The 72089-nt window shown below is 38.2% G+C and overlaps 1 protein-coding gene and 1 long non-coding RNA gene across 2 annotated transcripts in view; both read left to right on the forward strand.

The window, feature by feature from the left end:
* Positions 1 to 18902: 18902 nt before the first annotated feature.
* CA2 (carbonic anhydrase 2) lies at positions 18903 to 38103 on the forward strand. The gene is made up of 7 exons (XM_032222723.1): positions 18903 to 19147; positions 21331 to 21528; positions 30229 to 30347; positions 32163 to 32255; positions 33196 to 33258; positions 34284 to 34439; positions 37163 to 38103. The coding sequence occupies exons 1-7, from the start codon at positions 19120 to 19122 to the stop codon at positions 37280 to 37282; spliced, it is 777 nt and encodes a 258-aa protein (XP_032078614.1). The 5' UTR covers positions 18903 to 19119; the 3' UTR covers positions 37283 to 38103.
* Positions 38104 to 66276: 28173 nt separating this feature from the next.
* Positions 66277 to 72089, forward strand: part of LOC116512098 — an 8137-nt gene continuing 2324 nt past the window's right edge. Inside the window, exon 1 of the long non-coding RNA XR_004255811.1 lies at positions 66277 to 66385. This is a non-coding gene — a long non-coding RNA (uncharacterized LOC116512098). The remainder of the gene's footprint in view (positions 66386 to 72089) is intronic.

The raw sequence follows: 72089 nt of genomic DNA on the forward strand, positions 1-72089 counted from the left end.
TTCCTTCCAAATTTAAAAAAAAAATCAATTTGTCTTTCCATTGTAGCACTTAACATTTCTAAAACATACATTAAAATCTAAAACATACATTAAAACATCTTTTTAAAGCTACTAGGAAAACAACAGTGTTTGGGAAGAATGTCTAAACCTCTGACAATTATTAATAAAATATTGGCCTGGGTTGTTTTTCTTTCTTGCTTTGGTTTTACTTTGCAAGGAAAGCATTTCAAACTGTACTGTATGATGGCAATATACTTGCTTTTGTAAAACAACAAAAATAAATCTACCTTTCAGAACCAACATTTTCAGATTGTTTTTCCTGACCACATAATTAGAAGTCACAAAAATAATGCTTGGTCTTGAAATCTAATTTTAGTGTCCTCCATCAATAGACAATGCACATGGACTATTCTTAAAAAAAAAAAAAAAACACTTCCAAAAAATTACAAGGTCACAAAAATTATCCACATTTGTTTACTTCATTTTACTCTATAGGACAGTTTCATATTTTTACTAAGTTAAATATTTAAGGAATTTCCTTTTAAATACTGCCTGTCAGATTCCCCCCACAGGTGAGGGGAAATACATTTATTTATCAATATTTATATTTATAATTCACATTTAGCAACCAAATTTCAATTTCACATGTGCCAAAAATTCTTTATAAATTAATCCTATACACTATACTCTCTGCGTTTTCTAAAATGACAATCATAAACAACTGTTATGTCCATACAGTTTTTGATGATTTGATCAAGAACAAAATTTGGGAGGCTACATGGCAATTCTCAAATTTTGCTTATTGTCACCTCTTCTACTCTTTCAAACACAACCCCCCCCCCCCCCGTAGGCTTTGCATTCACCCTTGCTACATTTCCATCTGTATGTGGGAACAAAACCAAACGTATTCCAAACAACTGGAGCCGCATGTGGCTCTTTCACCTCTCTGTTGCGGCTCCGTCACTCAAAATATGTGTTGCAAACGCCAATGTGTTATATCTACCAGTACGCGATTTATTGAGCTTTTCGAAGCCCAGTAGGCCAACCATGGATAAATTCAAGACAAGAAAAGTTTCAGGAGAAAATAGAACATTTAATTCAACTACATATGCTAGTTCTGTGGCCGTTCAGGAAATAGTCAGGCACAGGAAGGTTTTTGTGGCTCCTGGTGTTTTCTTTTCTGTGGAAAATGGGTCCAAATGGCTCTTTGAGTGTTTAATGTTGCTGATCCCTGAGGTAGACTCTTAATCTGATAAATAGTGCTTAACATCATACTCTGCTTGGATGCCTTCCTTGCCCCCAATTCAATACAGTGGTGCTTGCTCAGTTTCAAAATTGAGAATTTCGACCCTTTCCTATATGTGAAATATTCCACATATTTCTTAAGTACTATTATATTTCCTATTAGGCTTATTTTCATGGTAAATACAGTATACCTAGTCCTTTAACTTTTCCTCATAGGATTTGATTTCCAAACCTATTATCATCTTGACAGCTTCTCCATGTTTCTTTTAAAATGTGATCCCACCCTATACCCCTATTCCAGACTAATCAGGGCACAGTATACTGGAACAATATGCATTGTGGATTCAAAACCTAATACAGACCCATTTTTATTGGCCTTTAAGTTGCTGCATCAGATGACTCTGGTGGTGTTGAGAAACATCCAGCCAGGCAGGCAGGAGGGATCAAGTGAGGAATTAGTCTTGAATCATTGTGTAACCACAAGAGATCCAGGACTGACCCGCCCCAAGCTCCATGGAATCTTATCTCTCCGTACCCAAAGGAAGGCAATCAGTCTGGGAAGATTCCTGTATTATGGGAAGAATAAAATAAAGTAGTTAGTTTGAACTCTACATATCAGTATGTGGATCTGGTAACTTGCACCTGACAGTGGCACATTAGTATGCTTAGATCTTTCTTACATACACAGTTATTAAGGCAGGTCTCCCTATTCCTATGCTTATATATTTGGTGTAGGACCTTAGCCTTGTCAGAGTGGACTATCATCCTTTGGATATGATTGACTGCTCATGTCTTTTCAATGTTATTTTGAATTGAGATATTGTCCTCCAAGGTATTGTCCCATGTGCCTAGCTTGGCTCCATCTGCCAATCTGATAAGCTTGATTTTGGCAAAATAACTCATTAACAAAACCAACAACTGGAGCTGGTTCAAATGATTGTTTATTAGCCTAAATCTAGCATGTTACCCGTGAATCACTAAGTCACTTGGACCTGAACAGGCTAAGAACAAGACCCACAAGGTTACATAGATCTTATAAGGAATGTAGATCAAAGATAGTTTGAGCATGTATACACACTATAGAAGATATTAAAAAGAGAGAGAAAATGCTTTACAACTGATAAACAAGATAACTAGATAATCAAAGGGAGACATGGTATCTTCACATGCTAAAACAAAACAAAACAATACAATACAAAACACAAAACAAAACAAAATATTTTCTTCTAGGTTGAGCTTTAGTCCTTCTGGCTCCATCCTACAAGTGTAAGTTATCAGTCTACATTCATCCATAATGTTTTCTATACATTTTCTTTTTTTGCTTCACAGCATTTTGAAGAAATGAATTATTATAATATTATTATCATTATTATCATAATATAGGCATTGTAAAACATTTCCCATTTTTCCTTCCATAAAGATAATTTCTTCCTGTAATTTAATTTTCTTCTTCTTCTAAAACAGCTAAAACTTGTTGCTCTTGGGCAGGGGTATCAAACTCAAGGACAGCGGGGCAGAGCTGGCCCACGGGGTGTTTAGATCTGGCCTCCTGAACTCTGGTTTTGTTGGCAGAGTGCTCGGGTCACCAGACATACCTCCCAACATGAGTAACGTTGAGCTGGCCATGCCCACCCTGGCCAATCCTCCCAACCTCCCCAAAGTTGGGCTTTGAAACACAACCCTGATGCGGCTCTCAATGAAATCGAGTTTGACAATCCTGATTTAGGGTATGCTGGCTTTTTTGCCTGTACTCTTTAAACTGCCCATTTTTAGTCTACGATATATGACTAAACTTTGAAATCAATTCTCTTGGCCAGGATTGCATCAAAGATAGATGATTTTCATGTTTCTTCTTCTGCCTTCTGAAAAACAAATTTATCACCAGAAACATCAGGAATCTGTTAAATCTCCTTCTCTTAGCTGAGTCAGAGTAATAGTAACATTTTCATCCGGAGATGTTCTGGAGAGAATCCTCCAGAAGATATTCTGTATTCTGGAGAAAGTACATTTCCTCAAGCATCTTAATGCACAAGGAAAAAACAGATAGGATGAAAAACACATTACTTTGTAATTAAAACAACTATTTGGAAATAAAGTCTTTTTCTAACAAAGATTTCTGTATATTTTATGCTACATATGGCTATTGGGAATTAATCAGATTGGAATGCAGTGGGACTAAAGTATATTTTGTAAGACAAAAGCTACCAATTCCATGGCTTAGTGGCTAAAACATGGAGCTTGTCGATCAGAAAGGTCAGCAGTTCGGCGGTTCAAATCCCTAGCGCTGCATAACGGAGTGAGCTCCCATTATTTGTCCCAGCTTCTGCCAACCTAGCAGTTTGAAAGCATGTAAAAATGCAAGTAGAAAAATAGGGACCACCTTTGGTGGGAAGGTAACAATGTTCTATGCACCTTCAGCTTTTAGTCATGCCAGCCTCATGAATCATGACCACGGAGACGTCTTCGGACAGTGCTGGTCCTTTGGCTTTGAAACGGAGATGAGCACCGACCTCTAGAGTCAGGAACGACTAGAACATATGTGCAAGGGGAACATTTACCTTTAACTTTATATTTGGTTTACAAGGTGTTTTTTTTCCCCAAAGCTTGTTGCCAGCAAAGCAAAGTGTAAATCTATTATCCTCAAATAGAAAACATTTAAAAAGCTCATTGTTATGTATTTATTGATCAACTCTCCATTTAAATTAAGTTACAGAAAGCAAGAGCTAAGAATCAAGAAAAAACATTTGAGAAATATGATGTGCTCCCCACAAAAAACCTAATTAGGATTTTAGTCATTGACTTCTGCAACGGAATTACGCTTTTGCTAAATTTTCTTGCTTTTGGAAAAAATAGGTAATTTTTTCTAATAAATAATAAAAAATAATAGTTACTTGAAGAATTTCTGAAACAGCTATATATAAAATGCTTTTTAAAAAATTAACATTTGGAAACAGGCCCATTTACATCAGTACAAAAGTAGTTTGTACTTACATGAGAATGCAAATTTGTCATATTTCTGGCAACGTTTATCCTACTGTATAATTTCAATAATAAGGATGTTAGTATTGCAGTGACTTTAGCTGGAAGAAATAAAACGTCAACTTCATTTAGTTGTGACCTTTCCGACTTTTACATTTGTGAGTTCACCTTGTCTACATCAATAAAAAGCTTCTTAGATTTGGTTGATGATATCTTGGCTTAAATATCTTTAATTAGACCAATGAAATGTATCATGATTTAAAAAAAACCGATTTTGTAGTGTAGCATTGTCTGAATTTAGCCTAGATTTAGTCACTCAATATTAATAAATGCATTTTATAATTACCTTTGATAGGCCTGTGAATTATACATTCAAGTACTAAATTTCTGTACCACACACTGAAATGCATTGATTTTTTGACATTCATTTCAAGTTCCGAGTTTTCCATAAAAGGCTAGGTGTTTTTGACAAAATTATAAGGTGCCATAGGAAGCTGTGTCATTTAGCAGTCTTTATGCTAAAGGTAATATGGAGGTAATATGGTGGCTAGAAAAAAAGTCAGTATCAAGCAATTAGGAAAGCAATTCAACTGCAGTGGTTGTTCCTGTGTACTTTGTTCCATGGCCAGTAGGTGGCAGCAAATAACAGGTGTTTGAACAGTACCTTTGATATGTCTTTATTGAAACCAGAAATAGTTTATAGGAAAAGCCCTGGAATAGGTAGCAGAAGAGATTGTGGACCTAATACACTTAGGACAGTCCAATAGTCAAAGCTTACCCAATGTGGTTTTGAATAATAGAATAAAGTTTAGTTAAGATTAAATTAAGAATTTATGGAAAAATGTCTCTGCATCTGTACATTTAAGAGTGCCATAAGCAAAACTATATCTATGTACTTTGTTCCAAAAAACAAATCTACTATACAATAAGTACATATACACATATAATATACATATTATACATATGCATACATATTATACATATACATATATACATATATAAGACTTACTATCCTGGACCAGATCAAAATCCACAGTCTATTTCAAACAGGATTCAGATGCTCCTGGAAGCTCATAAATTGGATATCTTTTTTTGGTCTGTCCAGAGTAGCATTGGGAAATCTTTTGATAATGATGAACATTCCCTCAAGCTTATCTGAAACTATATATACTGTTCTTCAATCTTTCTCTCTCCTTGCCACCTATTTGCTTTCTCCTCTTTCTTTCTAATAGTCTGTTTGCCTAAGATCAAAACTGAAAAAAAACCACCCCTCTATTATCACTAACTTGCAGATATTTGCATCTATACTCCAAGATATGTGCTTTTGGTTCTATGGAAATATCAAGCCTAACATTCAGTAATAGACTTATTTTTATATTAACTAGAGATATCAAAATAGACTTAGCTGCTCCAGAAAAAATAATACTTGTAGAACTACATAATCAAAATGATTGATGTTCTGCTCTGCAGGGAATATTAACCTGCACAATATAATCCTATTATGTTTACAATGTAGACTGTAAAATTAATTGCCCAAGATTGTATTTACTGATATCTATGGGGCTGTGAAATTCTTTCATAAAGGAGCTTTAAATACATGGTGCCTACTAGCTATCACACAATGACTTGTTAGGATAGAAGATGGAAAGAAAAAAATTAGCAGTTCTAATGTATTTATAGGTGAGAAGGGTGTTTGGGGGGGGATTGGGTAGTTTGCATCTGGAAAAACTGATACCAGTTTAAAATCTCACACTCTTGTTTACTTTCCTTCCTTCATTAGCATTAGTGCATTTCAATAAATATTATACAAATTAATATTAATTTCTGGAAGCTTTGCCTAATGGGAGCTAATTTAAATGTAACTACAGACAGTCCCTGCAGTGCTGTATGCCAAAAAAAATGTTTGTCTTTACAAAATAAAGCCATGTTTAAAAGAAAAAGGGAGAAGACTCAATGTGAAAGGAATGCTAGGATTAAACCATAATGTATGTCTGGACCTACACCATGTGATTTTTAAATGACACTAATTGGAATCAAACCATATTACAGTGTATGGTGATGTGTTGACTGCACCAGTGGAAAATTGCTTTCGTTCTCCTGATTTGAGGTCTGGACTAGGTGCCTGAATCTTCTTTTCTGCTCCACAGTGAAATTACTATTATGGGCATAGCCATTACAAAATAAAGCCATGTTTAAAACACTGTAAAAGTTACAAACTTCTCCCTGGAATAAAGCAGTGTTCAGCTCAAACAGTATTTCCTACATGAATATGCAGCATTCCCCCTTTCCCTTCTCTGTCTATGTCACTCTTTCTTGTTCCCGAAAATTGATTGACCCAATTTAGGAAGACCATTCATTAAGGCAGGAAAAACTAAAGCAAAAGTGTAAAAGAGTTTGCTTTAGTTTTGCTAGCAGTTCCTTAAGTAATCTCCCAGCAATAGTTCTGACTTAAGGGTTCAGAAAACAATTTCTCACATAACTATAATGGAAAGCGATATTGATGAAGGAGCAACTCTGTCAAGCTGACATGCATCTTTCAGAAAGTATCAGCTACAAAAACACAGTCTCCAAATGATCAAATATGCCTGGTCTGAATTTGAGCTTAATCTCATTTAGGCATTGTTTACCAAAGGATTGAGGTTAAATGATACCCTGCCTTTCCATATTTGCTTTTGGAATTGTTATGACATTTAATCTTAGAATACTGAAAATAATACTATAGGGGGGGGGGGATTTCCGCTAAGGATTTAGCTGAGTTGCTCTCTTGAAGGCAAAATGAAAAAGAAAATGTTCAGTGACTTTCAAGATTAATGCATTTATAGTGACAGAAGTTTTTATAGATTGTGCAGGGATATAAGACGGCACGCAATTGCCAGCATTCATAATCACATGTGGGTATAGAGAGAAAGAAACAGATGTAAATGTCAATGAAATGCAAAACAAATGCAACTAACTTTTGACAATTCCAGGATACCAACTTGAAATAGATACATGATGGATAATTTTTAAAAACTTTTATTCTTAACCTTCCTTTATTTGCTCTGTACCTGTGTGTGAAAATATATGAAACATTGTAATAATATAATAAATATAATATAACATAACATAATATAATATAATCCTACATACATATACAATAACTGAAAATGCATGTGATGACAAATGAAATGCAACCAGGAGAAATATTTCTTCATAGATTATGATATCATTGATTTCTCTAAAGTGCCTCCTTTCAGTTCTGAGTCCCTTCTAGGGCTTGATCAGGCTGCTATGATGGCACGCGACTCGGAGCAATCTACAATTCCTATATTCAGACTTCAGATCAAAAACCATTAAAATACCAAATAAATAACATAAGCAATTACAATCCTGAAAAGCCCTGTATGGGGCAAGAATAAATAAGTGACTTCAATCACATTACTCCAATCAATGAGTTCCAAATTAAAACCCATTTCCCCCTCTCTACCTTCTTTTAATTCCTTTGTCCTGATGCAAAACCATATTTAATGGACTCACTAAAAGCCAGGAGAGAAGGGACTGTTCATATCTCTGGGGGCAGTCCTTGCTGAAATATGGACTACAGGAAGTCTTTGTGATATAAAGGGCTGAGTGAAGGATGATAAACTGATTCGGACAGCAAAGTGCTCCAGTAACATGAAGGATAAATGACTAATTCTCATATGGTGCTTCAGAATTTCTACTTTCCTTTATAACAAATAAATGCAAGTTTGTTCTTCCAAGGGCAGGATGTCCAGTATAAAAAAGATCAGGATTGCCATATATTAAAGGACTGACATAATTGTTTTTCAGTGCAGATTGCATACATGAATGAAACACATATGCATGCAGAGGAAGTTAGTAGTGTTAGGCCTGGGAAGGAAGAATACAAAGCTGGAGGATAGGAAAATCAGACACACTGTAAAAGTCACAGTAGATGAAGAGACCAGTAGACATAGTAAGTAAAAGAGATGTAGGAATCTTTTAACATAAAGTAGCAAATGGGATCAGGGACTGAATCTAACAAGTCCTAGTAGTTGATTCTCACATCTGCAAAAGGTACAGAAAGTGCCTTTGCTTGGGTGGGATTGATTTGGCCCTACCTTTTCTAGAAAATGCAGGAATGGCAAAGAGGACACACATATTTTGTAATTTGCACATAACTACTAAACAAATATGCTCTGGCAACATCTTTTCCCCCTTTGCCTTATTGATGTTGGCCCATCAGTAAAATAGGCTTGTTCTTAGGATACTCATTTTAAAACAGTATTTTCCTCCTTTTTCCAACATTTTTCAAGGGCATCCATTATGGTACCTGAGAATGAATTCAACTGAAACTTGAAACACGAGTAATAGAAAGAGAGCAAGGATTGGTAAAGATATTTGCATATTTTGAGCTAGGTTTCTGCTGGCTCAAGGATGGGCATATAGAACTTCAGCTCAGCAGCTGGAAAAGACACTGAGTTGCATCACAACTAGGTTATTGCACATTGTTCTATGGAAAGATGCTGATTAGTAGGAGGCTTTACTTGGTTCAAAATGCTATACACATAGTCCTCACAATGACTATTTGAAGTGATGATGTACTTCAAAGAAAGCTACTCAAAGCTGTGACTGCTGTACACCCACACACACACACACACACACACACACACACACACACACACGGTCATGGGGTGGCTGCAATCAAGTATTGAAGTCCTCTTCTATGTTGCAGCAACCTTTAAGATACATGTAGTGGTGATCGGGGGTGGGGTAAGCATTTTCAATAACCATATTTATATTCTGAAATTGCCTTCACAGAAAGGCAAATCTCACTTTTTCACTAACAACTTTCCAGAAGTTGGTGTAGGCCTTCAGTTTCAGAAATACCTCTGATATGAGCCTTACTTTGACATTTTTTTGCAAACTGCTCTTTGAACATTTTAGTCTTTTTAAAATAATTGTTGGGGTGTTTCTATGCTGTTTAGTGATTTTTGTATTTATGTATTTTATTGATGTAGTGATGTAGTGAGTTGCTTAGAGCATCATACAAGATATGAAAGATAAAAATCATTCAGAAAATACTGTTAGCAATATCATAAAACTAGCCAAAGTTTTATGTAGAGAAGCATGATCAATAGTGTTATCCAGTCCAATCACTCTTGAGAAGTTGACTGAACCAATAAAAAGTTTTATTCTGATTTTTAGCCAGATTTCTGTGGGGGCTGGGGAAAAACACTTTATAACTGATGCAGACAATAGAGAAGGCAGGGAGTGCTCATTTTCATGAGGAACAATAAAGTCATCATTGGCAGAAATGCAGAGAAATGAACAGAGGCTAAATAAAATGCCTCCATTTGCAAGAGGCTAAATAAACGTTGACTAATGTCAGCAGGAGTTGAAAGCTCTTTGAATTGTGCCATTTCCTTTAGGTGTGACTGACACTTTTGTAATATCTGGAAAGCTGGTGAGATTCTTTCCATACCTAATGTATCCCCTGGGCCATGCAAACTCGTTCAGGTTGTGCTCATTTAAATTAAAAAAGAGAAAAGTATTACAATAAAAGCCAGTAATTTTGCTGCTTACAATGCAGCAAAAAATAACCTTAAGAATTTTCCTCCATCACCACTACTGCAATCAAGTTGTAATCTTCAGCAAAAGAGAGAGATTCACATGTGATCCAAGGTGTTTCCTTACCATTCACACTGCTAAAAAACGTGCAATATTGTGGTGGGAATCAACCTGACTGTAATTTTATAAATGCCAAATGTTGGTGAACTGGTGCTCTCTGGGTCAGAATTGAGACCTGACAAACCAATGTAATCTGGGCCTCGAGATCAATACAGGTAATTGCTATTTTTTTAAAAAATAAAATAAAATCATATTGTGTCTCATTGGAGTACTTTACTGTAATGTTATCCTTGTGCATCAGCTTTATTTATGTTTTTATACATCTGGTGAATAAAAAAGCTGGAAATGGCTCAGTCTTCAAAATTCAATAGGAGAACTGAATAGCTCAAATGGGCCCGTGGGAGCTTCTTTTTATAGAAACCAGAAAACTATAGAGTAGAGTGAATTTTATATATAGATTTGAGTGAATTTTGATATGTTGCAATGGGATGTAATATGCATATATTGCAATATGTGCCAATATGGTATAGAGCAGAGGTGGTATTTAGGAGGTACTGACCAGTTGTGGAGAACCGTGGTGGAAATTTTGAGTAGTTCATAGAACAGGTAAATACCACCTCTGAATGGCCCAGGACTCATCTATTCTCTGCCTCCCGAGTCCCAGCAGATCGGGAGGAAATGGAGATTTTGCATTAACCTTCCCCTGGAGTGGGGTGGGAATGGAGATTTTACAGCATCCTTCCCCTCCCATACCCACCAAATCATGCCACACCGACCAAGCCATGCCCGCAGAACTGGTAATAATTTTTTTTTAATCCCACTACTGGTATAGAGCTATAGCCTTGCTCTACTTCCTCTTCATTTCTTGCCAAGACCAAGGACTTAACTTTTAATATGGAGATGGTGGTTGTGCGAAATGTCTTGAGTTATTTCCCTACAAATTCTCTATTAGCTCCTGAAAAATTAATCTACTTCTGTTCAGCTGACTAAAAATATACAACTTTGCTCTCCTCTTAGTTTTATTTCCACAACAACCCCATCAGCTAGGCTAAGTTGGAAAGATGATGATCCAAATTCCCATGATGAACTTCCGCAAATGAAGATAGACCTGAATGTGATACTTCCTGGTTGTAGTCTGACACATAACTGCTGCACAATATTGCTTATTTATTATAATGGCATCATAAATCTGATGATTTCCTGTTGGATCCAAGCCAAAAACATACTTTGTCCAGGATGCTTGCTTTTCAAATAAAGCATGATCACAACAATTTTTCCTGCTTATGATTTATACCCACTGGAACTGAGAGCTATATTGCTTCTGAATGTTTTTTTATTAGAGAATTTTTAAAATGTATAAATAATAAGGAGCAATAATAGTGGGAGATATCATTTCCAGGGAACTTAGGTGAGTGTGTCATAGAATTTGGTGTATATACATACGCACACCAACCAACCAACCAATATGTGCCAATATGGTATAGAGTTAAGATGCTAGTCAGCTACATCACTCTTTCCTAGGCAGGAAGTTGAAAAATACATATCTGTTGTGGCCCAGCAGGAGCCATTGGAGCTGCTGCTGAACTCTGATAGCAAGGACGCCTATCAGTCTGCTATGGAAGATGTGGAGGACCCTGGGAAGGGTTCAGACTCGGAGCAGGGACCAGAGAGGCTGGTTGGCCACCAGGAGGTGCCTGAGGCATGGAGCAGTGGGGAAGATCAAAGGGAGTTTGTCCCCGACGCCAGGCAATGAAGGGTGGAGAAACGGAGGCAGCAGTTATGGAGACAGACTTATAAGAGATCATCAAGCCCAGTGGTTGTGGCTTGGCCCCTCCCAAGAGAGTATATAAGAAGAGACTTTGGGAGGAGTCCTTTTACAGGACACAACCGTTTGTAGTAATCTGGAGAACTCCTTGTCTGGTCTGCCTTGTGTTCCCGTATCTGTTGGAGTCTGGGTTGTTGCCAACGTCTTGCCAGTGAGTTGTGTCTGGGCTTTCAGCCAACAGGATTATAATTGCTGTGAATAAAGAGTGGCAAACAGCTAAGCCTGTGTCTGTGTTCATTACCGGACAGAAGCGGGGGTCAGAACAGATATCTATCTGATTGTGCTGGACCAAGCATAGTAGATTGGTCATAACCTTCAGTGAAGATACTTTCAATTTGCAGTGGATAGACTTTGGATTAGGATTATCATTGTATAAAATGATTTCCACAAATTTATCTTAATCCAAAGACTAAGAAAGATTTCAAAAAATGCAAAGCTTTCACATCTCCTTACTAAATTTGTCACATTTTTTAAAAAGCTGTCTAAGTAGACAGTTTGAAGTGGCAAAACATCATAGTGGACTTGTGAATTCTTTGTCACAATGGTAACAAATGAAGTAGGTTTTGTGGGTTATTGAGTAGCTACTTCTAATCCTATTGCCCCTATCGAGTCATCATGAACCTCTATGCTTTTTATGGGATGTGCTTGATTGATGGATCGGCTCCTAAAACACTTTCCTAGTTTGTGATGGAATGTAGAACAGATCCTGGGAATTGGGAAAGAAGGAACAATAATTAATGGAGGAGTTTCCTGTTCTTGACCTGACCTACCTTGAAGGACTGACCCAATTACACAAATTTGGGGTCATGCTGCACTTTTTATATCACAAGTGCAGTAGAATTGAACTGAGGTTTCCTGCCAGTTGCTCAGAGTATGTCAGCATCAGTTTCTCCCTTTACCATTGCTTAGAATATTTCTCTGTACTGAGTGTGATTCAGTGTGGCAAATAAATATTCACACTAAGCAATAGGTAACATGATTGAGCAGCATTCTGATCAAATAGCAGCCTTGTGTGGCTTTGAAATGTTTTGATTGTACAGCCAGCTCGCATAGTAATTCCAACAAATACCACAGAGAAGTCAAGTTATCTCAAACTTCTTTATTCTTCTCTTTCTCTTCAGCAAAATTTTGGCTGTTGACTTCCAATTATTCCTTACTCAGTCAAGCACACAGATTTAAGGTTTATTTCCTAGTTCCAGCCATAAAATCTCAAACATTTTTCCTTGTGAGGTAGCATATTTCCATTGCTTGCCTACATCTAACATACATGAGATTTCACTTGCTGTACTGCATGATATACCGCCCCCCCAATATTCATAGAGCACTCTGAAAAGTTTTAAAGTTAAATTTCTATACAATGGGAGCTATGGCATTCATGCATTAGGGCAGGGATTTCCAACTCTTGAGGTGTCAGTAGCCCATTAGGAACTGGTCTGTGCAAGTGAGCAAAACTTCATCTCTGCATGTGTGGGACTTAGGTAGTATGCAAAACCATCTCCCCCCTCCCACTCTCCCAGTACGTGGAAAAGTTAGTTTCCATTAGTGTCCCTGGTGCCCAAATGGTTGGGGACCACTGCATTAGGGTTCAATGTCTGAAATATTTTAAAACAAGTGTGTATTTTAAACAAGTGTACTTTTAAATCCTATGCAATATTAAAGCTAGTATCAGTAACAAAATGGCTTGGTATATACCTTCACTTTAATTGCGAGCAGAAACATACCAGCATTTTTGGATATAGGTGAAACATCAAGAAGCATACTGGTAGTTCTTGACTTATGACTGTAATGGAGCTTATCATCATAGTTGTAAGTCATGACGGTTATAAAATGTTCCTTAAGCGAACGCCCTGATTATTAATCAAACCCATGTTCAGTATGAGAATGGTTTTGTTGAAAACTGGAAGTGCTGGGTTTTGGCAAAACCAGCATAAAACACAGTCACATGACCACAGAATGCTACAAACAGCCATAAAAGCAGCTGTGTTGCCAAATGCCCAAGTCGGAATATGTGACTGCGGGGGGAGGGGGAACTGTCAGAACTTTGAACGCGTGATGTAAGTAGCCCCAAGCTAGGTTCATCTTGAACAGTCACTAAGTGACCAGTTGCAGGTCAAGGACGTCTGTACTCATATTACAAAAATACAAGGAGACCCCATTCTGAAAGCTATCCTCCCACCTTTTAATGATTCAACTGTATCTGGATCATATTTTTGGCTCAGGGAGCTCAAAAATGAGAAGCAATTTCCAAAACCTTTATGGCATATGGTAGATAGAAAGGAGAGTGGAGGAGATCAGTCTGTGCAGAAATATATACACACACAAAAGTCTTTAGAATTTGCATCAGAATCAGTAGGATTAGTTATTCTTATTCATCCTCTGATCATTCACCTAATCTGTACATCTGTACAGTAGCACTAAAACAGAGGTTGTATTCAGCAGGTTCTGAACGGTTCTGGAGAACCGGTAGCGGAAATTTTGAATAGTTCAGAGAACCAGCAAAAACCATCTGACTGGGCCCACTCCCATGTATTCTCTGTCTCCCAAGTTCCAGCTGATCAGGAGGAAATGGGGATTTTGCAGTAGCCTTCCCCTGCCATGCCCACCAAGCCATGCCCACAGAACCGGTAGTAAAATAATTTAAATCCCATCACTGCAGTAAAAATGTGTAATAAAAGCAAAAAGCCCAGTGGGACAGCACAAGAATCCTAGTGGTGTTGCACTGCTACATCAGTAGAGGGGGCTACCAGACTAATAGTAACTGCCAGTGTCAGAATTAACCATGCAAAATTGCCATCCCTGTGTTGTCTTTAAAATATGATATGCTTTTGGTGAACTGTAATAGGCATCATAAAACATTTACTACAATTATCTTGGCGTCTTAATTTAAAGAACAGAGACTGCAGTATTTATTTGTCCATTCTGTATCTTTATGGCTCTGCTTAAAAAGACAGAGTGGTGGGAGTTCTAAATCAAACTTTTTTGTCCACGGAGTTTTCTTGGCCATAGTGTAGAAATATTTGCTACAACCTTCCTGATTTTTGTTTCAGCTTAGTTTAGTCCTTGGAAATCTCTTTCCCAAGTAGTAATCAGGCCCAACCTACCTAGCAGCCCAGCCCCATTAATAACCGATTAATAGCTGATTAATAACAAATAAACTTGAAAAGCTACATGACCAGGAAATATAATCCCATTAGAACAAGTAAAAAAAAATTTTTTTAACCTGAACAGTATGCAATTGAATATAATGCTGTTATATAAGAAACTCCCTCTTGTAAGTTCGTTCATTTTCATTTCAACTCAAAGAAAGCCTCTTTGTACACTACCATAATGGGCCTTCTATTTGTTTGTGTTTATGAATATTTACTAAACTGTACCTGAAAGATTTTATCAGTCCTGGGAATGTTCAGTAGAAAAGACAAAGCTCTTAGCTGTGGCAGGCATGAAAGTAACAAAGAGGAACACAAAGTAAAGCCTTGTGGCTATTTATGTTACTTAAACGTGGCAGCATTTAATTTCAGCCCTTAGGTAATTCCAGAAGTGCAGTGCACATTAATTAGGGTAATAATATTTTCAGTGAATCTATTGAAAGGCTGTAAGGTACAATCTCACAACGCTATCGGCTGCACCATCTACAGCTCACATATTTTGATGGAATTTTCTTATGTTTTCCATCAAACTAAATGCACCTTTAAACGAACAGACTGCAGTAGCAATTCCTGATATTAATTTGCCCTTGGACTGCAATGCAGACTTGAATGACTTCTCTAATTATACTTCAATTTGTGACCCACAGTCAATTGCTTATCAAATGTGACCTTTGAAACATTTATCCTAATGAAGTTTATAAGGCTCAATTTATTATTTTAGAGTTATGTACTATATAATCTTAAGACAATACAGAAAGAAATTTATTTAAAATGCAACTTTATTATGTCTGTCAGGTAGAAATACTATATGCAACATAATATTCTCAAATACAACACCACCTTAAATACATCCTCTCAACATAAATTTCATTGAAAGAACTGGTTTTTAGAGTCGGATTTTAATGGTTTTGTAGGTTGTGCTCTATCAGCTACCTTTGCTAGGAAAACTATTTCATCACATTTCCTCTGAAAGCATCTATTGCATGATCCTGGAATTTACTAAATAATGAATAATCAAACATTGGTCTGCTCATTTATGAGACTCGTCCACTACATTTACATCAGTGCTCGCACATTTCAACAGCCAATGCAAGAATATTAAATGAAAATCATCATGTGAAGACAATTCAGGAATTTAGCTTCCAATTTAGTGTATGTTCCCAAAGGGATTTATACTTAAGAACTTGATGAAGCCTTCATGGCAACAGTAGTCTAAACATCTTCCAGATATGTCATATCTTTGTTCTTTAAAGAAAGCTTCTGTAAAGAACAAGGATATTAATGAAAGTGTTGACTGTACATATAGTAGCACATCAGAGAAAAGTTCCTGATTCTCATAATCATTATGCCCAGAGGATCCAATGATGAAATATCAGGAGCTTCACTATTTGAATATATGGAAGGCCCGCACAAGTAGGTTAAAGTTAATCATATGTTAGTCAACTCTTATACTCATTGCCTTCTGTGTCAACTTTCAAACTGCACATTAAGCTCATTACTACATTTCCGAATGGCATAATTGACTTGTGAAAGAACTCAGCTAACTAGGTTAATCAGTAACCTTTGAAGCATTTTCCTGAAATCCTCAAGGAATTTCTTTTCCAGTGAATTCATTTGCATTTTTTTTGCTATTGGGATTAATAAACAAATGATATAATCTTACTTTCAGTAGATATGTATTTTTAAAAAAGTTCATGTGAAGCAGTTATTAATTTAAACTGCTGACATTATTAGATCTGTAAATACAGCTGATATGATTTATTTAATTTGATCAAGTAAACACTCTGTTGGTTTCAATTTGTAGTAGATTCATCAACAGCAATATATTTCCTTCTGTATTTGCAGAACCTGGCTGTTTATCTTTATTACATCTTATTGTGCAATAAGGCACAAAGGTAAAGAGAGGCTCATAGCTCCATGTTCTTTTGTTCTAGTGATTTCTTTTATATTCCTCATTGCGTTCTTTTAAGATTAAAAAGTTACCATTTCAGCTAAGACAAAATTTTAGAACATCATTTAAAAGAACAATTTAGGGGTCTTAGCTGCCTTTCAAATTATACATAGTTCAGAACAATGTGAGTGTCAAAAGGTGCACGTGTGTGCATGTGCTTCTCACAGCCTTGTGTTAATGCTGCCTTGCAATTAAAAATACTGAATGAATCTTCTTTATACATGTGTCTGTGTAGTTTGCTCTTAAGCTACAGGCAATCATTTTATTCTTTTTGTATACAATAATTTATTAGAAACAAAGCAACTGAAATTGAGAATCTACAAGTACAGTATTATACAAGCTAAACTAGTAATACTCCTGAGCTACTAACAGAAATATCTTGCTTCTATCAAGAATGTATGCGTCGAGGTGTGGGTGTGGGTGTGTATATGCAAAATATTAATACCTTAATGTTTAGGTCAAACAGGAACAACTCAAGCATAGAGATGAACCAAGGAACTGTTCACATCCTGTTTTAACTCCTTCCATATCGCTCTCAGTAGAAACTTTATTAAGCCATGATTACTTAGAGACATTTTCTACTGTCACAGTTTTGATGAGCCACATGGACTAGTGTAACACATGGTCGAACGGTGTTGTTATGACACATAAACTCCTTCCCATGGAGTCAAACAAGAATGCAGATAAGGTTTTTAATAAGCTGGAGTGAAAAAGTAGAACAGGAAATAATGTTGAGAGCTTGTATTACTAATGCTTACCTGAAACAGTTCCTAAACTACTTCGCAATACTGGCAGTCACCCAATGGCTCAACCAACAGGTCTAGTTTAATCTTTCCATTTTCATTAATGGCTTAACCACACACACATGTGTAAGGTGCCTGAGTTATTTCCTCAAGCAGTTCAAAGTATCTCCAGGACACTTGGCAACATTAAGGGGATGGGGCATCGATTTTTTTTGTTTTTTGTTTTGTTTCTCCATTGCAGGTTAGAATACTGTATAAGATTCTCACTGGGCCAGTTCAAAGGCCGCACTAAGTAAGGCATTTGTTTGTAGAATAGTACTAACCTAAAGGCAGGACATGAGCATAATAAAATCCTCTTGCAATGTTCTTCAGCAACTGGGATTCATTCCAGCCTCCAAAACAGAGGAAGAGACTACATTACTTTAAATGCACACACAAAAAAGTCCCATATTTTGAAATCATCATTACTATGATTCTGTTAAAAGCTTTTATGAGCGGGAAACCGGTTACAATTGTATTTCCTGTTTGCACGGAGAGTGAAGAATTAATTAGCTTCAGAAGGCACCGCAGTTTCCTATGCAAGTATTCGCCTGGGGATGCATGAGTGTGTTTCCATGAACCCCCACTCACTACTACTGCACGACTACAAGCCTCCTCGTGTGATTCAAAGACCGCGGGATTTTTTTTTTTATTACCAACCTCCGCTCTCTCATTGCGACCTTCCAGGCAACTCCAGGGCGCCAGTTCTGGACCACAAATGATCGTCCCTGATCCCCAGGAAGCCTCCGGCACTCTCGTAATCCCCACAGCTCCCGCGCTTCCCCGTCACGTCCCAACCCGAAGCGCAAAAGCCGCCACCGCATCACGATACTGCCCGCAAACCCGCCGGGCCGGCTCCGCTTCGCCCGCCCGCAAGTACGTCGTCGTCTCAAGGTCACTCCCGCGAGTGGTTCCCCCCCTTTCTTCTTCTTCTTTCCCGCCTCCCGGAGGAAGGGAGACTCCAGCGCGTGGGATGGGGAACTGCGCGGTGGGGCTGGCGACCAGAGCCGGCGCCGAGGCCCTGAAGAGCCGGACTTAAGAAACAGCTTCCCTGCCGCCAACCCCACCTCCCCCTTCCCCGCACTCTGCGCGCCCGCCCGCCCGCCCGCCCGGCAGAGAGAACTGAAACTGCTCTCCATCTTCTCGGCGGCCCTGAGCCAAGAAGCTCCTTTACGCGGCGCCCCTCCCGAGGCGGCAGCGCCGGGCTGGAGCGCTTGGCTGTGCCAGGCTCCGGCTTGAAGTGAGGCGATGCAGCGGCAGCGGTTCCCACTACAGTGACGCAACAGGAGCCCAGCCACGGGAAGCAAAGAAGAGGCAACCTCACACGTACCGCCGCCGCCTCGCAGCCCCGTCCGGCTCTCCCCGCCGCCCCGCCCCGGCCGGTGGCGCTCGCCTGGGAGCCGCCCCCTTCTCCTCCCCTTCGCTCCCCCTCCCGTCGGCGAGGTCTGCGAGGGTCATGGAGTTGATCGGGACCTATAAAAGCCCCTGAGAGAACCCCGGGTCTGTCACCCTCGGGCAAGCCAGAGCAGGCGGAGCGCAAGGCGACAGCGGTACCCGGCACACAGCTGACCCATCACCACCATGTCCTGGGGCTACGGCAAAGAGAACGGTGAGTCCCTCTGCGGAAGGTGAGGGTCATCATCCTCGGTCCGGCACGAGCTCAGATGGGTGGGTCACACACACCCCCGATCTCCGAGGCGCTGCGGGCTGTGGGACGAGCTGGTGTTTTTGGGACTAAGCCAAAGGAGAGCGCTAACCCTGCTGCCTCTTGCAGTACCTGAGCTGGCGTTTGTTCCGGATAGGCTGCGCGCTCCCGGTCAGAGCTCAAAGGAAGCCTGACCTTCACGAGACGAAACGGAGCTTTTGCCCCGCGCCAGTTAAACTGTCTTCTGCTCATATTAATTGCTGCAACGTAAAAAAAAGGGGGGGGGATTGTGGAGCGAGGGGTGGGAGATGGGATAGGTGGATGTGCTTGATCTTTTTAGCCTTTGAGCTGGACTGAGACTGACTATAGGAACTTAATAAGATTTCCAAGTAGAATTGTGAGTAGAAGAAAGTAATCCTACAAACCCATCAAAGGTATCAGGTGCAATAGATGAGCAGCTTGGTAGGCCACCTTCTCCAGCCATTTGACCTTCAGATGGACCCAGCTACAGCACTGGCTGTGTCTACTAGGGATGATGGGAGCTGTGGGATACCTGAAAGGCAACAGGTTGGGAAAGGCTGCTATAGATTCTTCTCACCTGAACTTCCACCTGCCTTTTACTCCTGTATCCTCCTCCCAAGCAGAGTTCAGGAACATACACTGTGTTGCACTTGCAGTGACACTTGTAAGCAAAGGAACCTCACTTCTTCCAGTTTCTATTAGGTAATTGAAATGCCCAGGAGAGGATTTTGTTGTATCTTCAGGAATTCCATTAGAATATGGACTTAACATTCCAAGATTTGCTTTGCCATTTCCAAGCAAAGTGATTGTTTGAGATGGGAATTTTGTTCCCGCTAAATTGAGAAACAAGTTTGCTTGCCTAGAATTGGGTAAACAACTGTTTTTTCCTCTATAATACACTGGGAAATGGAAAGCTGTTATTTTTATTTGTACAGCAAAATCATGGAAGGGAAAATGTAAATGTGCCATCCAGTGTTTTGCTTTGCAAAGAAGGGGTGACTTGTGAACTTTGGTTGCTATATGTTAAATTCCTAGAATCTCCTTGAACTTGATGCACCAATTTAAATAAGATAGGTGGGCTTCCAGTTTGTCACTGCTAAGCATCCTTAGCTTTTAATTCCCAACAATACCTTAGTGGAGAAATCTGAAACCCTCAGGCCCTGTGCCCCCGTTTGCTATATCTGTGCAAGAATAGATTCAAATTTAACCCCTCCCCCAATCTCTTCCCCACCCCCACTAGGTTTTTCCTCATTTTCCATCTGCTTCTCTATGTGATCTTTCTATCATTTGAGCTTCAAATTCTATCTGGCCAAAATAACTTCATTCCTTCAAAAACGTTAAAAAAACCTTTTAGGTTAGTCAATAGTAGCAAAAAATCAGGAGTCTGTAGCACCTTTTGCAGCTAACAAATTTTATGAAAAGGCACAAACTTCAGCTCACTTCCTCAGATGCATAGAAGGACTAATATCAGCCCTGCAAGGTAGACCAAATCAGGTAATTAGCTCCAGAAGAAGATTAGAACTATACTTTGCTGATATCGGCTGTAATAGTAAAAATTTACTTGTTTCCCCCCCACACCCACCCCAAATGTCTCTGTTATAGCCCAGAGAATTCAGGGGAGCCTGAATGAGTCTTTTCCAATATTTTCCCACCTCCCTGCACTTAATGCATTCTTATGCACCTGTTGTTTTCTTAACAGCTTCATGACTTCTCCAAGGTCATTTCCTTACAGCTAGATTGATGAAGTGAACTGCAGCTCATGCCTTTTAATAAAATATTAGTAACAAAAGGTGCTTTAATCTTTTATCTTTTTCTTCCTGATCTTTTATCTTTATCTTCCTGGTCTTTTATCTTTATCTTCCTGGTCTTTTATCTTTTTCTTTCTGATCTTTTATCTTTATCCAGGACCCAGATTGTTGGGGGCAATATGCTGACTCTGTAAAACGCTTAGAAAGGGCTGTAAAACACTGTGAAGTGGTATATGAGTCTAAGTGCTATTGCTATTGCTGTCATCCTAATTTTCAACTGTCTTAAGAATTAAGCCTTTCACCTTCTTTGTTTCCCTTTCGTGCTGTTATTTCGTGATGCGGGGGCTTCATTCGTGCACTTTTCTCTCTCTGTTTTAGGACCTGCTGTTTGGCATAAGAACTTCCCTGTTGCCAATGGAGAACGACAGTCACCCATTGATATCCAGCATAAATCTTCCAAGTTCGACCCTGCACTGAAGAGCTTGAGCATTACATACGATGCATCTGCAGCAAGGAAGATAGTCAACAATGGGCACTCCTTCAATGTGGTCTTTGATGACTCTGGAGACAAGTGTGGTTAGTATTTGATCACTTTTCTTACGTTTAAAGCTTTGTGGGAGAGATGGAAGCTGCAGCCAAGGGGAAGGGAAGGGCTGACTAGAGAGAACTTAATTGATGTATGGCAGAGGGATATTTTTGTTTTCTGTATTTTATTTTATGAAATATGAAAAAAAAGGATAAAAGTCATTTTTTTTATAGATGATCCCGCCCTCAATGGCAATAGGTCTTTTAAAACCAATGAATCTTGTGCTAATAGAACAGCAATGGGGGCTATTCAGTGATCACTTCAGTGATGATTCAAGTACAGGAATATTAAGAAGTTCAAAAAGTTACCACTAGAGAAGCAGTCTAGAGAGACAAGTATGCCTTTCCCATTTAACATTTTCTGGATATGTTGGACTATATAATTTCCATTAGCCACTGTGAATAGTGATGAAAGGGGCATTGGGAGTTATTAGCTCCGCCTGTAATCTATTGTCCTTGCCATCTGGCAATCAAATACCAGTGTAACATTGCAATCCTGTATTGGTTCCAAAGATAAATCCATAGTAGACTTCTTTCCCAGATACATTTGTACAGTGTTGCAAACATATCCAAAATATTGTATTTTTATAGTCCAACAAGAGATATATTTTACATACTAGGGATATGCCATGCAGTGGGTCTGAAATGAAAAAAAATTCTTTGGGATAAGTATGGTCACATTTATGTATGTATGTATGTATGTATGTATGTATGTATGTATGTATGTATGTTATGTATGTATGTATGTATTTATTTTATTTAGTTTATCATTCATGTACAAGATAACAGGAATAAGAATAAACATGGACAGTAAAATTGAGTACATATAATTGAGGACAGTAGGACAGGGATATTAGGCATACTGGTGCGCTTATGCATGCCCCTTACTGACCTCTTAGGAATGGAATGAGGTCAACAATAGACAGTCTAAGGTTAAAGTTTTGGGGGTTTGGGGAAGAAACCACAGAGTCAGGTAGTACATTCCAGGCATTGATCAGCCTGTTGTTGAAATCGTATTTTCTGCAATCAAATTTGGATCAGTTTACTTTGAGTTTGTATCTATTGTACTTCCTTTAAGATGATGTCCGTTTTCTTAGCTTCACATTGATAATGTGTGGTCCCAGCAAAATATACATTTGAGCTAAGGAGGCACTGACAATGTACAAGAAAAGGCTTTAGAGAGGGCTTGGATGTGCTATTACGGCAGGGGTGGGTTCCTGCCAGTTCTAACCTCTTCTATAGAAGAGGTTCCACAAATCTACAGTGCCATTTAGAACCAATTTCAGCTCCCTCCCCCTGCCCGTCCACACATCATCAAGATGAAGAGCGAGAGGAGGAATTCTGGGAGTTGAAGTCCACAAGTCTTAAAGCTGTCAAGTTTGAACACCCCTAGGGTTTTTTTTCTAAAGGGTTAGTGGTGCAAGGGTCTTGTAATTTGACAGCTTTAAGGCTTGCGTGCTTCAAATGAGTTTCTGAGCCAACATTTTGGTTGCTAAGCAAGAGCGTTATTGAGTTTCACCACATTTTACAAGTTGGTCACGCCCACCCAGTCACATGACTGCCAAACCACTCCCACTCAGTCACATGGCCAGCAAGCCACTCCCACAAAGCAGGCCATACCTACAGAAGAGATTCTAAAAATTTTTGAAACCCACCACTGTATTACAGCCTCTTTGACTCAAACATGCCTGGAATTTCCTGGGATTATGCAATTACTGTGCAAAGGATGCATTGCATTTAATGATGAGCCGAGGTGGCGCAGTGGTTAGAGTGCAGTACTGCAGCCACTTCAGCTGACTGTTAGCTGCAGTTCGGCGGTTCAAATCTCACCGGCTCAAGGTTAACTCAGCCTTCCATCCTTCTGAGGTGGGTAAAATGAGGACCCAGACTGTGGGGGCAATATGCTGAATCTGTAAACCGCTTAGAGAGGGCTGAATGTCCTATGAAGCGGTATATAAGTCTAACTGCTATTGCTATTAAACAGCTGTGGAGACTTACAGCATACCCCAAAGCATCTTTTCAGCTTCACATCCAAAGCATCCAGAGCCAATTTAGTGTAATGGTTAAGGTACCAAGATAGAAACAGGGCGGCCATCAATTCTTGTCCTGCTTTAGATATGAAAAACAGCTGGCTGACTTTGGGCCAGTCACTCTTAGCCCAATTCTCATAAAGTTGTTATGAGGAAAATAGGAGGATGATGGGGTATTAGATATGTTCACCAGCTTGGGTTATTTATTTTTTAAAAAGGTGAGGTGTAAAATAACTAAATAAATTACATCTGCCTATACAGATAGTCCTTGACTTACAACAATTAATTTAATGATGGTTCAGAGTTACAATGGCACTGAAAAAAGGAACTTACAAACATTTTTCACACTTAGAACCATTGCACCATTCCCATGGTCACATGATCAAAATTGGATCCTTGGCAACTGGTTCATATTTATGACGGTTGCAGTGTCCTGGGGCAGAGGTGGGTTGCTCCCGGTTTGGCCAAATCAAGTGAATTGGTAGTAGTTGCGGCGGGAGGCTCCACCCACCTGCCCAGATGCTTCTGTGCATGCGTCACGGGCGTGCCTGAACCAATAGTAAAAAAATTGGCAACCCACCACTGTCCTGGGGTCATGTGATTATCTTATGTGACATTCTGACAAGCAAAGTCAATGGGGAAGCAAGATTCAGTTAAAAACGGAGTTATTAACTTAACAACTGCAATGATTCATTTAACAACTGTTGCAAGAAAGATCGTAAAATGGGGCAAAATTCGCTTAACTTATGTCAACATAAATTTTGGCTGTAAGTTGAGGACTACCTGTATTTCATCATACATGTTGACTTTCTTATATTCAACCTGAGTTCTATGGGTATATATTGTTTTCCAAGCAATGTAGAAGTTGTGTGATAATATCTATGTGAACAATAACCATTTATGAAACTTGGATGTTTTATACTGTAACATTTCTGTATTTTTTCTGTGGAAAAAATTATATAAGATAGATAATAAGTATAGCTGAGGGCTTGGATTAAAAAAAGGGGAGGGACATAAAATGGAAAAATAAAATATTCATTTTATAGTTTCCAGATCAGTGGAACTAAAAGTAAAACTCAACAGACTTGTGTATTGTTTTGGGGGAGTTTTATGAATGTTGATATAGAAAATTTTCTGTAAGTATGTCTTTTTGAATTAAACATTAAGTGGAAGCTCATTTTATAACTAGGATCATCCATTATTCAGGGACATATATGTCATGATTATCCCAAGATAAGTGATTCTAATTGCCATTAGGTTCCAATTCTCTCCATTTAATATTCCTCGATTTAAAAAAAGAAGAAGAAACAACATGACATTTCCCCCACATTTCCATATGTTTCAGTTAGTCATTCTTTGCTGGAGGATGTTCTATTCACAATAATTCTAAATTAACTCCCACTTTTTAGCATTTTTTAACTTCTCTGTTCTTTATGACGATTTTGCAATTGCTGGCAGTGCACAGCTGATCTTAGGAACAGGAGTTGGAATGTTTGCTTTTTAATCCCTCTGATTTGCCAATGCAATCTTCTTCCCCTTTCAGTATCCATGAATGAGCCTTCTAGTCTGAGACAGGATGATGCTAGAAACAAATGGGCTGTTTTGTGCTTCAGCACTCCCTGGTTTGATTTGCTTAAGCAAATGTTCTGTATTTTCTGCCCATGTTGGCAGCCTCGTTGAGGGGACTTCTTGAAAGAACCTGGAACAGCTTGGATATGTAAGCTTTCCAAACAGCATTGAAAATAGCCGTGTAGCGGCTAGAGTCCAAAGCTTGCTTCTTTTAATATTTAAATGGACTACTCTGGAAGAAAATAGGTTGTGCAATGGAGCCAAAGTGTGTACAATCCATTTTACTCTTAGCATTCCCTGTAATAGAAAGAAAAATGCCCCTAAATACATACCTCAGTGCAGGATCTCTTTTATGACTGGAATAGGTTTTAGGTTCTCACCCACAATTACCTTCTCGGTCTGTGGTTACTGCAGACAGAAGAAGTCAACTATCTTGCATCCAGACCCTTTAATGAAATTCAGTGTCTGAAATATGACAAGAAAACTACATGCGAAACATAAATAGCAAGGAGGCCCATTTTATGTTTCTTCATGTAATGGATTTTTTTTGGCATCCTTTTTATTATCTCAGCCTCTAGTGGGTTTGCATGCATGAGTAGTCACAGTATAAAATATACAATATATCTACATATATTGTTCTGGTTGTAAAACTGGTGATTATTGAGAAAGATACACCTTTTTACTTTGGTTGTTTTGGAGAGAGAAACAGAGAGTGGAAAGAAAAGGTTGCAGTGGAAATGTAGGTATAAGCTATGATTCTTGAGGAATGGGCAGGAATTTGAGATTTTTGTTCACAATTCTGAGGGAAAGAAAGTCTCTACTATCCATATGGACTTGTGGCTAATTCTTAAAAAAACAGAGTTGAGGCTCATATTTCTGCAAGAATCATTATATTTTGCATTAGGAGATATGCCAGATAATCTCCAGTGTGCATGTGGCATAATTTTATAACTGTTTCTTCCCTCCTAGTTATTTTTCATGTCCTTAGGTCCTCCTCCCTTTGGCTGCAGAAAGGCAATAGGGCCAGTGATAGGGAGAAAACTGCTGAAAATTCAGAAATTCAGTATTCTAAGGAGGACAGAGATACCTCTGTTGTTATCCTTCAAACTGAGACTAAGGTCAGTTAGCTGGAGAAAGTAACAATGTGACAAAAATAGTTTTAAACATCTTTTCAAGCTTTCACTTATGTCACTGTCTCATGGCCCACTTTCTCTTTTCTGCAGAATTTTTTCTAAAAGTACAAATATGGGAAGGAGAAGGAAATAAGTACCATATATCAATATTTCTCCAGTCTCCCATATCTTGTATGTAGACCACACATATATTGGAATTAGCCTGTTCCGTTCTCAAAATGACTAGTTTAAAATCCATTTTCTTCTTGAAACACCAAGATGAAACAGCATTACAAATTTAAGACTGTAATGCATTACTTTGAAAGTCGAGAGAACATTCTGTGACTATTCTATTATTTATACTACAACATATGTTGATAATGTTTACATTTTTTATCCTGAGTACCAAAGTTTATAACTGTTGTGGGAATCAAGAAACTACTGAAGGATACTATTTAAACAGTTGCCTTACAGAATGCTGATAAGATTCACTGTTTTCCTGGGGTTAATTTTGCCAATATTTTGATTGGTCTGCTGTTTTTGCAAAATGTGTATGCGAGGTAACATTTGTAATAATGTTTAAGGCTTCTTCAAATTCTCTCCCCCCTCCCTAACTTTGCTGTAGTCTCTTTAACTGTGGTAAATTGCTAGTCGTTGCTCTTTTCCCAGCCTAGATAATAAACAGCATCAGAAATTAAGGAGTCCTTTGCAATATGTTATATTACAATGCTTAAGGATGTTATCTACATAATATTAATATGTATTTTTTATTATTTCTGTCCTGACTTTATTTTTAAAAATAACATATAAATATCTTATTAAAAGTATATAAACCTCTTTCCTTTAGTTGCTTCTCTGACCCTTTAATGAATATACCACTTTATGCAAGTGCAGAAGCCAGAGCTGGACTGGCTCTGCCTTGAAGCTGCAAGGTGACATCTGGTTTTTTTTTTCTGATTCTTGGTTTTGACCAAAGTGCCAAGACAAATAACCCTTGCATTGTACAAGCAACTTACAGTAACCAACCTGGTGCCATTCAGCTTATGTTGGATTTAAATTTCCAGAATTCTCAGCCAACATAGTTAGCCCCTACTTCTACTTTTATTTTCAAGGAAATAAAATTGAAATCAGTCTAATTAGTACTTAATTATCTAATAGATTTTAACTTGAATTTTCTAGGTAAATTACTCTCTACATAATTAATACTTTTTGAAGCTTGTTTTAAAATATATTTTTATTAATAATAGAGTGCATAGCTGAAACATACAAGGATGCAAAAAAAAAAAAGATAATTACTAAAGATACCTCTTTTACTTTGGCAGTTGTAAGCTTCGATAAAACAGATGTTTTGGAGGGATTACTCATGCAACTCCCTTATAAAACTACTCCCAAAATATCCTATAGAACCACACATAACAGTTAAACCTCACCCAGGCAGAACTTTCTGATATAAGCAGTGAGTATCAACCAAGGACAGCCTACTCCTTTATAAGATTCTTCTCCAGCATGATTTGGGAAGTTCTCCTCATGCCATAAGTAACATAGGTAGTTTTATGGCTATTAAAACATAATTGTCCAGAAGGAGAAGAGTCATCCTTGTTCACCCAAGGACAAGGCAATCCTTGCCTCAGACATTTTTCTTCAATTTCTTCATCACAGTTTTTATTGGGTGAAATAACACTAATTCATTGTTTGAATTTTCTGATTTTTATCCTGAATGTAATAGTAGTTGCAATAATTTCCTTTTCACATGGAATTGTTTTCAAACATCAAATAATGCAATATTTTAGTTTGCCAAATATTGCCATATTTTATAAACTACATCCACTGAAATAAATAGAACTTACTCATGAGAAAGAATATTTAGGCTTGGGAGAATGATTAAATATATCAAATAGGAGAAGTCTAGCTTCCCACACTATACAGCATAAGTCTGTTTGATAATCTTCTCTCCAAATTCTTAGTAAGCCATTGAGCTCCATGATTTTCATCTAATTTCTAAGAATTTATATAAAAGTCATGAAACTCTGTGGCTACTGGCCCTAATGGCAATGTGGCTGCCTCTGAAGGACCTCTGCTGATTGACTAAAGTTAGTTGGTTCCTGTGAGAACCGACTGCTGGACTAGATGGACCAGGCATGTGATCCAGCAGGGATCTGTTTTATCTACTTATATAGGAATTATATCACTTTATTACATTCATCAGGCAGCATTGATGGAGATATCCCAGCGGTGGGAATCAAATAATTTAACAACCGGTTCTCTGCCCTAATGATTTCTTCCAACAACCAGTTCACCTAACTGCTCAGAAAGTTAACAACCGGTTCTCCCGAAGTGGTGCGAACTGGCTGAATCCCACCACTGAAGTATCCCCTCATTTTATCTTCCAAACGGTAGTAACCAATATGCGAGACAGGCTGCATTGAAAGAGGCGATAACTAATAATAACTAAAGACACCCAATGAGTGGCTAACTATTCAGAAAACAGTTTAAGTATGTTGCGTGAATACCATAATAGTTTATTTATATGACATATCCTTTTTTATGCAGGGAATAAAAAAAAATTGGTTCAGTTTCACTTTTTAACTCATACTCAAGCAGCCAAATAATTATTTACAGATTTGTGTAAATTGTTTCTACCTGCAAGTGATGCCATTCTAGGAGGTAGTTCTATATGAAATTAGCCTAGGTCCCCTATGTCATATGAGGACTTGAGATATGGGTATTTTTGTGTCTTTAAATAGAACTTCTCAAAGGTACATTTAGGGTAATTGTTGACAAACAGCCAGTAAGAAATATCTATAAATACCATTTAGGGAAGGGTTCCCCCCCCAAATTATCTCTTAAAGTTAAACCTTGTGCTGCTATCAGTCTCCTGCTGACTTCTCTCAGATAACCAGTTGCTGTTTATCAGAAGAAATGACTAAAAGTACATTTTTAAACATGGGAACAGTTTTGCCTGACTGGTTCTAGAGGTTCTAAACTAGAAAATTAAGATAACCATCCAGCCTGTAAGTTTCTGTTTGTGCTAATTCAGAACCAAATATTACCAAATGTAGAAAGTGTGCTTGTGAGAGATAGCATTTAAAAAAAAAATCATCTCCCAAAACGACAATTTGCCCTGTTGGTAGACTGTTAAATAATGATTAGAATTCACCCTGATTGAACTCAATAATGGCCTGTGGGTAAGTGAATGACAAAACTGCCTAATCCTTTATAATCCTTACTAGTTCAACTCAGGTCAGCCATAATACTGAATTTTTAAACATGAAATATTTTGGGAAAATGTCTACTCCTGTATAATATTTTTTTTGTCATAACCCACATATATATTCAGGCCATCTGCCCTAGTTTTTGAGAAACTTATAGGTGAACTGTATTCTACAGAAATACTTTGGATTGTATTTTTGTAGATTCCTGTTTCATTTCTTACTCCATGATTGAAGAACACCAGGTAGCAAATCAAATTCTATTAGTAGTAGCCATTTGAGGGGAAATTGTTTTTCAAAGCACTGAAATGCTCTAAATCTTGTAGTTATGCAGGGCCAGCTGAGAATTAGTCTTGTCAAATGGTCAAAAATGTAATTGCTTTCTTAGCATGCAGATGTTCCTATGAAATTAGCTCAAATTAAAGTTCAGGTTCACAGAACGTGTTTTGCCTGTGCAGATTATGATCTTTTAAAATATTTTTTATTAGCTTTTGAAATGTTTCCTCAACTGATATGCAGGAGAAATTCAATTTATCACAGCAAGATCATATTTGATCAATGATCTATCTTAACATCATTGGGGCAAATGATTGTATCTTCATAATTCTCAACTCTTTGTTCTTATCACATTGCTTAACCTGCCAAAGACATTAGTGAAACTATATCCAAAAAATTGATTCAAGGTAAGAAAGTAATTCAGACTTTTTGTTACAAGGCACCAGCTCCCTTTTAGTCAGGAACCAGTTTACAACAGCTATTTTTTTATTTCAGTGCTGAAAGGTGGACCAGTTGAAGGAATTTACAAATTGAAGCAGTTCCATATTCATTGGGGATCCTGTGAAGGGCAGGGTTCTGAACACACAGTTGATGGGGTGAAATATGATGCAGAGGTAAGACTTCATTAATTTCCAAGTGTTTATTTGTGTGTGTGTTCACTATTGAAAAATATACTGAAATATATAAGAAATGGATGTTGGGATGCGCCAAATTAATATATGATGGCAGCTGGAATTCTTTTCTACTCAATATTTATTTAGCAACCCAACCAGTAACATGGACCACATGAATTTTTTTTACATATTCTATATCTACTAATATTATTTGCCTGAAGTCTATGTTAACCTAGGTTTTTTAAAAGTATACTTGAATACTGACCTACCAGGATAGGATAAAAACCACCCATCCTTTTCTTTTTATAGCAACAACACGAGAGGCATTGAAATGAAAATAATTGAATCTCATTACAACTAAGGGTTCTTAAAAAGGGGCTCTAATTTATGCTGATTCAAGTTCTGTATCATTATCAAAACTATATCTCATTCGGGCCATATTACTTTTTATCCTAAGACAAAATTAGTAATGGAATAAATAATTCTGTCAATAAAATAAAATAAAATAAAATGCAATGAGTATTGAAAGCTAAAAATATTATCAGTTTTTGGAGTCTTAGAATTGTACAATTGAAAGGAACATTTAGATTATCAAGTCCAACTTTGTTTGAAGGAATCCAAAATAAAATAACCCATAAATTGTGAATTTTTAGGAGGATAAAGTGAAATTAAAAAAGGCTTTTCAGAAAGTAACTCGAAATTCTAAGCTGTTTGTGGCCTTCATGAATATGTGCCCAAATTTTTGCTGGTAAAATTTGGTGGCAAAATGAGCAATCATTAGTAATGCAACATTATTTTTAATGTGTTTATTAAGAATACATTTATTTTTCAAGTTAACAAAAAGTTGCACTGTCAAAATTTAGTCATTTTCCTGCCAAATTTTGGTAGTACACTTATGCACCATTTGGGAAGTTTTGAACCATTTTCAAAATCAACTCTCCAAATAATTTGTGCCTTTTCTTATGATATCATCACTATTTCACCAATGTCACTGGTAACTCTCTCTAGACATGTTGCATCATCTCTAGATGATGCAACAAGTTGTTATTTCTGATCCTCATAAAGTTGCCCACATTTGATCTAGCTAACATAGTTGTTCTATATTCATACTTACAGACTAGGGTGTACTTATTTTACAGGCCTACTCAGTCACTACTCAAAAAATGAAACAGGGCTATCACTTTGATGATAAATGCAATGGATACATTACCAGTTCTAAGAGGAAGTAACCTGGCTTAGACTCTTTAGGTCAGCCTTCTCCTCTCTGGTATTCTGATACTCCTAGTTAGGTTGAGATCTCAATGCAGAGCAACAGCTAGAAGGCCAACAAGTGGGAAAAGTTAATGTATGACACTGAATGCAGTAACTATCAGTTTGAGTTGAGTCCAGAAGTAAATTAGCAGCCAATGGACATGGTAGAAAACCAGTAAAAGCTTTCAGAAATCATTTTTGCTACTGCATTTTGCACTGTTTTACATAGCTGTTGCAATTTTTTTTCAATCTACCTGATTCTTCTCAAATTTATATATAATATAGCTCTTGCTTTCACAGAAATGTCTGAATAAAAGGATTGGCAGTCTGCTCACATATTAGTAATGATCTGAATGGCATGAGAAGACAGTGTGAGAAATATAGTTGTATTTGAATATTTTATTGCATTGGGAAAAGGAACTAACAAGCCAGTTCTTTCTTTTAATGTCTCTGAAATCAAGAGACTCTTTCAGGGTAAAGATTAATATATAATTTATTGAGTCCTGGTTAAAGGAAAGACTGTTAATGGATGTTTTCTGTCTTCCATATTTTTCTTGATTCCAGCTCCACTTAGTGCATTGGAATACAAAATATGGAACTTTTGAAGAAGCTGTGAAGCATCCGGATGGCCTGGCAGTTGTGGGAGTTTTTTTGAAGGTTAGTATCTCTCTATTTCCTTCTGTAATTTTTGGATTTTCAGAATATTTATTGAGCAAGGTGACTTTGTGCTTTACTCAGCAGTGAATTAACTGCCTACAGTCATTCCAGATGTTTCAATGATAACATTATTCTCTTTATATTAATTTCTACTGAAAACTGAAGAGGTCAGTTATTTTTTTAAAAAAATGAATCTTAAGAGTTTAAAAGTCAGGTGGGCACATTTTCTGGTCCACTACAGAATGATCAGAAATTGACTTAATTTATATGCAACAAGATTCCAATTAAGCTACATGGTTTGCAGAGAAAATAACCCTTTATGATACACGTGAGGGAACACATTGCAGAAAAACAGATACTTACCAGTAAAGCTTCTTACTTAAAAATCATGAAGACCCAGTTTTAACCGTATTTAACATATTCTTGCAACATATTGTGTTCAAATATGAGGTACAAGTACAAAATTCATATGCACATGTACCTAATATAACAGTCGTATAAATTTGATGCATATAATAGATTTTTTAATTTTTCCTTTTAAATATATCAGAAGAGTTGAGTTTAAATGGCTCTTCTGTATAAAATAATAAGCAACAAAAATTATGTATATTTGATTTGTAGTAATGCATATTTTTGTTATACTTCATTGTATATATATTCATGTCTACATTTTCATCTTACTGTATGTAGAGTTACATTCCATTGCAATTGGCAAATTTGCTTTTCCAAATGTATTTCAGAAAAATGGTAATAGATGGTAAACAGAGTCAATATTGTTTTAGGAGCTGAGTATTGATTTTATATTGGAATTAATATTAACATCTTGGAAGGAGGACAGAGGGCTGAATTTACAAGGCTTCTTCATTTGGTAAATTACATAAACATATGCACATGGGCACAAGGCATAGCTCAAGTTTCTCTTTATCCTTTTATTTCGCAGGTTGGAAGTCCCTGTCTTGGACTACAGAAGGTTGTGGATACACTAGATTCCATTAAACACAAAGTAAGTGCTTATTTTTCTTGGTAGCCAGTAATATCGGACCTGTTAATTTTATTATTCTTTGAAAAAATGTTACTGTAAGGGGGGGAGGTGTTGAAATAAAATTGCTTTTAATTTGTATTTTAAATTGCAATGGTTGCTAAACTATATCTTGTTTTTAAATGCTATATTTAATCATAGCAGACATGTTTACTTTTCATTTCTACCTACACATATTTAAAGCTTTTGTTCACTTGGTAAACAAGCCTGTGTCGCTGCCGGTTCCAGTGACCCAGGCCATCAAACCACTACTGGTTCGGCTGAACTGGTCCGAACCGGTAGGAACTTGTTAGGGATGTAATCTTAATCTTGGGTTGGCAATATATATTGAATTGATTGATTCAATTGATATTGATTGATATATTGATTGAAATAATGTATCTGTCACTTTAAATGCTCAAGTGAGATGTGATTGGATGCTGTTGCTTTAATCAGCTATAAGAGGAAGTAGGAACTACTATTGTTTGTTCCTGGTTGTTCCTGTATGTTCTCCGTGCTTGTTATTGGAGTTGAATACTGTATAGTGGATGGTGACTACTCTGTATGTTAGTTACCTGTCTATATGGTGAATCGTGAGTTGAGCATCTGTAAACCAACGTGTTGTATCATAGACTGTGTATATAATTCAAGACTACTTATCGCTTGTTTTGGAGAATGTTTATCCTACTTTATTTTTGTTAACGCAAGTAAAGTTATTCTTGTTTTAAACTTCGGCGGCTGTGATTGACTATTCAGAAGCACATTCCTTGCTACCTTCTGCTACTCAACTCTAGCCTCCAAAAGGAGATATACTTAACAGAACCCATCACTGCTATAGTTGCATTAAACATATTTACAAAACAATATCTTAGCATACATTTTAACATGGTCTTCAATTCCCAGAATTTCTGACTGGGAAATTCTGGGAATTAAATTGAAATCTATACATCTGTGTTGCCAAGGTTGAGAAACACTATACTGGATTGTTTTATCAAACTTCTCTCTTCTAGGAGAAAGAAGCTAACTTTACCAGCTTTGATCCCACCGTTCTCCTACCTGCCTCTCTTGACTATTGGACTTACCCAGGATCACTGACCACACCACCTTTGCTTGAATGTGTCACCTGGATTGTTCTGAAGGAGCCTGTATCTGTGAGCAAAGAACAGGTAAATTCGTTTGCTTTAAACATTATACTGCCTACCTTTTGCCACTAGGAGTTACTAATATCCCCTCTAATATCTAAGTAGAGGGCATGGGCAAATGGTTTTTCTGATCGAATTTCACAGTGCTAGACTTAGCAACATGAAGCTGCTTTTGCTCCTACCCCACATGGAAATGGACACATGGACACATGGACACACACACACACACACAAACAAACACACACAAACAAACACACAGTGTATGGGTATGTAGGCTTTCAATCTTGTGTACTTTTGTTAAAAGTGCTTACAGGTGTATGGCTCAGTGTGATTTTGCATGATGGCATGGATATTAATCATTTTTATTTGCTGAAATGTTTATTTATTTATTTTTATTTATTTGTTTGTCAAACATGTACAAGATAACAAGTATAGGTATGAACATAAACATAAACAAAGGAAGTAAATACAGATAAATGGGGACAGTAAGACAGGGGCGGTAGGCACGCTGGTATACTTAGGCACATCCCCTTTTACGGACCTCTTAGGAATGATGTGAGAGCCACCGTAGTCAGTTTGAGATTGAAGCTGTGAGGCTTTTAGGCTGTAACAACGGAGTTGGGTAGAGCATTCCAGGCGTTGACCACTTGAAGATTTAGAATTCAATCCTAGGTAATGGTAGATATTTCTCTCAGGGCACGAAGAAAAAAATAACAGCTGTGAACTCCATGTAGGAGTCAGGAACGGCATCCACCCAGTAATCACTCAGCTCCACCGAGTCGCCCAAAGACAACCCCAACTAGTCCCAAATTAAGAGTCTTTATTTTAACTGCTTTGTATTATTTTGTAACCTTTTATTATATTGGAAGCTACTCAGTAACTGTATCAGTGGGATGGGAGATTTAAAAAATTAATACATGCTTACAGGTAGTCATCAACATATGATCACAAAACAGAAAAAAATCTGTTGTTAAGTGAGACATTTGTTAAGTGAATTTTGCCCCATTCTATGACCTTTCTTGCTACAGTTGTTAAGACAACCACTGTAGCTGATAAGGTAGTAACCCAGTTGTTAAGTGAATCTGACTTCCCCATCGACTTTGCTTGTCAAAAGGTTGCAAAAGGTGCTCACATGACTATGGAACACAGAAATTTAGTCATAAGTATGAACCAGTTGCCACCTGATCATAAGGATACTACAAAGGTTGTAACTGTGAAAAAAGCCTTAAGTCACTTTTTTCAGTGCTGTTGTAACTTTAAACAATCACTAAATGAACTATTATAAGCCAAGAACTACCTGTACTTAATTCTCCTAAAGGGCAGGTGGGAATGTTGTTTGAGCAACAGCTGAAGATTGTGATCAGAGCCTTTGCTCAGCTTTGCTTACTACTCAGTTGTGGACCTTATTCGGCACAGAAATTCAATTTTTGAAATTCAATTTTTTTTACTACTGGTTCTGTGGGCATGGTTTGGTGGGCGTGGCAGGGGAAGGATACTGCAAAATCCCCACTCCAGGGGAAGGATACTGCATATTCATCATTCCCTCCCGACCCCTGGGACCAGCCAGAGGTGGTATTTGCCTGTTCTCTGAATTACTCAAAATTTCTGCTACCGGTTCTCCAGAACCTGCTGAACTTACTCCTGCAGAACGCCCTTATGACAGTAACACATGCCCCTCATCATGAAGAGAAGACTACTGCAAAACAGTTTACATGATTCTTCCTTGTAGACTCAGAAACTGCAACAGGTCTTGCTTACTGTTTCTACAAGTCCTTTGGATATTTTTGGAAAAGAGACATGCTCTTTTCTGGTGGAGGGGAAACCTGAGGGGCTTTTCTGACTAGAAATTTTATTAAAAGGCATGCTTTCATATAATGAAGCATTCTGTTTGCAAGTAGAAGCTGTTTTCATTCAGTTGGAGCAGTTCAAAGACACAACACCTCTACTCCAGGGGAGTCAAACTCACGTCATCATGTTGTTGTCATGTTGCGTATCATGACTTCCCCCCCTTCACTAAAACAAGGTTAGGCATAACCAACGCATGACGCATCCAGTCTGTGGGCCACAAGTTTGACATCCCCCCTCTAATAAGTTAAATGGCATGAAAGTTGTGTTGACCAGCATAATTCACTTCATTGTGTGTGCATCAACCATGGCTCATGTGTGCGTGCTTTGATATGGATGAATGTACAAAATAACATCTACATACACATCTGTGCTCTGCCAAATGAAAAATAAAGCATTAATTCTCCTCTTTATCATTTATTGGTCTGTATAATTCAGGCTCAGGCAGAAATATTAAAATACACAAAGATCCAACATGACTATGGAAGACCTGTTCTTTACCTATGTAAATAACATAGGAATCTAGGATATTCTTAAGTACATTTTCCTATAATTTAAACCCACATATCTGTCTTATATCAGATTGAACCACTGAGGCCCAACCCATTATTTTATGCTCCAGACTTCCACAATCTAGAAGTGATTGGCACGCCTTTACAAAAAGGTTAGGCATCACTGATCTAGAACATTCATGACATGTTGCATTTCAGCTGGTACACTCGCCCAGAACAATTGAAGCCACTACCAGACTAGGAAGGGTAGGATGGAAGACTATTTGTTACTTTTTTATTTGTGACAATATATACAAATTAGGAAAAATTGTTTTCCTAATAAATCTTACGTCACAACCCTAAGAATTCTGCTTGAAGTAGACGAATACTAATATCTTTTCTTTCCTCCAGATCAACAAAGTCCGCTGCCTTTGCTTCAATAAGGAAAATGAACCTCAATGCAGCATGGTTGACAACTGGCGCCCTTGTCAGCCTCTGAAGAGCAGACAAGTTAGAGCCTCATTCCAATAGGTTATTGCTATTAGTTCTTCCTGCTGAGCACAAATCAAAATGCGATACATGCACTTGCCTCATTCCTCCCCCTCTCTTTTCCTACTGTTCTTTTTTCTTCCCATCTTTGTTTGTAGTGAAAAGGAAAAGGCCATCAGCAAAAAGGAAAAGCATAGTTATAGCAGCGTGGGTGTGTATCTGCAGGATATGATACTTGATAAGAATTACTGTGGTGTTCATGTTGACACTGCAACATGACATCATCTTTTGCAGCTTGCTAAGGGGCTAGATAATAAGCCACAAAAATGAAGCCATTTCTTACAGAACAACTGTATAGAATAAAATCTTACATGCACTAAAAAACTTGAATCTTTAATGGAAGCACATGAATGCATCCGAAGTAGATATTCTTCATCTGATTTAGGATATTTTGACTCAAGCTAGTCATTCAAATGCAGCCATTGGTACTGAAGAATAAATGTCTTAACTTTTAAATAGTTTGATGTGTAAATATTGTTTTGCATTTTAATCATGAATCTGAACCATAACTTAATGTTAGTATGCTTTTATTTTTCTAATCACAGATGTTAATGAATCTAAATGAAATGCTATTGTGTGTAAAGAAAAGAATGAAGGCAACATTTAAAAATAATGTCATAATTTAAATAAAAACATTGTATTTTAGATATATTCTCAAACTAATAAAGTTGTTTTTGGTCTCTAAACTGCAATGCAGATAAAAATTACAATTGGACATATGATAACTCATAGATACTTTACTGCAGTATAAAAATATTTGTCAGCATCCAGCTTGAATATGCAAATAAAAGTCCGGGATCATTTCTGTTCTGAAAAGCTTACTGTTTATTGAATACAGAGCATGGTAATGATGAAGTAAAACTAACTCTGAATTTCTCAGGCAGCAGTTCACAGTATTAAACAATGATGTTTCCCAGCCCAAACCCCAGGCTTCCATGTAGACCATGTAAATAAGTTCTCTGTGTTATGGGAACCATTTGACTACTTCTTCACACCTATTTATCCCCTTGAAAAGTTTCCAGACTCTCACAAATTTCAGTAGAACTGGAGAGGTTTTGTTTCTTCAACTAACCCAGGGGTGGGTTCCGGCAGGCACTACTGCTGGTTTCCTCATGTGTGTGCTGTGTGTGCGCACACACTTCACATGCTTGATGTGCACTGCATGCGCATGTGCAGTGCAATTAAAATTGTTCTGTGCATGCACAGAACTCAAAAACAAGAAGGCACTGCCTATGGCAACGTCCAGAAAACCGGTTCGGGGACATAGCATGGTAATGATGAAGTAAAACTAACTCTGAATTTCTCAGGCAGCAGTTCACAGTATTAAACAATGAAGTTTCTGAGCCCAACTCTCAGGCTTCTATATAGACCATGTAAACAAGTTCTCTGTGTTATGGGAACCATCTGCCTCCTTCTTCACACCTATTTATGTCCCTGAAGAGTTTCCAGACTCTCACAAATTTCAATGGAACTGGAGAAGTTTTGTTTTTCCAACTAACCCTGGGGTGAGTTCCAGCAGGCACTACTGCTGGTTTCCTCATGTGTGCACTTGATGTGCAGTGTGTGCACATGTGCAGTGCAATTAAAATTGTTCTGCACATGTGCAGAATTCAAAAACAAGATGGTGCCTATGACATTGCCTGGAGTACCAGTTCGGGGACATGGCAGGCTTGGATTGCTGCCCGTTCCAGTGACACAGGCCGTCAAACCACTACCAGTTCAGCCAAACCAGTCCAAACTGGTAGGAACCCATCACTGAACTAACCAATTCATAATCAACACCTCCCTCCTTTACTCTAGTGACAAGTTGAAATGAAGAGGCACGTAGCCACCAATGTTTCACTCTTGACAATATTTACATTTCTTTTCTCATTTTTAAAAACGAACAGCTATCCATATAACACATTAAAACAAAATAATGCTTTTGAATTCTATAGCTTCTTGAGTATTTACTGATCATTCATTTATTAAAACCATGTACTGCCCGTCCCAGTAACTGAAGAGCATCTAAGAGAAACATCGCTGATCCTTTTTCCTTCTCTGAATGAGGAGGAAGAGCTCTGAACTTGAAGAGAAAATTCAGCTTTAAATTTACCCACCAAACAAACTTGATACTCCCAAAGTGGGGATGTAAGGAAGTCATTCTAATTTTTAGCAGGAAGCCATTGATTAAGCAGAATGGAATGCATATATAGGTCACACCAGCTTGGTTATCCATGAGTTACACAGTGATGTTGCAGAGCCTGCTTTACTATTGGAATAACATCAATATTTTGTGGATCATGAATAAGAGACATTCTTTAGGAAGACAGGCATTTCCACATGTATTTTACAAGCAAACATAGATAAGTCAGTGCCTTCCCAAGCATAAGAATGTGCTACAAATATGATGCTGATGTTCATTTTTTATACAAATTCATGAAGATCTAATACCCTAAGTGGATTTCACCCCCCCCTCAAAAAAAGAAATTTTCCCAAGTATTTTAAGGGGGAATGTAGATAAGGCCAGTTTGAAAACTTAGGGCCCTCCTAAGCATAACGATGGGCTCTGAATTTGTAAGTGATACCTATTTTACTGTCTGAATTCGTGGAGACCTAACCATAACCCTAAGTGGATTTTCCCTGATATGAGATTTTCCCATGTATTTTACCAAGAAACGCAACTACTGGTAACCATTAGCTAACATGGTTAGTCTGCACCCTCCTAAGTACATCAATGCACTATGAATCCATTGGCAATGTCTATTTTACCTGGAAGAGAGAAATGTAACGAACAAACTTGGAGTCCATGGCCATTTCTGGCAGTGGACATTGACACTGCCTGATGTGAAAAATCTTTCTGATTCAGAAAATATTGTGTTATTAAAATGCAAACATAAGTCTAATTATTCACAAGGGTGGTTCTTGATTGTCACATTTGGTTCATTAAGGAATGGTTCTTTGGCCGCTTTCTGTGCTGCTTAGTTTCCTGGAGTGGTCACAGCAGTCTCCTGACTATTTTGCAACAATGTGGGACAACACACTAATGGAACTCCCCTGCATGGCACCTTTTGAGAGTTAAAATGGCTTTGAAGTACAAAACAAACAGATGGCAAGTTCCTTTTGGGAATGACTGAGAGTTTAGCAATTGCCATGTGGTACATAAATGGGAAGTGAATTACTAAATTTACTAGATGTATTTCAAGTATATTTGTTAATTAAAGGATTCTTGAAATCAGTTAGGAGTTAATTAAACATCTGTCTGTCTTTGTACTCTCCATCCATACAAGAACCGTCATAATTTCCTGTTTTAAGGATGCTATGATTAGCTATTTTAAAGTCAGTAGGATTTAATCATGAACAACAAGATGATTAGGGGACTGAAGGCTAAAACTTATGAAGAACGGTTGCAAAAATTGGGCATGTCTAGTGATAGTAATTTACAATTTGGAAACATGGATCAATTTTCAGAAGAGGAAACTAATCTTGCAAAAGATTTGGGATGCAATTCAAAACCTATTGGAGGTAGTAACTGGGAGAATTGAAAAGAAGATAGAGTTTATATTAGAAAAAAATGATGGAGATGGAGCCCCCAAAACTGAATAAAAAACTGAATACAAAGATAAGAAAACTAATGATTTGATTTCTGAAGTGAAAGTGCTTGAAAGTGAAAAAATGGGAGGATGGAAAAGGGAATATGTCAAAGCTGACTTCTTGATGACTACTTCCTTTACCACCTAGCCCCTTATCTTGGCTCCTACTTATTAGCCACCATGCTGGAAAGTAACACTTGTATTTTTAGAATAGGCATTGAATGTAGGTTAGATTCTGAGGTCCTTGTTGCTGTCTGAACTTATTGGTTTTCTTGCAGATCTTTTATTACTAAACTAGGTAATATCTTCAGTGCTAGTACTGATGATGTTACTTAGTTTGATAATGAAACATCTGCGAGAAAACCATCATGCTCAGAAGCTACCAAGGACCAGGGTCAGTTTGATTCTAGGACAATTCACCACAGCCAACTCACCATGGTCAACTCATCACAGAACAATTCACCATAGCCAACTCACCAGCGGACAACTTGCTGCAGGACAAAAGTTATCTAACATTGAATAAATGGTGGAACAGGACCATTAAAGAAATGATGCAAAAGGAGGGACAAAATGAAATGTCAATGAAAAAAATTAAAATAAAATTTTAATTATTTTAAATAATTAAATAAAAATGTTGAATTGTCCCATGGTGAGTTATCCTAAGGCAAGTTGGCCACAGTGAGATGTCCCTTGGCAAGTTGACTGTGATGAGCTGGCTACAGTCAGTTGGTTATGATGAATTGGCTGTGGTAAGTTGGTTGCATCAAGTTAGCCATGGCGAGTTGTCTCATTGAGACATAAATACGCTCTTCTGTCATTAAATTGCATTAAAACAAAAGTGATTGCCAGTTAAAAACACAATTTTTCTTGAAAGGACCAATTCAAATGTGTTTAAAAGAGCCATTTAGCAATGTAATAATGAACAAGAAGGCTTGTCTTTTTTCATGGGATTTTCAGATGCACAACATGTAACCCATACACAGCCCTGATATGTCTTTGATATTTTCTGAACATTTTTGTATTTACTGGGATGATCTTGATGCAGATAATGATGAACAAAACTATCAATGACACCAGTAAATGCTATCCTAATCTGATATATAACTGCTACAGAACAAGAACTTTTTTTCCAGTTAAATCAGCCAAAGGAGGTATTTTTTACTCTTGACTTTCCCTTAAAATGAGCCTAGGCAGCTTTCATTGAGAAAACCTGTACATACAGCATCGGTTATATGGCATATTGCAAAGCTGGCACTATGAGCTATTTCTAGGCCATCATGTAGGTCCTGCTCATGCAGAAGATAAAGGAACAGGAATAGCAGGAGAAAAGGATTAGAGGACAAGACCTATTCTATTTGTCCTGAACCATTCAGATTAGGCTGCTGTACTAAGCTTCAGTAGTTCCATTGTTGCTACTAGTTAAAATACTAATTTCCAGGTCAGTTTCCATATAGGAAATAAGAGGTGATGAGGCATGCTAGCTCTTCTCCACTGTGCATAATAAGTTGTTAGTTCGGCTTTAGTGGATTTCTTTTCTTCTGTATCAGATTGCTTTGGCAATCAGGATTGATAGATAGTCTCTGCCACTGCATTGCTCAGGAACTGATGCAGTTCTATGCAGTTCTATGCAGTGTTTCAGAAGGATAGATGTTGGTGGTTGCTCTGAATGACTTTGACTGAAACCTTATACATCCCCCCCCTCCACAAATGCCTTCTCCACTCCAAGAACATCTAATGACAGCTCTCATAAAGCCAATAATGAATATGGTGCTTTATTGTGTTGTGCATACACAATCTTATTCACATTCACATACAGTTTGCTTCTCATCCACACTTTTTAAAATTACAAAGTGATTTTTGGAAACACATGTCTCGCGTCATTAAATACCCTTTCTCAGAAGTGATGTTTCTTTAGACATGCATCTCTTTCCCAGATGAATTACTATTTCCAATGGTAATCCACAAATCACTTAAACTAGAAGATAATGTGTGGTTATCACATTACGTACTAAGATGCTGATTAGAATTCAGGGCACGAATACATTTGTTTGATCTTGGTTGGTTCTTTCTCAAGTGCCCTACATGCATAGGAAACAAAGAAAAGGCCTCCACTTTTTGTAAACAAGTAGCAGGCTCATTCAAAGCTGCCACTCTTTATTTTGTCACTGATTCAACAGTACATAATGTAGCTCTTAAATGAGAGTCTGACCTTGACTATGTACCAAAATGTGTAAGAGTGTCAAGGAAGAGACGGTGGAACAGTTAACAAGCTGTGCTGTTCAAGGACAACGTTTCCTATAGGACAGGGTCAAAAGGAGAAAGCAAGATATATGAATGAATGAAAAAGGAGCAGAAAAGATGCAGGACAGAAGCCCTCATGAAAACTAAAGCCGCTGATTATCCATTCTGTGCAGTATTTATTACTTTAAAAATGCAAATTAAACTTGCATACTAGGAATTATCATTGGAGCCAAAATGGAAATAAATGTAATAGTAATAAGATGCTTGTCTTGTCTTGTCTTGTCTTGTCTTGTCTTGTCTTGTCTTGTCTTGTCTTGTCTTGTCTTGTCTTGTCTTGTCTTGTCTTGTCTTGTCTTGTCTTGTCTTGTCTTGTCTTGCCTGCCTGCCTGCCTGGCTGGCTGGCTGGCTGGCTGGCTGTCTGTCTGTCTATCTATCTATCTATCTATCTATCTATCTATCTATCTATCTATCTATCTATCTATCTATCTATCTATCATCCATCCATCCATCCATCCATCCATCCATCCATCCATATCTATCTATCTATCTATCTATCTATCTATCTATCTATCTATCTATCTATCTATCTATCTATCTATCTATCTATCTATCTATCTATCATTTCTTCTCAGCATTTTTCCACAAGTGCAGGGTTTGCTTTTTTCAACAGTTGATCCATTGGTTGCAATACGAATGGACTAACAAGCTTGTCACCCAATCTGCTATCATGGGCTGATATAGAGTGATTGGTTTAAAGTCACCCAACTAGCTTTCATGCCTAAGAAGGGACTAGAACCGACAACCTCTTAATTTCTAGCATGGTGGCTTAACCACTAGACCAAACTGGCACCAGTTGAGAAAGAATAAAATATAATTACAGATAGTTCTCAACTTACAACAGTTCACCTAGTGACCATTTGAAGTTACAACCGCATTGAAAAAAGTGGCTTTTGCCAATTTTTCACACTTATGACCGTTGCAGCATCATCTGATTGACATCTGGATGTTTGACAACTGATTCACATTTATGATGGTTGCAGTGTCCCGGGGTCATGAGATCACCTTTTGTGGCCTTCTGACAAGCAAAGGGAAGCCAGATTCACTTAGCAACCGTGTTACTAAGTTAACAACTGCAGCGATTCACTTAACACATGTGGCAAGAAAAGTCGTAAAATGGGGCAAACCTCACTTAACAACTTTCTCACTTAGCAACATAAATTTCAGGCTTAATTGTGGTTGTAAGTTGAGGACTACCTGCATTACATCCAATTTGAAGGAGGAAATAATTATTTTAACTGACCACAATCTGTGAAAAGTTGTTACATATCCCTTACTAGGGGCAAGACAAAGAGAAATGAGTTTGTTATAATGCTCCTGTCTGTGAGTAGTATGCACTTTATCTCATAGTTGATGAACTGGTGAACATTAGAGTTTTGTTTAGAACAGCTATCTATAGGACTCTGGATAAGTTTTATATTCTAAAGAATATTCTAAATGTTAGAACAGATCAATCTGTTATCTAGAGAAACTGTGGAATTTATTTCCTTGGTGCCAGTTCACAGATACATTATTCTGACTGTTGTAACATGAGATGTAGAGGGCAGTTGCATGAAGCTTCTGACCTCTAAAAAAGTTTTTAAAAAAGTTCCAATGATCAGCTGTGCAACAATCAGCTGTGCCAAGCGATTGTTGGAACTTTTAAAAAACTTTTTAAAAGCATTTTTTTTTACTACCAATTAGGGCAAACTGACCCAAACCAGTAGCATTTCACCCCTGGATAAAATGTAGAGACACGATTATACTAAGACAATAATACACAGTATAGGCTAAATTATTACTAAATTATTGTAAACCTTATTTTAAAAACCTATGAGCACATACAACATCTGTACTCATATGTATATTATACATTGTATTATCCCCACTGGAGACATAGATTTATATATTTGACTTCTCTATAGGATTCTCATTTGGCTGTTTTCCACTGGGAATTCTAGTGTACTCCATAGTGGTTATATAGAGATAATCAGTACATTTTCAGTGGGATATTTGCTGGGGAACTAAAAGAAACAAGATGAAATCATTCAGCTGCTTTGGTCTCACTGGACCATACACTAATGCAAATGAACATATTGTTGTAAATCCTTCCATTTTATGTTTTCAATGTGGGTTTTTTTTAAATTTCTGAGCAAGTTTTCATTGGACTACATTGTCTCATTCAGGATTTTTTTCAGGCAATCCAAACAATCTTTCATTTGTGGAGTGCTTGGTGATCTCTGAACTTGCTTGCTTGCAGACATTTCATTACCCAATTAGGTAGCAACATCATTAATGGCAGCACCAATTCAGTCCTGGGGTATAGATATTCTCTTCTACTGGAATCTTTCATTTCTGTCCATTCTGTACAGCATCACTCTTCCTATTCACGTTGCCCTATTTCATGTTAAAAAATCAGTTATGAAAGAAAAAAATATCTAGAAGCATTCTCTATGAACCCATGCATGACTGGTCACTGTTACTGATTTTTTACACATAGTGGCTTCCTTTATAGTGCAAAATAGGCGATTCATTCTTACTTGTAGTTATAGCAACCTTAGTTCTATCACAGTTGAAGTTTGTTCTGAAATTAATGGGCCTACTTTAGAAAATTATCTTCAGAAATTGCACATATTTTACCCAAGAATCAATACCATGACACTTTGTGTTCTTAAAAAATGAAGGAGGTGCAAACTTTATTATTTGAACATAGTTATCATTAGCATCAAACACTGTACTTGGCTGAACACCTGGGTAAATCTTTCCAGAAAGATTGATAGTGAATGGGTATGTAAAATTGATAAATCTATTTATCTAAGCAAATACAGTAGATAAATCACATTTTCAAACTGGATCATCATTTTCTATGTCCTCAATATACCAAAAGTCTGCAAATGACTTTTGGTATATTGAATAGAGATATCTATTCCTGTTTTCTATTGGCACATTGTTGCTCATTGGGATGAGTGAAGTAGAAACAATATTCTATTTTGTCTGGAACGTGATCTGTTACCTTGTTAACAATAATTACATTACTTAAAAAGGATTTGGTGTACCAATATTGTACATTACAATATCTGAAGTTATTCCAAATATTCTTAACTAGAAACAGGTCATTGGGATATACCAGGGGTGTCAAACTTACGTCATCACAGAAGTATCACGTGACATATCGGGAGTCCCCCCCCCCCTTTGCTGAACCGGGGGTGGGCATGGCCAGTGTGTGACACATCTGCCAATGAGCTGGGAGTTTGACAGCCCTGGGTTATATTATTATAGGTCACCTAACCTGGGAGGAAGCTACACTAAATACACTATTCAACCTTATTAAACTTTCAGAATACTAATACACAAGTCATTCTATTCATGTTTACAAAGAAACAGATTCCCAAAGAATTCAGTAGGCTTTCTTTTGCACTAGTATCTACAGATCAGCAGATTTATGTGCTAACTCAGGGAATAGAAAGAATGTTAATGCTTTATTATGCTTCTTCCCTTAGGGCTGCTGAAGATGCTACAGGCAGGATCATAGGGTATTTGTATTTGCTTCAAAACTTTTGAATATATGTACAGATAGAAGAAAAGCTGCTAGAGGACACAAATATGTTCGATATTCAGAGCAGCCTTTTTACAATCAGTTTCAAGAAGTGATCATTATATAAGGGTGCTATTTAGAGACAAGGAATCTGTGTAATTGGATTTATTCTAAATGAAGCATATTTGAATAGAATGTTATTTTACTATCCCAAATGCCACTTTTGGGCAAAAATATACACACATTTTTTTGTATTTGCCATGGTTATTTACATTAATTTTGAATATGCATATTTCAATTCAAATTGAAAAGAGTTTTCAAATTTTCTCCTAAGTAGGTACTATTATATGTTTTGATAATATTTGATAAACTTTAATATTTGGTTTTGGTAATAAATTTCACATATAATTCTGTAACTGCCAAGGTGTATCTCATTGTCTGATATCATTGTCCGTAAACACTGTATTGGTGTTTCCAAAATATTAAGGTGTGTTTAATCAATAATTTTGAAAAGCCTTTGATTTAAAGCAACTTTAGAAGATGTTTCCACTTTCCATTTATGTTTCCAAACTATGGATAGCAATAGCAATAGCAGTTAGACTTATATACCACTTCATAGGGCTTTCAGCCCTCTCTAAGTGGTTTACAGAGTCAGCATATTGCCCCCACAGTCTGGGTCCTCATTTCACCCACCTCGGAAGGATGGAAGGCTGAGTCAACCTTGAGCCAGTGAGATTTGAACCGCCGAACTGCAGATAGCAGTCAGCTGAAGTGGCCTGCAGTACTGCACCCTAACCACTGCGCCACCTCGGCTCGGATATATATGGATATATATGGATATCTATCTATCTATCTATCTATCTATCTATCTATCTATCTATCTATCTATCTAGATGGAAATCTCAAATGTTGTAAAGGTTTTACAAAGGTTCATGTAGATGTAATTTGCCTTAATCATTTAGCTCAATTTTGGGTTGAGCAGAGGTGCATCCAAGTACATATTTAGCAGTTTTATTTCCCCAATCCTTCTCAGATTTGAGGAGGAATCTTGAGGAATACATGCTTGATGTACTGTATTTCCCTAATGCTTTCCAAAGTTCTCCTTGACTATAGCATTTGACAGGTTGAAGTTCAACAGGTCTGCAATTTCTGCTTGATGCTATATGACATTTATATGTACTAGCAAAGCAACCTAACACTATCGCAGAGACTCACCTCTGATTCCAAAGTCCTATACTTGATCTTTTTCCTTGTTAGAACTGCAAACAGGCAGTCCCAATTAGAAAAGCAGACAAAAAGACTTATATGAATACAGTGGTTACTTATCTTATCCAGATATGTTGGTTACCTATGAATCAAGGTGGCCATAATAATCACCTGATGTCTTACGTGGGCAGCACCCTTTCACTTTTTAATAGGTGTTGTCCATTCAAAGACAGCCATAAGAAATGTGACTTTCAGTTTATCATTAACCTTTCTTTTGTTTAGGATGAAAATATTTGTTAAATATAAACTAACTCCTCCTATGCAAGAATTACCTTTCTGTTCTTGTAATAATTTATGATGATTGCTTCCATAGTTAGGAAAATTTTACAGCCTTCTCTCACTTAATCTTATGCAGAACTGAAGCATGGGAAAAATTACCCTACTACAGTCAATATAGGAATCACCCAACAGACAAATGCAAGTAATGCAGTATGGAAAGGGCCAAGCAGGAAGAGGATAAGATCAGTAGCCTCTAAAATATCTACATATCACTATAAAATTCAAGGTCAATACAGTTTAAGAGAGAATCAGTTGAGATAAGGCTCTGGACTAGAGGCTGTGAGTTCTAATCATGAGGTTATCTGGATGACCTTGAGCCAGTCACTCTCTCAGTTCTGGGAAAGAGGCACTAGCTCAGGAGTGTCAAACTCATGTCATCATGGCAGCATCACATGACATATCACAATTTTCCCCCTTCCCTAAAATGGGTATGGGTCAGTGGTGGGTTTCAAAAATTTTTAGAACCTATTCTGTAGGTGTGGCCTGTTTTGTGGGAGTGGCTTGGTGGTCATGTGACTGGGTGGGAGTGGCTTGGTGATCATGTGACTATGTGGGAGTGGCTTGGCAGTTATGTGACTGGGTGAGAGTGGCCAAGTCGATGTCACTGAATTCTTCGCCCCAAAGAATGACCTACAAAAAGAAGATATAAAAAAAGGAAATTTATTATTTTGTGCGCTTGCTACTTAAATAAGAATAAAATAAGTACACAAAACAATAAGACAGCTACTTACAGAGGAAATAGAACTGTCCTTGCCGGTCTTCAACATTACTGACCATCTTACGCACACACTTCCAGCCCCTCTGCCTCTTCCCTCTTCCTGGATTCACTCGAAGTTTTAAAAACTCACAGCCTGTGCACACAGACACACTTCCAGCCCCTTTGCCTCTTCTCTCTTCCTGGATTCACTCATTTTTTAAAAACTTACAGCCTGTGTACACGGACACATTTCCAGTCCCTCTGCCTCTTCCCTCTTCCTGGATTCACTCAGACGTTTTTAAAAGAGTGGAAGCATGTGTGCGTGTGCACAGGCTGTGAGTTTTAAAAACATCTTGTATGGGCACAGGCTGTGAGTTTTCAAAACCTCTGAGTGAATCCAGGAAGAGGGAAGAGGCAGAGGGGCTGGAAGATACTATAGGAACACATACTTCCAGCCCCTCTACATCTTCCCTCTTCCTTGATTCACTCAGACGTTTTTAAAACCCACAGCCTGTGTACACACACACACACACACACACACACACACACACTCTTCTAGCAGCCCCTCTGCCTCTTCCCTCTTCTCCAACATCCTCCCCATCCCACTCCAGCCATTCACCACTCTTTTTCTTCTGCTTCTTCTTCTGAGAACTTTTCAGCAGCGTGGTGCAGTTGGGCGGGGCGAGTGAAAGAGCGAACGAGAGGAGGGAGCATTCCAGTACGGGGCCTCTTGACCAACGGGTATGGGAAGGCATGCTGAATTTCACCATCCGGTACGGCCGTACTAGTCCATACTGGTTGAAACCCACCCCTGGTATGGGTGTGGCCAGTGCTTGACACATCGACCCCACAGATCGCGAGTTTGACATCCCTGCACTAGCCAATCCCTTTTTCAAAACCTTGCCAAGTAAAGTACAGGATCTTGTCCAGGCAGTGAAAAACTGACTCGAAGGCAGAAATAAACAAATAAGCAAGCAAGCTAGTAGTTCAATACGTTCTCAAAACCTAAAAGAAAGCATTTATACAGATAAAATATTAGAATTTATGAGTGTCTCTCTCAGAAAGCATTTTTGAGCTAAAATTGGAGCAATTAGATGTCCCTAGGGACTTGCAGGCTGCAGACCACATAGGATGGAGAGACAGTGTATTTTTGTCTATAATGTACAATTACAGTAGAAGTTATACAATATTTTCAGCAATAGATTTGGCAAGGAAAATGACTCACCTGGATTTTGAGCCATTCTTCTCATAGTTCAGCATTGGCACAGTGCTTATTGAAATATATTATCCAACTAGCTAATTCTTCTCCACTGCTAAGATTGGTGTTCTGGATGGTCCTCAAAACTAGGTTTTGTCATCAGGCTTGGGATCCCAGGGAAATATGCAGCCTGCTATATTGTGTGTAAGCTCAAAATGGAAGGTGAAGAATAATGAAACTGGACAAAGGTATTAAATATGTATTGTTTTGATCAGGTAATTAAGTTCCACCACTATATTTCTTATTACTCTCAAGGTGCTTCTGGAATATATCAGATTTGTTCTATTAACTCATATGCAGCTTAAATTTTAAGCCAGTAATATGTCCAAAATACTAATTAGTAGGATTTTTTAAACCCGGGAAGACAGTTCAATGAGTCTCCAAACTCTTGACATTATAAACAAGACATATGTATAAACTATGATGTGCTAATGATGAGAATCTAGCTGGCTACATAGCAAATTAGACAACTGAAGAGAGCTGTATGCAAGCAAGGAGCTACACAGACATTGCCATAAACAGGCAAGAAGTTTCCATATATTGCAGAAAACAAAGCATCTTTAACTCAAATAAATAACCCATTGATACATTAAACAATGATTTATTAAATTAGATGTAGAAAAAAGGATAAGAAAGTGCTCAAATGGGGCTGAAGATATGAAACATCTCTCAAATTGAACAGCAGGAGATCCAGTAATCCAATAATTGAATGAAGCACCACAGAGTAATTTGTTCTTTGATCTGTAATTTCTATTCTATCTATAAATTCACATTTTCCAAATTGGTGCCTTCTTCTCTTCATCTCCACATAGCAAAGGAATCAATAATTCAACTCCTTTGGATTAGGTCACTATGGCTTCTTTTTACAAAACACAATCGCCTATCAGACTTTGTGTTACAGAAATGCTCCTAAATTATCTGTGTGTGATGGAAGAAGAAGATGACATAGATTTTGCCTTCCTCTTTGGTAAGCATCAAATGCAATTTTTAGGTTTAAAAGTATCCATTTCAGCATAGTGGATAGCAAGCAGCTACTTAGCTGATCATGGGCACCTATACCAGATCCAAGTCTGTTTACTCCAGTAAGTATGGCTGTTATTGATAAAAAGAGTTACGTCTTGAAGGCTGGGTTTATAGTAGATTAAAATGGGATTATTTTGTGATTTAATTACTGTGGGAATTCAGCAATTTTCTTATTCTGTTGTGTGAATTGAGTCAACATTAAGTTTTGCTAAGGTTTGTTTCTTTGATCACAGTTTGCTCTGTAAACACAGAAATGTTGTTGATGTTAACTTAGATTAATACATTGTGTAAAGTTAGCCAGTATAACAACAGGTTAGTGAATTTGCTAGTAACTTATTTGGAATTCACAGGCTTTTGAAGAGCAGTACTAAAGTAGGAATCATCACCATTGCATGGTTTATTAACAATGAGTTTTAATTACCCTTCCAATAATGTCCAGAGCTTAGTAATATCACTATATTTAATGTTGGTAGGGGTGTCAACTCCTACTAGATTAAATTTTGTTGACAAAGTCAAAGGGAAGAATAAATTTGAAGTAACAGGTGTGAGGATTGATGGATTCTGCTGATGTGAGAAAAGTAAATGTCAGGTTTCCAAGTGATGAAACCCATTCAAAAAAGAAATATGCAAAGTCTATCTTCCAAAACAAATTTCTTTTATTTAGGTAGGCATCAAATTGGCAAAGACTATTGTAATTCTGGATCTGACACAAACCGGAATTACACCACATAATATTGAAAATTAGAAACATCCCACAAAAGTCCCCAACAAAAGCAAAATCAACATTGCCTGATGTCATCAAACTCCACTTCAGCTCTCAGTAAGGACAGCCTCTGTTCCCACGGGAAAGAAGATCTAGCCAAAACAATGCTCACTATCTATTCCTTCCTTCCATCTTAAGAATGTTGCGAGCTCGAAAAAAAACCTTACAAAACAGAGAGAAAGAAAAGGAATAACTGAGTATAAGATAAAGCTAACTAAAATGGCTACACATATGTCAATTTTGGGTTCGTCAATAACTAAAACAGAATAAAGTACCCTAAAACCAAACCTTAAAAATGTAAAAGCAAAAGCAAAAACATCTTTACTATTACTAAGAAAATTGTACAGATATAGTTGTAGTATTTAGAGAGGTTTAATAGTTCAATTGTATGTGGGAATGAGTTTGACAGACCAAAGGAAGAGTCACAGACTAGACAACTGGTGTGTAAATGAAAGTGCCCTATGATTATTCACACAAACCATTATAGCTAGTAGGGCAGTTTAGAAGAAGCTCCTCAGAGAACACTGAATATGAATAAACAGATCTGAAGGTGAAAGAAAGTGTGCTAAATGGTGCAATTTTAGGAATAAATGAAATTAAGTGGATTAGAATGGACTACTTTATGTCAGACAATTGTGTGAACACATTATTTAGTTCACAGGGCCCTAAGGGAATAGAATAGTAGATATACTCAAAAATATTTTTGTAAATATACAATATAACCTAAGAGAGTGATGGCAAACCTTTTTCGGCTCGCATGCCAAAAACGAGGGGACTGCAGGAGGGGGCATGTGCAGGTGTGCCACACCCATAATGCTTTGTTCATGACCCCAGTGTGTGCCCTGACAAATGGCTACGCATGTCACCTGTGGCACGCGTGCCATAGGTTCGCCATCAAGGAGCTAAGAAATGATATAACAATACCATTGCATGATTGGAAAACCAAAGTTAGAGAAATAGAGGAATTTATGAAGATTTGAATAAATAAAGGCAATAATATGAGAGATAGATTAATTAGAATTTTGTAAAGAGAAATCTTTGCACATTGGTGATGCTTCCTTCAAACAACATAAATGGAAACTCAACACCTGAACATCATAGAATTTATCACTGAAATTAAATCAGCTTTGCCCTAGGAGGGAGAGATGAATCAATATGGATGCTTCTAGGTGAAGACAGAACAGATTATAAATTATTGAAATAAAACATGTGAATTAATATAGGGTAGGGCTGAGAATTTGTTCAGTATCTGCAGGATAAAATCGCTCAGATCCGGACAGGATTGGACTCTGGCTGGGTAGATTTGGGCGAGTCAACGGGGATGAATCTTGTGGAGACCATCTGGGATGAATTTGATCCTGTGACCCCTGAGGGCATGGACAGGATTATGGGGAGATTCAGTGCTGCCACTAGTGTACTGGACCCGTGTCCCTCTTGGTTAGTCTCAGCTTCCCAGGAGGTGACACGAGGCTGGCTCCAGGCGATTACCAACGCTTCATTGAGATAGGGGTTCTTTTCCACCGCCTTGAAGGAGGCGGTGGTGAGGCCACTCCTTAAGAAGCCTTCCCTGGACCCAGCTTCTTTAGCCAACTATCATCCGGTCTCCAACCTTCACTTTGTAGCGAAGGTTGTTGAGAATGTGGTAGCATGTCAGCTTCCCCAGTCCCTGGATGAAGCTGTCTACCTGGATCCATTTCAGTCGGGTTTCAGGCCCGGATACAGCACAGAGACGGCATTGGTCGCGTTGGTCAATGATCTCTGGCAGGCCCAGGACAGAGGCTGCTCCTCTGTCCTTGTCCTATTAGACCCTTCAGCGGCTTTCGATACCATCGACCATGGTATCCTACTATGAAGACTTGAGGGGTTGGGAGTGGGGGGCACCGTTTTACGGTGGTTCTCCTCCTACCTGTCGGATCGGTCGCAGTTTGTGTTGACTGGAGGGCAGGGATTGACCCCGAGATGCATCACTTGTGGGGTGACCCAGGGGTCAGTTCTCTCACCCCTCCTGTTCAACATATATATGAAACCACTGGGTGAGATCATCCGTGGTTTTGGGGTACGGTATCATCAATATGCTGATGATACCCAACTTTTCATCTCTACCCCAAACCACCCAAATGATGCCCTCGACATGATGTCCTGATGCCTGGAGGCTGTGCGGATCTGGATGGGGAGGAACAGGCTCAAGCTCAATCCCTCCAAGACTGAATGGCTGTGGTTTCCGTCATCCCGATTTGTGCATCTTGTTCCATCTTTGATGATAGGGGAAGAAATTTTAGCCCCCTCATAGAGGGCCCGCAATCTGGGCATCCTCCTAGATATGCGGCTTAGTTTAGAAGAACACCTGACAGCCGTAACTAGGGGGTACTTTTACCAGGTTCGCCTGGTATGTCAGTTGCGCCCCTTCCTGGATCGGGATGCTCTGTGCACAGTTGCTCATGCCCTTGTCCTTTCTCGCCTGGACTACTGTAATGCTCTCTACAAGGGGCTGCCCTTGAAGAGCACCCGGAAGCTTCAACTGGTCCAGAATGCGGCTGCACGGGTTATCATGGGGGCACCTAGGTGCTCCCATGTTACACCTCTTTTAGACAGCCTGCACTGGTTGCCAGTTGTCTTCCGGGTGCGATTCAAGGTACTAATTATGACCTTTAAAGCGCTCCATGGCTTAGGCCCAGGGTACCTATGAGACAGTGGTGGGTTTCAAAAATTGTTCGAACCTACTCTGTGGGTGTGGCCTCCTTTGTGGGAGTGGCTTGCCGCTCATGTGACCGGATGGGAGTGGCTTGCCGCCCATGTGACCGGATATGAAGATGCCGATGACACTTGTCAGAACCACCTTAAATTACCTCACACACAGCACTGGCATGCATAAGAATATGATGTAAACTTGTTTTTTAAAAGCCATCTTTGGTTTGCGTTAAAACAACTTCAACACACGCAATGTTCTGATTGCACCACAAACACAGTAGTCGTCCTTACCTTTCACAGAGGCACTGAGTTTTATAAATATGAGCATGAGAGTGTAGAATAATCATATCCAAGGACCAGTGGTGGGTTTCAAAAAAGTTTGGAACCTCTTCTGTAGGTGTGGCCTGCTTTCCGAGTCCACTGGTGGAACCTCTTTTAATCGGTTCGGTAGATTTGACGAACCGGTTCTACCGAATAGGTGCGAACTGGTAGGAACCCACCTCTGCTATGAGACCACCTACTGCCACCAGGAGCCTCCCATCATCCAGTGCGATCCCACAGAGTTGGCCTCCTCAGAGTGCCATCAGCCAGACGGTGTCGGCTAGTGACCCCCAGGGGGAGAGCCTTCTCTGTGGGAGCGCCTTCCATATGGAATGAGCTGCCCTGGAGCTTCGTATAATTCCCGACCTCTGGTCCTTCCGACGCGCCCTAAAAAGTTGGCTTTTCCAGCAAGCCAGCCTGGCCTGAACAAAACAAAAAAACAAATTATTGATCACTGTTAATTTTAATTTGATTTTTTTAAAAAAAATGTCATTGTCAATTTTAATTGGGTTTGGGATATTCTATTTTTTAAAAACTTTTGTATTATGTGTTTCTTTTAATGTTGTACGCCGCCCTGACTCCTTGGGAGAAGGGTGGCATATAAATCTAATAAACCTAAACCTAAACCTATAAAAACCTAAAGAGAGTAGGCAGCAAGATTTTTGAGGAAACGGTGGTCAGAATGTAAAATCATCATATGGAACAGATTCAGTACACTTTAATTATGCAAAATAAAATATTAAAGGTACAAAAAGAGATAAGAGACATTGCAGAAATCCAACTGGAAAAAACATCCAAAAGTTTCAAAGGAGACCAAGTGGCTTTTAGAATTATCCCTAATGATAGACAGGAAAGTCAGGAAAAACAGGATGAAAGCTTTGAGCAACATGGAAGCACAATGATGAATGCCGACTTTCAGCATCAAACACTGTAGGACACAGAAATTACCTCAGCCAAGAATGTCAACAAAAGGAGGAAAATAACAAGAAAATGGAGATGCTTTTAAGAAGATGAGGTAAATCACAGGAAAATTGAGCACCAAGGTAAGATTACTTTAGAATAATCAAAGAGAAGATACAATAGAGGCAAATGAAAATAAAAGACTAGGAAAACTATACAAAAAACCTTTACAGATGGATTATAGGATGATAAAAAATATTTGCAAAAAAGGAATGTACAACTACAAGGAATAGGGATAGCCATATGCCAATAAAAATTAGAAAAGTTAAAACAAATGTTTCCAATAATAAGGAAGGCTGTAATAGACAGGCATTGATAAAGAGAAAAAAGAGTAAATGAAATCATAGATTTAGAAGTTATATTCTAGAATGCAAGAATTGTTCAATCAGTCTTAAATGAAACAATGACTTGATTGTTTCCCTGAGGTTAATAGTAAGCAGAAATTTACATACTTTATGTAATTGATATGACTAAATGATCATCCAGGACCAAAATTATGCTTGCCAAAGTTGAGAGAAATAGAAAAAGAAAATAATGAAAAAGATAGATAAATGGAATCAGAGATATCACTAGAAGTTATAGTGTAGATTGTCACTGGTGAGAAGCTGAGATAGAGGGCATTTCTCCATAGAGTTCATGTTGCATCAGTGGAACCTAAATTTATTTATGCTTTTGATCAAGCAAATACCCTGTTTCCCTGAAAATAAGACCTCCCCAGATAATAAGCCCAATTGGGCTTTTGAGTGCATGCGCTAAAATAAGCCTTCCCCGAAAATATTGCAAAACAGAAACAGCCATGAGGTGACTACGCTCGCCGCCTCCTGCTCCTCAAAAATAATAAGACCTCCCCAAAAATAAGGTCAAGTTTCAAGGGTCAAACAAAAATAAGACCCTGTCTTATTTTCAGGAAAACACGGTAGGAGTTCTGGCTTCTGCTTTTCATTATCTTCCTACTAAACTTCCATTGCAATTTTCACCTGAATTAGGAATTAACTCTGAAGTGATGAAAAGAATCAACACTAGCTTCTCAATAAAGCAGAACAGGATATAAAGTTTAATTAATCAGAAAGCAGTTTCACCATATTCAATGGGCCTTCCTTCAAAATATAATCTGACGTGTAGGCATAATCAGAAGACTGACTTTTATACTATTCCCAAATGAATAATATATTTGGAACAAAACCAGTAGATTTTAGAGATAAAATATTACATGTAAAAAACTCCAGTGAGTACTTTTAACAATGTTGATTACCTTTTTTTTGGCCACACAATTTTATTTTGGATTAAAATGGTATTGTGCTCTTGTTGAGATTTATGGTAAATAAAATTCTATATTCATTTTCTGACTCTTCCTAATTTAGACAACAGTATCTTCAAAAGAAAAGCATTTAGGGCATATCCTTTGAAACAGCAGTTATCTTCAAGTAATTTTACTCATGAAAAAAATGGCATGTGTTTGATTCACTGCGGTTTTTGGAAGTACTAATCTGGGCTCAAGGATTCATAGGCTTGGAAACAGAGAGAAGTCAATATCAGAGCAACATATGCTATTTATGTAACTAGAACTGTCAGAAAGTGTCACATTGGTTTGGAACAACCATTATGAGCAATCAAAAAAACAATTCAAAGACAATAATCATATTGGATTTCATTATTTTTCATCTACATTATATATAGTAAAGATAACACTAGTGAAGATATGGGTTGACGACAAGGCCATCAATCTGCATTCAAAGATTAGGTTAGGCTCTAATTGGATTCTGATTTGGAATGCAGGGATGCAAAGTATCTTGGTTGCTAAAGATATAACACTTTGTCATACTTTGCACTAGTGTCATCATATTTAATTTTCAGCTAATATAGATGACACAGAAAGCACTAAATGTTGGGTAGGCCTGAGCCACTTATCACACACAACTGATTCTGGATGGCTTATAGAATTAAATCAAACAACTCCACAAAAACAGCTGCTGGTGTCCAAGGAATCCATTGACCTCATTCACCACCAACAATAGTAGATAGTAGTGTACCAACTCTGATTGTGGCAGTCCACCCCCATGCAGAATTAAAGATGGAAAGTCCTTGGAACCTGGAGACTTTAAAACCCACAGCAACTCCATCTTGTTAGGATTGAGCTGAAGCCCATTCTCTCCCACCCAGGCCTTCACATCCTCTGGTTGGCAGGATGGAAATTGTTGAATATGTTTGAGGGAAAGACGCAGGAGCCATGGAATCAGAGAGTAAGATGTTTATTGCGAGATGACTGCGATTCAAAACGTCCCTGCAACTGTCAGGGTATTTATACTCATGCCCCAAGCAACTGTCAAATGACCAGCCAATCAGAGGGCTGGTAACAGGGAACATTTGCATATATAACACTCCTTCCCCCCAGTCATTTGCACACTCAACACTCCTCCAACACCCGCATATATAACACTCCTTCCCCCCCAGTTATTTGCTTTGTGTGCAAAGAAAGTCCAAGCCTGTCAGTAACTTTGGTTTTTTGAAGGCAGGTTGGTGTCCTCGTGCTTCAGCTTCCCGTCCAGCGCCAGGCCTCGCTTCTCCCGGTTGTTGGTCAGCAGTGGAGTCAGCGTGTAAACCTTGCAGAAGGTGGAGCTGGGAGGCAGGCAGCTTTGTAAGGCAGGTGGCCTTGGGAGGTAGGCAGCTTTGTAAAGCAGGTGGCCTTGGGAGGTAGGCAGCTTTGTAATGCAGGTGGAGCAGCGGAGGCTCCAGACAGCAGCAGCTGCAGACAGTTTGTATTGTGCAGATAGAAAGCCGTGAGGAGACGGATGGCAGCAGCGGCTGCAGACAGGCAGGCAGTTCTAGCCGAGGTTGGCCTTTGCAGTCTTTGGCTCGTCCTTGGAGTTGGCGTGGCTCGTCCTACAAGTTGGCGTAGATGGCTCGTCCTTGGAGTTGGCGTGGCTCGTCCTTCAAGTTGGCGTAGATGGAAGGCTTCACGGTGGCTACTGCTGCTGATGAGTGCATGCTGGCCATTGGTTCTCTGTTGTGGCTTTTGTGTCTGATTTTCGCGGGGCCGCGACTGGCTTATTCTTCGTTGTTGTTTTCCAGGCTCTGCGGGAATTGCATATCCATCCTCGTCGCCAGTGTTGAATATGTTTGAGGGAAAGACGCAGGAGCCATGGAATCAGAGAGTAAGATGTTTATTGCGAGATGACTGCGATTCAAAACGTCCCTGCAACTGTCAGGGTATTTATACTCGTGCCCAAAGCAACTGTCAAATGACCAGCCAATCAGAGGGCTGGTAACAGGGAACATTTGCATATATAACAGAAATCTGTAATTCAGTCTGAAGACAAGTAAGTGCTAAGTGCTGCCTAGAGATGGAGGCACTTATAATTCAACATTTCTGAAGGCAGAAATTGAGAAAATATAATTTTGACAATATAATTTTGACTCAACACTTTTTTTTCTATTCTCCCTTCCCTCCTCACTTTTCTTTTCCCTTCTCCTTCCCACTGTGTCCTTCTATTTGCTTTTGTATGTTTGTATTTTATTCTATAATCCACTTAAATGTTTTAAAATGAAAAAAATGAAAATATAATTTTAAGCACAATCTAAAAATTGCATAACCCATTTTGGCAAATAACTTTAAGTATGACAGTTTTTTTAATTCCTTCAAGACCATCTTGTGGAGTTGGGATTTGTTACAGTTCTGTTGATAAGAACAATCCAATTTTTGCTTTTCCTTTCCATTAGTGCCAGATGTATCACAATTAGCCCTTCTCAGTCTTATACCTTCCAACAGCTCTTTGCAAAGCAAATAAAAAACAAATAGGAAATGAGAGGAATATTATGGAAATTTTAGGACACCCCATATAATTGTGTTTGAGCAAAATAAGGCAAGTAGGTTGGCAGGGATATAGGCTCTAAGAAGATGGGTGTGAGATGTGGGGTGTGGGGTGAGGAATGCCTAGATTATAGAAAAGCCTCTGCTTGGCAGCCACTATTTGACCTTGACATATTGTGCTCCAGTGAATGTATTTGAAAAAATGGACATAAATTTTTTTTAAGCTGGAGATATAGGAAATTTAAAGGTTCCCTGATCCATATGACACAGTTTTATGACCATTTAGTATCCTTTGAATGTTGTATATTAATGTATATAAGCAGATTCATGGAAAAGAAATCTTAAATGTTAAAGATGTTTGTGTAATGTTGACTAGAATACCATAGCTTTGGAATTTGACTGTTTTCAGAAATTTTGACTGTATTGAGTCCAGGTGATGACAAAATGAATTCTATTTAAAAAATTTGGAAAAGTGACATTATGCTAATGCCAACGAATATGTCTCAGAAATGTATGATCTATCTGTTTTGGGAATGTCACATTTTCTACTAATCAAAGGACCCAGCAATAAATATTACTATGGCAGAGATTCAGTGATCTCTTACAATGATATCATGCAATGGTTATAGTAGTTAATTCATTGCTAAACCAGTGATTATTGAGTAGTAAAAAAATATAAGACAGAGTTTTGCCAGTTGATTTGCTTCTATTGGGCAGATTTTATAGCTCTTGTTGCTTCCTTTTTCCTTCCAATTCCTCTCTTGAATTTCTTAAAAATCAGAAAAGAGTTGCATAACTTAGGATTCAGCAAGGAAAGATTACATATTAGCAGGGATGAAGCAGTAGTTAAGTTGTGATTAATGCAAAAGGGGGAAGTTATTGCCTAATGGAGTCAGGCTAAGGAGCTTGTTAGTTTGTGGTTCACACTTATCAAACAAGAAAAGCAAGTAAGAGCTTCCCCTTTGAAGCAGACTATTCCCCCCTTCTTAATTAAAAATGTGTGTCAACCATTGTGAGTATTTGGATGTGAAACCATCAGGAAATATCAGCTAGACTAGGAAGTAAAACAAAAATCATGCTGGAAGAAGTGTCAAACTGCTCCTACATTTCTCCCAAGAAAACTACACAGATGTGCTCCTAGAATCATTGGGAGTTGAGCTTGTCCTGAATGACTTTTTACTTATATCACAGGAATGGTAAACTTTCCTAACTGCAGAATGAACTTTTGGAAAGGGGGAATGTGGTGGCACAAAGCAGGCAAGCCAATTCAGCATCTGAACCAGTGGTGGGATTCAAATAATTTAACAACCGGTTCTCTGCCCTAATGATTTCTTCCAACAACCAGTTCACCAAACTGCTCAGAAAATTGACAACTGGTTCCCCTGAAGTGGTGCAAACTGGCTGAATCCCATCACTGATCTGGACTTGAAACATGGTTTCTTAAAAATCATCTTCTTGTTGTTTTTTCCCCTGGGCTTTTGAGATAAATGGGGCTTTGAGTGTGGTGGTGATTGGTTTTGCCTTGTTAGTTTCTCACTGTTCACCCTACTTTGGAGACATAGGTTACAATTTTGCAAATTTCCTGCATCAGTAGGATGTTAATTCAGAGCAATTATTGTTGGAGGGGGCGTGGGGACTGTTTGTGGCCCTGGAATTTCAGTTTCTCACACCTGCTATACTGTCTGCATTCAATTTACTGGGCTGGCATTTCTGTAGGTGTTTCACATTTGGAAAGGCCAGCATGCAATGAGAAAGAAATAACACATCAATATAAAATGCACTTCTCTGTCTGAAGTCTGCAAGGACATTGCCACAGCATGTTTTCATGTGAAATCTGTCCTTAATTGACCTTCCCTTTAGCTGGGTCATTTCAAAACCAACACAATCTTGCTTGTTCATTGGTTGGTTGACTTGCCTGCCTAGGTTAACGGCCCCGAGCCATTTGTAAATTTGTAAAGAATTAATAAAAGAGTCAACACAGAGAGCAAATACTCTTATTGACAGGGATACAATCCAGGAAGGATTTTCTATGGGAGAATCTACTAACTCCTAAGTTTTTCATTTTTCATTAATTTTAATTTTTTGTAGGTGTTCTTAAAGAACAGGCACACATTTTAATGAATACAAATTGTATAATGAGGGAAAAGAGTAACTTTCTGATAGGTGTAGAAAAACTCAAGTCATTTCATCTTTCAGGCCCTCAAAATAGGCTCATTATCAGCTTAACCAACTGGGTGCTTCTCCCTGTTTGCAGCAACTGATAAGAAGAAACTGTAAGTGCTCCAACTTAGTTTCTGAGCTATATGTAACTCAGGGTGTTTTAAGGTCTTCCGTCTCAAAAAGCTTTGTGTCCAGGCATTTAAAAAAAGGCCAAAGAATGACTCCATATGAGTCTACTTTAGGAACCTTTCTTGCATTTTTGTTTTAGTTTGCTTATCACATCATACACTGTTCTCCCAGGCTAAACTTAAAATAGTTGAACCAGCTTGATCAGGCCTTAATTTGACAAATTCAAATTATCCTCATTTTAAAAAATTATGCACTTTTACCTTCCAATGACAAATGAAGCCATGCCAAGGAGAAAGCAGAATCGGCAGAAATCTCAACATGAGATTGTGAAATAATATTGTGCAAGATCATTATGACATTTATCTTACCAGAACATCTATTTAACAGACTCCATATATCTTAAAGGAACATAGAGGTTAGAAAATGATTGCTGATATATCAAATAGAGGGTCAAATAAATAAATAAATGGAAAATAGATTACAATTTATGAGGAAAAACATAGAAGTATTAAGCTTCAACAGGAATGATTCCTTTCAAATAATATTTCAAATTTATTTATTTATTTCATCAAGCATGTATTAGACAACATATATATGTATAAACATGATTTGGGGTGCATGAAATGGATACAAATTAAAAAAACATTAGGACAGGGATGGTAGGCACATTGGTGTGCTTATGCACGCCCCTTACAGACCTCTTAGGAATGGGATGAGGTCGACAGTAGACAGCCTGACATTAAAGTATTGGGAATTTGGGGAAGAAACCACAGAGTCAGGTAGTGCATTCCAGGCATTGACCACTCTATTGCAGAAGTCATATTTTCTGCAGTTGAGTTTGGAGCAGTTTACCTTAAGTCTGTATATATTGTGTGCTTGTGTATTGCTGTGGTTGAAGTTGAAGTTGTCATTGACAGGTAGGACATTGTAGTGGATAATTTTATCTACAACGTTTAGGTCAGATTGAAGGCAGCATAGGTCTAAGTTATCTAAGCCCAAAATTTCAAGTCTGGTGGTATAAGGTATTCTGTTGTGAGCAGAGGAGCAGAGGACTCTTCTCGTGAAGTATCTCTGGACTCACTCAATTGTGTTAATGTCTGATATGCAGCGTGGGTTCCAGACAGATGATCTGTATTCGAGAATTGGTCTAGCAAATGTTTTGTATGCTATGGTTAGCAGTACTATATTACCAGAGAAGAAGCTCCTCAAGATTAGGTTAACAAGTCTTAATGATTTGAGTGTTGGACTGAATCCAGACACCTTTGAGGCTTTCCGGAAAGATGAAAGGTAATTCAAGCAATGGATAGCTTGCAAAATTTCACACTTTGAGCTCATCTACAACATTTTGCTTGTCACCATATAAAGACATTCTATTAAATGTTTGTTGGGAACACATCCTTAAAACAGATCCTCCATCTTGTGGTCAGCCCATTCCTGAGGCAGGTTGCAGCAGCAGGCTAAAGGTGTTCTACACTAAAAATATTATTTCCCATGCAGAAGAAGACAATTCAGACCTTATGAAGAATGTCTGCATGGTCTTCTTCAGAGGTTGACAATATTCTAGAATCCCAGTTGTTCACTGCAAGATTTCCTCTCCTATTTGGTTTCTAATTTCTGTGCACCATTATCTCACTGGCTTCTAAATTTTTATTGTTCAGACATGGGAATACAGACCTTGTGGAAGTGTATATTCCTTTTGGTTCCCCAAAATAACAAAGACTTATGTGGGAGTACCCCTCTTCCAATATGTATAACTCCTGATTTCAAATGAGGATGTAAAGACCAGTAGTTTGGAGAAATGGGGACAGCTGTGGCCCTGTAGGGATCATTGGGTAGGAGTCTAAATGAGGTGATGGAGGAGTTGAATGACTACAGGGTGTGTTGTTGAAAATGGAAAAATCATGGCAAGCTAGTTGGTGGCTTCCAAAACACAGTCATGAAAGCAGGTGTGAGAAGAGGTGAAGCCATAGGGCAGTGATGATGAACCTTTTCAGCACCAAGTGCCCAAACCAGAACGCATGTGCATGCGCCAGAGTGCCAGAAACCCGAAGATCAATTGGCACATTCATTCCAATATTTTGGCTGTTTTTGGGGCCATTTCCAAGCCATTTTGGGGGCATTTTCTGGCTATTTTGCGGGGGCATTTTCTGGCACTCTGGTGCCCATGAAGAGCAGCTGGAGCTGGTATGCATGCCCACAGAGAGAGCTCTGCATGCCACATCTGGCACATGGGCCAGAGATTCGCATTCACGGCCATAGGGTGACTTGGCAAGATGCATCATTGTAGGTCTGTTAATCATGCATATCCTTCAGAGCCGAGGTGGCGCAGTGGTTAAATGCAGCACTGCAGGCTACTGCTAGATCAGCAGTTCAGCGGTTCAAATCTCACCGGCTCAGGGTTGACTCAGCCTTCCATCCTTCCGAGGTGGGTAAAATGAGGACCTGGATTGTTGGGGGCAATATGCTGACTCTCTGTAAACCGCTTAGAGAGGGCTGAAAGCCCTATGAAGCGGTATATAAGTCTACTGCTATTCTCCCACCACCTCATTGCAGTAAACCACAGATGGAAGGACAAGGAATGCTCTGGGTCCCTCAATCCTAACCCTGCCACAAGCAAACAGTTTGTCCTCCTACCAGTAGACAAAGCTAAAGGAGAAAAAAGATAGGAAACCCTGTTCTGAAAATACCACTGTGGGCAGGTAGCAATATTGACTGGCCCCATTACAACGGATGAACAAGACAGATGTGGGGCAGGGCATTTCATGTCAGTATATATTTTGCCCAACTCAGGCCCAGAAGAAAGTACTTGTTACAGACTTGAGAATCAATCCATAGTTTCAGTTTTCCTTCTGTACATAGACAAAGTTGAGTTTGTGGTGGCATGTTCATTGATTGATGTGTCGATGGTCTCTGTTGCTGGTATGATATTAAAGTCTTTCAAAGTTTGAGGGGAATACGGTACTGTTCGTTTTTTGTTTCTCATACTTATATGTTTGTTCAGTTTTCTCCTTCATTCTTATCATTTCCACAAATATATTTAATCTTTTTTGCTGTTACTTGTCTGTAGCAGTCATGCCTCATGTTGTGGGAGTGAGTCTTCACTATATCAGTTGGTCTACATTAGTATGTTTTATCATTAGATTATTAAGTACGCCGCACCCTGTTTTTTATACCACACAGTATATTACATGCAATAGTGTTAACATACTTTTAAGGCTTAAAAAAGAACTCCTGTATAAGCAGCTCCTGCATACCATAAATGATTTTTTTTTTGCAGAAGAAAGTTACTTCACTTTCTTAGCCCAGAACTTTCCCCACATTTCACCTTTATTTTAGCCTTACAAAAATAAAACTGTTCCTTGGTCAAATGGAAGGAAGAACTGTTCTAGATGTCTGTAACCACAGCTTCCATTTTTGTTAAAAGAGGTAACAGTTCAAAACATGCATCTGTGATAAAACTGGTGAAACTCTCATGCTAAAACTTTGCAAAAAAAAAAAATCTAATATATTTGAATTGGAAATTATTACAGCCAGTAGTCTATTAAACCAATTTTTTTACTGTCACTGATTCCCAAATGTTAAATGTGGAATGGAATGCCACATTTAATGCCACATCTTTTCATCTCAAATTCAGATGGGATCTTATTAATCTGTAAAACCCAGCTCCAGAAATGACCCATGTACTGTAAATTGCTAATACCAAACTAGGATTAAAATATGAAAGAAGGCAGTTAATATAAGAAGAGGAGTAAAAGGAGATGCTACTGTTCATTTAAGCATTTTAAAATCTTGAACTCTAAACAAATGGACATTAGAATGGGTGGGTAGGTAATTCATTCTTGTTCTTAAGCTTACAATCTAGGAAACCTTTTAAAAGGAAAAACAAAGATAAACTGGTGGTAAGATAAGAGTGGTAAGAAGTTGTAGCGCAAACAAAGATAAGAGTGGTAAGAAGTTGTAGCGCAGAGGTGGTATCCAGCCAGTTCTGACAGGTTCTGGAGAACTGATAGTGGAAATTTTGAGTAGTTTGGAGAACTGGCAAATAGGCTGGCCCTGCCCCCGCTGCCTCCCAGCTGATCTTCTGAACAAGCGAACCGAGCTGGAAAGCAGGTTAGTGGGTTGGGGAGAGAATGGGGATTTTGCAGTATCCTTCCCCTGCCACACCCACAAAGCCATGCCCACAAAGCCATGCCACGCCCATCAAGCCATGCCCACAAAACCAGTAGTAAATTTTTTTTTGAATCCTACCACCATTGCAGTGGTATGTGGGAATGATCTTGGGAGTCAGAGGGAAGAACCACAGCCAGGAGAATGATTGGATAAGAGATGGCTTGGCTAACAAAAAGAAGGTAGGTTTGGCAAACATCTCAGAAGGAACCCTCTCTAGTTTCTTGGGCTGTAAAGGCAAAGGGGGAAAATGTATTTTCTGATTTGCAAGCTACTGATAATGTAATCCTACAATAAAGCAGAAGTAGTTCATCTGGGAGTGCTTCCTATCTGGAAAACTTACCAGGCTGGCAGAAGTCATGCACAACTAATCTTAGAAAGTTTGTATTTCTGTTATATTTTCTTCAGAGGAATCGGAAATGGAATGGTAATCAGTGATAGACTACAAAAATGTGTTAAACATTAGCCTAAAACAAGGACATATATATATTCAGTTTTAGAAGAAAGGTGGCACTTTGCAATTGTCACCTGCAGGCTTTGTCTTCAATCCTGTGAAATCCTCTGCCATAATCTTCAATGAATGCATAACAAACATCCCATATTGCCAGCTTGCTAAAAATTCAAGTGTTAGCAACTGTAAGTATCAAATTTCACAGTTAAGATGGAACTATGGAAGTGGATTAATATGCCCCAAAGCCTCTTAAAACAAGTATTAATTAGGAACACTAATTCAAGATACTATCATTTTTAAGATGCTTTATGGTCAAGCAGTTGCTAGGCAATAAAAGCTGTTCTAAAGCCAGTACTTGAAGTACAGACTGTATCCTAAGATGCATGCCTTGCAAATGCCAGCCAGCTAGCAGAAAGCACTATCTAGTCTCAGCAAATTGTTGTACAATTGGTATAATGTATAAATAATATATATATAATAAAACATGTGGCATAGACACACACACACACACACACACACACACACACACACCACAATCTGTACTATGACAAGGTCTCTTGTGGGGAAATAAAGAGTCTGCCAAATACAACTTGTGTGAAGGAACTGAAAAAGATAGATCTTTTCCCTCTGAGACCTTGTAGATTTGTAATTGTTGAAACTCCCATAATTGTGAAGACATGGCATCCAGCTGGCCAGGAATTCTGAAATTAGAATCCCAATATGTTTGCAATGTACACCTTGGAGAATAGTGTTATAAGAGAGATTAATACTAGAGGTATTTTGCTTAGAAAACCACCAGTGACTTAAGTTAAAACTGGAAATGGGTTTAAATGGAATCTCCAAACTTCATAAGTACGCAAGAGTGTCTATGGGTATATGTGATATAATTTCATAATGCAATCATGTAGTTCGTTTGATGGTGTATTCTGGACACCTATGTGAACTTTGAAAGCTGGTGGAAAAGAAAAGTGCCTCTCTATCTGTTGAGATCCTAGTAATAATGATCAATGATCCTTTGAGATCCAGTCAATATTTTGTACAGTGTAAATAATAATAAAAGCACTTATATATTGCTTCATAGTGCTTTTACAGCCCCCTCCAAGAGGTTTACAGAGTAAGCATATTGCCCCCAACAATTTGGGTCCTCTTTTATCAACCTAAGAAGGATGGAAAGCTGAGCCAATCTTGAAATGGAGAGACTGGAATTGTCAAACTGCCGGCAGGTGGCAATCAGCAGAAGTAGCCTACAATATTGCATTCTAACCACTGAGCCACCACTGCTTTTACATATTATGTAAGTATTGCTCTTACATATTACATAAGTATTGTAATATGACTGAATGACCTCAAGATATTTTTACCTGGCTCACAACTTTTTTCAAAAGATTGTTCCAATGCAATGGTTTTCTAATAGAAAAAGTTTTATCTAGATATCAAAGGAAAAATTAGCAGCAAAATTAGCAAGGAATATTGCGGGTGGATTTGCACACACAGTTATAGCTGATCTTAAGGCATTTCTATAAAGTTCTTGCCATTAATGGTAATTCGTGATGTAAATGTTATTAATATCCTGGCATTTACAATGAACATGTTCCTGACTCATGTAACTTAGAGCTCTGTGTCATGCTGAAGCCATTGTGCTTGAACTGCATTATGCACACCCAAAACAGAGCTAATTTAGTCTTTTGTTCACACCGCTCAGCTGAGAACTGTATGAGCCCATTCTAAGTAATGAAAGGCCTGGCTGAACTAGCTGAATCTCACTGAATCCAAAGTTTAGAAGGAAAATGAATGAGATTGATTAAAGTTTCCTGCAAATTCAACTCCTGCTATCCCTGTTTTTGTGAGATCTATAATCTGCCACTGCCTTCTTCTCTTTTTGTTTCCTTTTTGTTTTACTTCCCAGACTGGTTTATGTAGTTAGAATTTTTTAACATACTCCCAACCAGGGGTGGGATTCAGTCAGTTCGGACCGGTTTGGGCAAACCGGTTGCCATGATTTTGCACAATTTGGAGAACTGGTAAAATCAACCACCAGCTAGCCCAACTCACCCCACCCTGCCCTGCCCTATATATTAGCTTCCCTTTGCTACGTGGTCCAGACCATCCAGCTAATCTTTGTGCCTTGCCTGCTCAGGTCACCAAAGGTAAGCATGCCACCTGGTCACCCTTCGCCTCAGGTGGGGGCCCAGGGAAAGCCACACACATACATGCGCACACACTCACATTTTCGACTAACTGGTTTTTAAGTGGGTTGAATCCCACCACTGATCCCAGTCAACTACTAACCACATCTGATCTTTTCTATCTTTAGATTTTTGAGAATAGCCTATAGGATTCAATATGTTGGAAATTACTACTGAGGTAGTTCAGACAGGAAGCATGCCTAGATGAGCTAATTCTACTTTATTGTAAGTTACGTTAACCGAATCTTGTAAGTCTGAAAATACATTTCTTCCTCATTGCCTTTATAGCCCAAGAAAATGATAAGTGTTCCTTCTCAGACATTTATCTGCCCCTATTCCTTATGTGAACTAAGCTGCTTCTTATCCTACCATTCTCTTGACTGAGGCTCTTTCTCTGTCTCACTCAGGGTCCTTTGCATTTACCATTAGGTCTATTTAGGATTATCCTCAATCTGGCCTAATTGTGTATTGGAATTGCTACTCTTACCTACCTTGCTTCCACACTTGCCTGTGAATCAGTCTTGATCCCTGATGTTTATATGGACAAGTCCATATCATTTCCTTAGCACCACTTTATAAATGTTTTAGAGTGGTGTGGTGATCTAGAGGTGGAGCTCTCATCTCAAAATCAGGAGGCTGTGAGTTTGATCCTAGGTAGAGGCAGATGTTTCTCTCTCTGAGCACTATGAGATTATATCTGCTGAATATAATTCCTCATTGGCAACAGGAATGGCATCTGGCCAGTAAACAATGAACTCCATTCAGTTGCCTAGACTCAACCCCGCAAGGGATTACGGGGTCATTAAAAGGAGATGAGTGGTTTGCTACTGTCTTCTTCCTAGGGCTAAGAGAAAATGATTGGCCATGGTCACCCAGCTGGACTTCATCACGCATAAGAAGGCTGGAACTTAGATGTCCTATTTTTAGTTCTTAACCATAAGATCAAACTGTCTGATGTTTCAAACTAGCCTGCCTGATGTTATACAGTTTGGTTCCTTCTTTGCCTTTAAATTTTTTGGTTCTGCTAGCAAATTTTAGTACAAGACCTTGGAGACAGCTGGCAGCTGCAGAGTGTATTTTCAGATGGAAGAAGAGAATTTCAATGACAGAAATGAGTCATGTCTTATCTGAATAGTTTTCAGGCAAAATTAGAATTATAAGGACATCTCAATGTCCAGATCAAACCATAATATCCCAGAGTTTAAAAAAGACATTGCCTACACATGTGCTTCCAGGAAAAAAAACCTGAACTATAGAAATTTATAAATGACATAAAATAAAAGTAATTTCTGATTCCTCCTGCTAGAACACTGTCTCTGAAGATTAGGTAGTTTATTACAGTATATGAAAGGATTGTTCTTATTTTTAATTAAAATATCAGAAAGAAAAACAGATTTTTGAGGTTTAACTTTCTGCATTAGTTTGACTTCAGTTAATAAATAAAAAAGAGATACCCATATTTTTGGAGTATAAGACGTAGCAAGGTTTTGAAGAGGGAAAAAAATTTTTTGCACTCTGCAAACCTCCCAAAAACGGCCTGTTTTTCACAAAAACGGACCCGTTCCCCTCTCCTCCAAAGGCAAGAATAGCCGTTAGGGAACTTGCAGAGTGTTTATGCCCCTCCCAAACAAGAAAAAAACAGCCTATTTTTTTCACAAAAATTGGCCCATTTTTCATTAAAAAAAAGGGCACGGATAGACCTTAGGAAGCTTATAGAGTGCTCCTGGGAGAAGGGGGGGGTTAAAATTGAGCAAAAAGGGGGCGGGTTTTTGCTCATTTCTGCCCTCTCCATCCCCCACGAGCTCTCTAAAAACTTCCTAGAGGCTATGTACGGCCATTTTGGTGAAGGGAGCAGGGTTTCAGGAGGCAGAAAATGCTGTATTCAGTGTATAAGATGCACCCAGATTTTCAGCCTCTTTTTTGAGGGAAAAAGGTACGTCTTACACTCTGAAAAATACGGTAAATAATCACAACACTAAGCTTAGGAAAAACTTTGTAAAGATCTGCATCTTTTTGCTAGATTTCTTGAGTAAGCAGGCACTTATATACGTGCACAAATGAAAAGATGACTCACCTCTAAGATCAAATTAATTAAATCACTGTATCAAACAAATCCTTCTAATAAGCAACAAATGAGCAAGAAGGAACAAGAAATAATATTAGTACATTCAAAACTGCAATGCAATGCAGAAAATTTAATTCTTCCCAAGCTATGATTCAGTGAAATTGAATCCTAAGAAGCATATTCTGATGATATTAATGAAAACTTCCATATATTGTCTGTCTGTCTGTCTATCTCTAGCATCAGTTTCAGGGACAATTTTCTCTGGATTTGCAGTATAAAGAATGAATGCTTGCCACAGTTCCATCTAAAATGTATATCCAAATTTATCATTTAATTTGGTCTTTGGACCTCATATTTTTTTGGTGGTGGCTAACCTATTATATGAACTGGTTCTGTTCATTTACCTTTGATCCCTCTTATGAAGGCCGGGAGGAATTATGTATTTATGATCAGAGTCAAAAATATCCATTTCTGCTATTATAATAAAAATGTTAGCAACCTCTGAGCCAAGGTGGCGCAGTGGTTAAATGCAGCACTGCAGGCTACTGCTAGATCAGCAGGTCAGCGGTTCAAATCTCACCGGCTCAGGGTTGACTCAGCCTTCCATCCTTCCGAGGTGGGTAAAATGAGGACCCAGATTGTTGGGGGCAATATGCTGACTCTCTGTAAACCGCTTAGAGAGGCCTGAAGGCCTATGAAGCGGTATATAAGTCTACTGCTATTGCTATTGTTCTGAAACTTCCATTAATATCCAAGTTTCATCCTTATAGCTAGGTAAAACAATTATTAAATTACATATTTAATTACTATTACTATTTTTATCTATAATGTAAACAAATTATGTTGCAGTTATGTTGCAATGTATGACTCCATTTATATACAAAATACATGAGCTGCTAAATATGGAGTCACATCCTTTGATAAGATGCATTGAAAACAGCAAGAAAAAGAGAAACAGACCAATATTTTTTACAGCAATTAAAACATCCCTCAAAAGTAATGAAAGAAAAGAATGACCCACTTGGGATGAAATGGCTGAAGAAATGTGCACTTCATTCTCTCTAGTCACTGAACATTGAAATACATCCCTTTGTGGTGTGAACCTGTGACCTCCTTCAATTCAGTTGTGTATCATGCCAATCCTTCTTCTTCCCCTTTGAGACACCAAACATAAAAGTAAAATC

The sequence above is a fragment of the Thamnophis elegans genome, chromosome 8 (assembly GCF_009769535.1).
Source record: "Thamnophis elegans isolate rThaEle1 chromosome 8, rThaEle1.pri, whole genome shotgun sequence".
Taxonomy (NCBI): domain Eukaryota; kingdom Metazoa; phylum Chordata; class Lepidosauria; order Squamata; family Colubridae; genus Thamnophis; species Thamnophis elegans.

What these genes read in the sequence shown, in the direction of transcription:
- CA2 (XM_032222723.1), top strand. Translation starts at nt 19,120, where the DNA reads ATGTCCTGGGGCTACGGCAAAGAGAACG. An exon ending in TAGATTCCATTAAACACAAA is followed by an intron (nt 33,259 to 34,283) that starts GTAAGTGCTTAT and finishes TCTCTCTTCTAG; the next exon opens with GAGAAAGAAGCTAACTTTAC. An exon ending in TATCTGTGAGCAAAGAACAG is followed by an intron (nt 34,440 to 37,162) that starts GTAAATTCGTTT and finishes TCTTTCCTCCAG; the next exon opens with ATCAACAAAGTCCGCTGCCT.